Source organism: Rattus norvegicus, chromosome 12, assembly GCF_036323735.1.
Source record: "Rattus norvegicus strain BN/NHsdMcwi chromosome 12, GRCr8, whole genome shotgun sequence".
In the NCBI taxonomy this organism is placed as follows: domain Eukaryota; kingdom Metazoa; phylum Chordata; class Mammalia; order Rodentia; family Muridae; genus Rattus; species Rattus norvegicus.
This window is the reverse complement of record NC_086030.1, coordinates 22,940,867-23,012,955: the sequence shown is the minus strand read 5'-3', so window position 1 is coordinate 23,012,955 and position 72,089 is coordinate 22,940,867. Positions and strand designations below refer to the sequence as shown.

Genomic DNA, 72,089 nt, shown 5'->3' with positions numbered 1-72,089 from the left:
CTGTAAGAAAGGGCCTTAATCCACTTGTTCAAATGGTCGTGTGACTTCTCAGGTCCCTTTCCATTGCATAAGAGGGAAAATCCAGAGATAAGCCCACAGCAAAGACTTACAGAGCCAACATTCTCATCTCTACATATGTGCTTAAGCTCAGGTTGTATACACTTAGGCAGACTGTGTCTCTGATCTGCCAAAAGGGAACATTATGTTCCAACTAGAAAGTAGATATTGGCTTCTGCCCTGGTGACAAGTGTTTGGAATTTATATTCCCTAGACTGAAATGATGAGTAAGAAAAAGGACTAAAAGAAATTGGGGATCATGACATTCATGTCATGGCAACAATTGACAGGTAGTGATGGGAATATTATCAATTTTAACATTGATTCTCAAGCTGTGGGTCACCACCTCTTTGAAGGTAGGAGAATGTTTTCACAGGAGTCACATTTCACATATCCTGATTATCAGATGTTTATATTATGATCATAACTGCAGTAAAATTACCGTCATGAAATATAAATGAAATAATTCTATGATTGGAGTTGCCCCAACATGAGGAAATGTCAAAGCATTAGGAAGCTTGAGAACTACAGAATTAGAGGCTATTCTTGGTACTTCTTGAGTTTAGGCCACCCCGGGTTACATGGGATTCTGTCTTTAAAACAACAGCAAAGCTTAACAAACTGAAATCAGTAAAGTGTGTCATGAAAAAAGGCCCTCACTTAGCTCCCTTTTCCCTGGCGATGGAGAACTTGAATATGATACTTAGCTTCTCTCTAGATTTATATAAAATATAATTGGCCTAACAATACTTCAGTTTTTGTAAGTTTGTTTTTGTTTCCTTCTGTTTTGGAGGAGGGGGTTTCTCTATTATATACATCTGATTGTCCTGGATCTTGTTTTGTACACAAAGGCTGGCCTCAAAATCAGAAAATCTCCTGCTGCTGCATCCTATTAAATGTACCTACATGTTAGTGTATTAACATTTTCCGGTTTTTCTTCATTTATTTATTTTGGCTTTGGTTTATTTTAAGCTAAATATAATAACCCTGAGGATGGGGTTGTGAGTTTCACTGTTTCTGTGACAACAAACTTGATGACATCCCTATAAATGTCTCTGTCCTTGGCTATCAGCAGATGTTGGGGGATACTGAACTGTTTCTCCAGTCCCACTCACTGGACCTTTAGACCACAGTATAGAGTCTTTCCTCTGGACTCCCCTGGAGAGGTGTGTAGGCAGGAGCTTCTCTGAGGCTTGGCAGCAGGTGAGGCAGATGAAGATGATGATGTCATTTTAGGGAAGAAACATGAGGTCAGTTGGCAGCAGGCAACTGTGCTATTGTCAAACTGAAGCTTCAGCCTGAGCACCTTGTCTACACTACCAGCTGCCATCCTTCCCCCACCCTCTCTAACTTCTCCACTCTCTTCTGGCACCAGTCTGGGGAGTTACTTTGTGAACACACTCTGGATCTTTGTGTTGTCACTAGGGAAGGTGGAACAATGAGTGTGTGTGTAAGGAAGTGGTGACAAGAATGGAGAAGACAGGGACAGTTTTCATCTATGAGGGTATCTGCTGGGCCCACAGAGCCTGCAGTATGTGTTATTTGAAGGATGCTTCTGGAATTGGATTATTTACAGAGAAAAAGGAAGGATATAGCCTGTTTTCTCCCCCTGCTGTAATGGGATAAGTTAATTAGTTATAAAGTTAGAGAGTCTGAATGCTGTGAACAACGTCAGGAACTAGAGTCTCCAGAATCACAGAGCCTCGTCTTAAGGAGGCCTTGTTTAGTCAGGATGATGACCGGCAATATGTTGTAGCAGACTATATGTGAAAGGATTCTTGCATGATATATGTTTGAGATCTGGTGCATGTGTGTGCAAGTCAGTTTGGGCCCATGTATGGAAGTACAGAGGACAACCTCAGGTATGGTAATTAGCAAAACCATCGAAGTTCACCATCAACTTTGTGTTTCTGTTTTTGATTGGTTGGTGTTTTGTTTGATACATAGACTTTTGTAGGTTTGGCTGGGATTTATTGGTCACATTGTTGGATTTATTTTGGTTTGTTTATTCTTTAACACAAGTTTTAACTCTGTTGCCTTTCCTGTCTAAAATCTGGATACATAGACCATACAGCTTCAAACTCAATGAGATCCATGTGCTTCTGTCTTCCTCCTCCCAAATCTTGACTTGTATGCCCATGACCAATGTGGGTTATAATTTTTTAAATAATAGTTACTCATTCATTCTGGGGTGTGTGGGTAGGTGGGGACACATGTGCTACTCCCTCAGCATCACTCCAACCCTGCAGGCTGACACTCCTCATGGTCCTGTCATATGCAAAAGCCCTGTGTGCGCACAAACCACAGATTTCCTGTCCCAAGAAGAGATCAGGACTTGGGATTATAGAGCCAGCAGGTGGCAGCAGTGCAGCTGAGCACAGGGCTTAGTTAGCATCCTTAAACCCCACCAGAGGCTGCTGTATTAAAAACCTGGTGTCCAGCACCTGACTTATGGCAGTCTTGTCAGGTCCAGGCCCTCCTTGGGGGGGGGTTAGTAACCGGATGACCTTGTAACCAGAGACCTCAGACAGGCAGGGTAAGGTAGATGAAATCTGGAGGTGAGTTTTCATGTCCACGAGGACATTCTTACCTCACTGAGCCATAGATGTTCATCTAGTAGAGTGTGTTCTTGCCTTTCATGGACAGAAAATGATGTTCTTTGTTAACTGAGAGACAAAGGATCAGGATCATTCACACCTGTATTCACCACTGAGGGGAGGCACAGATAGGAGTGTCTGGAGGAGTTTCAAATCATCCTTGAATACATAACAAATTTAAGGACAAGCTTGGTCAAGCCACACCCTAAATACCTGTCAGATGAGCACCTGTCATTCCAACTCTTTTGGGAAGTTTATTATGAGAGGCATGCAAGGGAACAAAGAGATGTTTCAGGTAGGGAGGTGTTCATGGGTAGCAGGGCCTGAGTTTGATGTGGAGCAGCCACACTGTAAATCAGGGATATGGCAGGAATTTGTAATCCCAGCCCTGCATGAGCAAGAGACAGGGAGAGGCATGGGCTGACCGTGTAGTTATTCTAGCCTAATTGGTGAGGTCAAAACCCATGAGAGCCATGGTATAAAAAACTGTGTGGATTTCTCAAGATGATCCATCATGGTCATAACATTTTATAAGTGTATGGTAAATGAAGTATTTTAAAATGCTATATTAATGAACAACAAAACAGTGTATGGCAGTGAGATGTGGAGCTCAGTAGAAATGCTGCCTAGGACAATGACCTGGGTGTGATTCCTGGGGACTCAAATGGTACATGGAGAAAACTGACTGTGGACAATTGTCCTCTGCCTGTCAGGATCACCCACAGGCTCCTGGTGAGACATCATCTGTTAGTCCTCATTTAACATACCTCCTGGTGCCATGACCTCTCACCATGGAGGTGAGTTCCTTCAAAGTAATGATTGAGGGGTCTCACCCCGTATATCACCACCCTCCCTGCCTCCTGCCTGGGAATGAGAGCACATGGATGCAGGATTGTGTGTGATACATCCTAGGAATCCATGTCAGTTCTGATGTCCTCTCTTTTGAACCCATGTCATCCTGTTTGTCTCTGGTCAGGAGAGCCTGACTGGTGTTCTCTGTTGGTTTATGGATTTGTAATACTTTTTAATAAATGTGGGATAATAAATAAAACAATTCAAGGATCCAGTTCAGAGCAATACTAAGATCAAACAAGAAAATCTCATTCTGAGAGCAGCAGAAGTTAGGAGTGTTCACTCCTTCTCCAGTCTGTATATTCAGGTCCAAGAAATGTGTACCACCCCTACTCTGCCATTCTTGAGGAAGTAATAACAAGATGGCCGAATTACAGGTCTAATTTCCTGTTTCTCCATTGAGACATATCCATCATGTGTAATTTCTTTTCATGCAAATGAAGCTTTCTCAGACCCTCAGCACACGCCAATCATGTACATTCATCCTATAACCAATAATTGTTTAGGAAATTTCATAGAGCGTTTGTTACTCCTAATAAATCGCAGCTCTTTCACTGAAAACCCCTCAGAGAAAGCCGTTTCGCCACAAGACACAATTCAGAAGAGATCCCGTGAATGCACAATCCTGGAAAACCTTTATTCTTATTCTTCCAGCTCTGAGCTCAACTTTCCTGTTGACCTTAATGTCAGAAGAAGAACCAGTCCAGCAAATGAAAGTCTCACTCTAAGCAATCCTTCTCAGTATTTGTCTTGACCCTTTTTTCCCATATGTGACCTCTAAGTGAGTGGCAGGCTCTGTCTACTATACAAGTCAGTGGGACAAGGGGCAAGGACCATGGTCCATATTGAGAATAACAGCCTGAGAATCGGGGTTCCCCTCTCCCTTATTCCTTGCACACTGCCATCTCATCCAGAAACTTGACCCACCTTCCTCCATGCTTCACATTCAATGACACACAAAGGCATGTTTAAGCCCCATGTTGGGCTTCCTTTCCTCAAATGTCCAAGTACACACACTACTTTTCTCATTTCCTGCTTTGTTGATATTCTGGACTCTGGGTTCTGTCCTAAGACAGTTCCTTTTTGCCATGTTCAGTCTGTCTCAACATTTGATAGTCAGCAGACCAGCTCCTAACAGAACACAGAAACTTTCCATTCTGACACATGCTTGATAGAGTTCCTTCAAGCACAGTGTTTCATACCTGTAGTGTGGTACCAATGAACTGCAGTCCACCAATTACAAGCCTCCAATGAATATGATATACGGTCCTTTGCTGAGGCATTTGGAAAATTATCTCCAATCCCATGAGACTAAATGGAGATATCTGGGGTTATAATGAGATGCTTAAGGCTTCTTATGGCTAAAGTGAAGGGTCCTGGAATATTTTCGTTGTGTCTGCAGTGGTTGTCACCCAAGCCTCTTGAGGTTGAACTCAGCAGCACTCATGGGCATGGTGACCTTTGGAGCTGGGGTGGTGTTTTCTCTGAGCATCCCTGATGTGTTCATACAGAAGGATGCCATGATGGTGGTCTGTGTAGCCATCCATAGTGGTCCATTTGCATCTCAACAGCACAGGCAGCTGCACACAGAAAATCGACCTAAATGCAGTTGCTCAAATGGTCATGTGACTTCACAGGTCCATTTCCATTGTTCAACAGTGAAAACCCATAGATAGTCCCACAGCAATGATTCACACAGAGCCACCACTCTCAACATCACATAGGTGCTTATCCTTAACTGGGTACACGTAGGGAGACAGGATCTCTGATCTGCTACAAGGGAACTGTATGGTTCAAGGTGGGAGCAGATGTTGACTTCTCCCCTGGCCAAACTTGTTTACAATGTATGTTCTCTGGCCTGAGAGAAACAGTAAGAAAAAGTACTAGAGGAACTTGGGCATGAGAACAGGAAGTGGTGCAGTAGGCTGTAGCAGCTTTCTGTGACAAAGCTTCAGAGAGAATACTCTTCCATAAAGGGTGTTACAGCTCAGTAAACAAGCAGCCTCAGAGGGACTTTGGTGAAATAACTTCCGCTCTTTATTCCTTAAGGATACAGTGTTATAAATGGGTTGGGCTGGGATGGGGTCTAAAGGCAGATGATTTCTCTTGGCTTAGTTTGAGATGTTAGGGATGCCTCATTTGCATGGGGATGGGCTTTGTGTGTTGCTCCTTTGAGACAGATTGTCATAGTCCTCTCAATGGGGTTTCCTGGTCATGTGTTTCAGTACAGCAATTGTAGGATTAATGTGGGTTCATGTCTGCTCTGCAACAGGGATCTGGCTGCTCTGGGAAGGAGGTTGAGAGAAGTTGACCATGCTTACCACAGGCTACCACCTGGTTGTCTGTGGTAATCTGTGGTACCTTACTGTATGTATGGGGAAGCATGGTTTTAAGCAGGACACATCTGGAGCTGGCTCGGGAGTCCCCGGACCGCCAAGGAGGTCAGAGCCTTTGGATTCTCAGGCTCTTGTGCATTGAAGCACTGCTGTAATGCCACGGAAGAGCAGAGAACAGAATGGGGGTCCACAGGATGGATCTAGCCCAGGGCTGAGGGTGAAAGGGGAGAGCTGTGGCTGTCTGGTCCAGCAGGGAGAGTCCTTGGCTAGAGGTTGGTGGACTTGTTTTGTCTTCCTGGTAGAGATGCCTGTGAGTGCAAAGAGGCCTTCTATGGGAGATTAGATGATGGTTCTTTAGGCAAAGGGGTTTCTCTACAGTTCCCCATGGTGATGAAAAGAGACAGTTCATTTTAAGTTTTAAGACATTTATTGTCATGGCAGAAAGTGGATGAGTAAACTGTACCCCACTTCTCAAGGTGGTCCTGTGATTAAATATCTTTTGCAGGGTGAAGTTTCTGGTAAGGAAAAGTTCATTTGTTAAGGTGCTAGGCCTTTAGGTTCCTCTTTATAATGGAGATCTGTCTTGAGTCTATGTGACCTGTTGTCATGCCTTATACCTGTGGAAGGGCTTGGGGAATTGCTCTTATGTGACTGATAACCACAAATATATGGAAGACTATGGATAGTGACTGCCTTGGTGTCCTGGGAGTCAGGCGAAGCTCCTACCATTCCTTTCCGGGTCACTGGGACCTCAATCCTCCTCAAACAGGAACCAGGGTCCCTTTCATCATCCCTCAAACCATCTGATGGGGAATAGATTTAAATAGCATTTTCAATTATGATAATTGCCTAGGTTGCTTAATCATTTCAACTTTACCACATTTTCTGTGTGGTGGCACAATCCACTGCCCCACAATCACCTGCCACCCTCCTTCCACCATCCTTTCTAGCATCTCTTTCTCTCTCCACAGGTCCCAGTTTGGGTGAGGTATTTTGGGGTTCCCTCTGGGCTCTGGGTTTTGTCACTATGGAAGGGAAAGCAGGAAGTATGTGGGTAGGTGGTGTGACATGAACAGAAAAGAGAGGAATATTTTTCATCCAGGACATTAACTGATATGTGAGGGCTGACAGAACCTGCATTATGTGTTATCTAAAGGATATTTCTTTAATGGGAGGCATCAAAGAGAAATAGGAAAGCTTGAGCCTTTTCTTTCTGACCACTGTCTATTATGGAATAACCAACTTGCCCATAAAAACAGAGAGTCTGAATGCTGGGGTCTTGTCAAGATATGGAGTCTGAAGAGTCACTGAGCCTGGTCTGAGGGAGGCCATGTTTGCTCAGAATGAAGACTGAAGATGGTCCTAGAAACTGATTAGCTGTTAATTGTGCATTGTTCTCTCTCTGTGTCTCTGTGCCTGTGTCTCTCTGTCTTTCTCTGTGTGTCTTGGTCTGTCTACCTCTCTCTCTGACTACCTGTTCATGTCTCTCTGTCTCTGTCTGTCTCTTTCTCTCTCTCTCTCTCTGTTTCTCTCTCTCTTTCTCATGTGTGTCTGTGTGTGTGTCTGTGTGTGTGTCTGTGTGTCTGTGTGTGTCTGTGTATTATGAAGGTGGAGGTGAGGTAGAAAGACTCCTTTAGAAAGTGGAGTAGCTTTACAGTCCCTGTCCATGAAACTCAGGGAGTTGGAAATTGTGCCAGAGGGAGCAAGCAAAGGCAGGAAGAGTTCACAGGCCTTGTTCTTCTCCCTGTCTTTCCCAGGGCACTCAGCAGGATACAGAAGAAAAAATGACTATGGAATTAATCAACCAGCTCTCTTCTCTTGAGTCCAGGGTGGCTCCACTGAGATCCCTTCTTCCTTCTACTTCCCCTGGAATTTGGCCAATGATCCACAGATGAGCATAGCCTGGAGATGGAAAGACTACCACGGGAAATTCATCTACAACTCCACTGTACCTTTCATTCATGAGCACTTCAAGGACAGGCTCATCCTGAACTGGACACAGGGTCAGATATCTGGACTCCTCAGAATCCTTAACTTGAAGGAGAATGACCAGGCCACATACTTCTGTAACATCTGCCTGAGCACCACAGAAGATAGGAAGAGATGGCAGTCGATCCCTGGGACCCAACTCTCCATCGTCCATGGTGAGCCATCATGGCTCAGGCTTTGACATGTGCAGCTTGCTTGTCCCCTAGATGTCACCTCAGGCTCCACAGCTTTGAGCTTTCTTTCACATACCTTTCCCTTGGCCCTGCTAACACCTCTTCCAGCAGCATCTTTTCTGCATAATCATGTCAAGTCTTTGCTGACTCCTTTGCTCTTGTCTCTTATTCACTGCTCAGACAGACCCATACCCACTCCCTAGGCTTCAGCATGTGCCCTACCCCCTATCTCACACCTTTCACCTGCTGTCCTGCCCAGGTATACCCTTCCCCATGACCTCAAGGTGCATGAAAGTGTCCAGAATATGGCTAACACTCTTGGTCCTGTGGCAGGGCTCCAATTGGTCCCTGTATGCAGCATTTCCACACAGCTCTGACCTAAACCCAGAACATACAGTGGGGACCACTGGATCATGTTGGTGTTCTTGTCTAAGTGTAACTGCCACCTGTCTCCACAGTCCCTCATTTTCCCTCCCTGTTCCCCAGGACACATCTGTCATTTCTCCCTATCTACTGTCCTGTCTTCTTTCGGTTTTCCAACTTCCTGTTCCCCTCCCTTACCCTCCCCTCTCTCATACAAGACAGTAGGCTCTTAAAAAATAATGTCCCCATTGACATGATTTGGATGTTTTGTCTTCTGATCCCTGTGATCTTTGTAAGCAGATGTAATTGTACCCTCCCCATGGAACACTGAGGGCAAGCCCAGTCACTGTGTGGTCCTACACATGGCCCTATAGCAGCTGGGGATGCTACGAGTTGCAGTGTTTATCAGGACCTTCCTTAGTTGCTCTTGTTATTATTGTTGGGTTTTTGTGTGTGTGTGTGTGTGTGTGTTTAAGTTTTTGTAAGACAGGGTCGTAGCATTTATCCTGATTGTGCTTATACTCAGTATGTAGACCTGGCTCGCCTGGAACTCACAGAAATCTGTTTCGAATCTGCCTTATAAGTGCTGACATTAGAGCCATGTGCCTCCAGAGGTAGCTTATGATCACATCAAGGTCCACCTACAGGAGGGATACCTGTAGTTTGGTTATTTTTGCAGGCTACAGCTGACATTGACCTAATGCAAACTCAAACCACAGTTTTTAGGGTTTACGGGACAGAGAAAACATAGCTGTTTCCGGAGTCAGCCTTCCTAGTGCTGCGATACTTTAACACAGTTCCTCATGTTGTGACACCCAATAAAAACACTATCATGTGCTACTTTATAATTCTTAGTTTACTACTGTTATGAGTTATAGTGTAAATATCTGATATGCCAGATACCTGTTATGGGACCCCGGTGAGATACTTACCTACTGGTTGAGAACTGGTGGTCTATGATGTTTGTAGAGTAAAGGAATGACCTATGCCTTGGACTGAGATCTTTTGTACAGCTTAAATGATATAGTTTCTATTATACACATTTTGTACATAGTTTGTGTGAACATCTGGGTCTATTAGGCCGTGTGTGTGTGTGTGTGTGTGTGTGTGTGTGTGTGTGTGTGTGTGGGCACGTTTGTTCATCTACATGTGGAGGCTATAGGAGATTGTAGGTCTAATCCACCTTATTTTGGACCTGGTTCTCTCACTGGCTTGAAATTTCTCAAGAAGACTAGGTTGGCTGGCCAGTGAGCCACAGAGACAATCCTGATTCCACTGTCAAAGTAATAGGGTTACAGCTTACTCTGCTCTGTTTGGTGTGGAAGTAGACAGGCTGGCTGTCATCTCACAGAGTTCTGCCTACTGCTGCCTCTTGGGCTTGGATTAAAGGTTTAGGTGGTTCTTCATGTGGATATTCAAGGTCGAACTCAGGTTCTAAGATTCAAGTAGAATATGGATGATTCATATCAGTTACTTACTTAAGTTTACATAAAAATTCACTGTATTTCTCTGGCTTAGTTATTTATGACCCAATAAAAATCTGTGGACACACAGCCAGGACAGTTGGGAACTGTGAATTTGAGCTTGCTCTCCTAGAGTCTCAGTCTTAAGGATGTGTTTCTTGTTATGTGTCAACATCTGACAGCTGTTTCCCATTTCACATCCCACAGAGGACACAAGATCTGAAAGTCACCCATCCTCCCTCATTCAGGGAAGTTCTGCTCACTTCTCATCTCTCCACAGCACTCAGCACCACCATGAGGATCCCCTCCATCATCTCTTCTTCAGACTTCACAACTGGTCTGGAGGACACAGGAGATCAGATGAATCATTCACTGCTGAATCTGGTAGCCATAGAAGGGATGATCATGGCCAAAGTTGTGGTCACCTTCCCCATCTGTGGATGGATCATCTTTCTGTTGAGGAAGCAAAGGTAAGTGGTCCATGACAGGCCTCATCTGAACTTCCCCCTGGGAGTGTTCTCAGCAGTGGGAGATGGAGAGCAGCAGGCTTGGGCAGGGACCAGTAAAGAGAACAAAAGGAGGAAAATGTGCCTGAACTCTACAAGGACTGCATCCATGAAGCCTGCTGTCCTTCCTGACCACTTGGAAATTAGAGTAGCAAATGCAGATGAACACAGAGCCTGCTCTTAAGGAATTCAAGGAGGCATGCAGGAGCCTCAGGGGTTGACTGCTCATCTGGAAAGAGCTGTGGCTGCTAAAGAAGATCTGAGGGTAGACCAGCATTTGCAGACAACATGTTACAGGCAGTGATAGCTATAAAAAGGAACACCTCTTTTTGTTGGGCATGTGTGACTAAAATGGAAAGTAATAGACCCATAAACAGAAAGAAATCTATACAGAGAACCTATCACTACAACGAGCTAAAGAGTTGGACACTAGAAATCTAACCATCCTAAGCAAAAATATGAAACACCTATTGAAGGGTCTCAGTTGAAGTGATTGCCTCACAAACAGGGACATGAGTATCCCATAAACCACATAAAGAGTTTTCAGATACTTGGAAAGGCAGAGAAACTACGATTCCTGGGGCTCACTGTGTTGTAAGCCTTACCTAGTGGGTGAGAACTATGACTGACCTGTCTCAAAATCCAGAGATAACATCTCCCAAAAGACAAAGTCAAAGTTTTCCTCTACTATCCACATGTGTCTGCACATATGCACATATACACATGTTTCTGGAGAAATACTTTAAATGTAGTGATTTTTGGAGAATGGTAAATTTTATACATTAAGTCCTGATAACACACATGCACACAAACATACATGCATACAGCTAAAAATACAATGAAGTTCCTGTTTGAAATCCAATTGCATTTCTGTAAAAATAAATGATTTGTCTTCAAATTTTCATGGTTACTCTAAGAAATAAAAATGGGCACAAAGAGGGGGACACAATAATCCAGGCCCTTGCAAAATGCAACGTGTTTCAAGGTTATCTACAATGGCATGGCACCATATGTCACTAGGATCCAAAGACCTTTTACACACAACACAAGACTCAAGTGTGGACTGAGGTCATAGCGGATTTAAAACCATGGGACCTAGCAGACTAAAAGATAAGGACTGATATGCATAGATGGTGGAGGGTTTACAAATACCATTTAGCAATGTTAAATGTTAAGTAGAAAAACTTAAGAGGAGGGAGACCAGCAGCATAAGAGACAGCAGAAGTCTGACTCGGATTCATAACTTGAGGCTGAATCTGCAGGGTGGCAGCAGACATGGCGAGACATGGTGACTGCAGAGCAGAGAAGGCATGAAAGGGTCAAGAGATCAGAGCAGGGGGAAGGTGGGAAAGGGAGATGGGACATGGACATGGGTTAGTGGACCAGTAGATTTTTCCATTGATTTGCTGTGTTGTACCTAAGGTCAGCCAAACACTACCTTCAGGTCCTACTGATTCTCAGACCTGTCCCCAATGGCTGGAGCAGAGCTGTTTCTGGTCTTGAGCCCCTCATGTTGTCTGAACACAGAGAACAGCTGAAAAGCAGGACTGAGAACGAGTCTGGCTGACACACTGACACAGTTTCTTCTCCTACAGGCCAGCAGAGGAAAGACTAAACCCCAGACAGGTGAGCACCCACCATCCCAAGGGGCAGCTGAGGATCTGTTGGGAAGTTTATTCCTAAAGGCATGCAAGTGAGACAGAGATGATTCAGCCAGAAATGCATGGGACATGGGTAGAAGGACCTGACTTTGATCCTCAGCTTACACATTATAACCCCGGGGATGTGCCAGAAATTTGTAATCGCAGCTCTGGACAAGCAAGAGACAGGCAGAGTCATGGATTTGCAGTCCACTATTCTAGCCTAATTGATTAGTTCCAGGGCTAATGAAAGATCCCTTTTAAGAAAGGGGAAATTTCTCAAGGTGATAAATTACAGTCATTCACTAAATTTATTTGAAGTAAAGTATTTTGAATTACATATTAATGGAAAAGCAATAGTATATGTCAGTTGGAAATGTAGTCAGCTGCCTAGCACAGTGTCCTAGATGTGATTCCAGGGAACCCAAATTGTACACAGAGAAAACTGACTTTGGACAATTTTCCTCTGCCTCTCAGGGTTGCTCACATGCTCCTGGTGAGACATTGTCTATTTGTCCCCAGCTAACAGACCTCCAGGTGCCAGTTTCTCTCACCAGGGAGGAGAGTTTTCATCAAACTAGTAATTGGTGAACCCACATCAGCATCTTATACCTTCAAATTTTTGATCTTGGGAATTAGAACATGCAGGGCTCTAGACTGTTCTTCCAAACATTCTTGGGCAGGGATCGCAAGATAACCCCACTTCTGCCATATGGGTTCTGATGTCCTGTCCTCAGAACTCAGATCATCCAGTCTGTCTTTGGTCCTGAGAGTTCAACTGTGCTGTTCTTTCTTTGCTCGTGGAGTTAATGATACTTTTTAGTAGATGAGGGATCAGAAAGTCAAGCAAACCAAGGAGCTAGTTCAGAGTAAGGCTGAGGTGTAGATGTGTCCAAACCCTAAAAATCTTATCCTGACACCAGCTGAGTTAGGACAGGTCTGCACATTCAGGAGCAAGAAGCCTATATCACCACCACCTCCTACACTCTTTTAGTAGGCACAGAGAAAGATGGCTGAATTATAGTTCTAACTTTCTCTTGGGCTATAAGGACAGGTCCAGCAAGCACATGGAATTTCTCTTCATGCAAATGAAGGTGTCCCAGAACCTATCACACAGAAAGTTTCATATAACCCTTGTTACCCCATTTTTGTGTTTGCTGCTTGGGCCTTGGAACCATATTTGATCTCTAGTGTCCATATAAAGAGGCCAGCAAAACCTTTAATCTTAGCAAAAGAGATAGAGGCAGGGAGAGCTCTGTGAGTGGACAGTTAGCCTGGTCTATGTGTCTAGTTCCACACCAAACAGAGCTGTGTGAGCTCTAATCCTAGGACTGAGGAAGTGCAGACAGGCTTGTCTGTACAGCTCACTGGCCAGTCAATCTAGTCTCCATGGGAAAATTGAAGTCAGTGAGAGAACCTGATCCAAAAAATGAGGAGGATGAGACCTTAGGCTTTCCTCTAGCCTCAACATGCATAAACCAATGCATGTACACAAAGACAGATATAGAGAGACAGAGGAACATAGACACACAAACAGGGATACACACACAGACACACACACACACACACACACACAGGTACATACACCCACAGAGACATACAGACACAGATTCTTACACAGACAGACACACACTCACCTGCACACACATAAACACACAGACACACATCTGATGTAACAGATCCACACGTTCACACACACTGGATATACCAGAATGTGTAAAAGAAGAACTATGAAATAGTCATATGGGTAAAGCTCAGTCAAGAGCAGAGTACAATCCTTTGCATTATGCACATCACACCACTTCTGCTCACATATCTGGCTGAAGAGGAACCCTCCTGTAGGCCTCAGAATACAGGAACTGAGGAGCAATCTGGCACAGAATCCTTCCAGTTTCTGCCTTCACCATGAGCTGACCCTGTACCACCGCTCTCTGTACCCGAATACCCCTGGGAGAGAGCTGGTTTCCCAGTCGTGCTCACACTCAGACTTACAGGAGAGTCAAGCTACTGTCAGAGAGAGAAAGACCAGCTCAAACCAGAGATAAGCAGATGGTGAGAGAGAAGGGTAAGAACCTTAGCAGCATAAACCAAGGTCATTCGACATCATCAGCACCCAGTTCCCCACCACAGCAAGCCCTGGATAACCCAACACTGGAAAAGGATTATTTTGACTTAAAATCACAAGTCATGATGACATTAAAGGCCTTTAAGAAGGACATAAATAAGTAACTCCCTTAAGGAAATACAGGACAATACAGGCAAACAGGTAGAAGCCCTTAAAGAGGAAGCACAAAAATGAACCAAGCAGGTGAAGGAATTGATCAAATCCATCCAGGATCTAAAAATGAAAATAGAAACAATCAGGAAATTACCAAGGGAAAGAGCCCTGAAAAAGAAAATCTAGGACTGAGATCAGGAGTCATAGACACAAGCATTACCAACAGAATACAGGACATGGAGGAGAGAATCTCAGGGGGAGAAGATACCAGAGAAAACATTGACATAACCGTTAAGGAAAATGCAAAACCAAGTAACTCCTAACCCAAAACATCCACTCCAAATAGACTGGACCAGAAAAGAAATTCCTCCCATCACATAATAGTCAAAACACCAAATGCAAAAAACAAAGTGAGAATATTAAAAGTAGTAAGGGAAACAGGTCAAGTAACATATAGCCAGACCTATCAGAATTACACTGGACTTCTTACCAGAGACTATGAAAGCCAGAAGATCCTGGGCAATATCTGCTCCTAACAGTTCCCCTTTGGTGGATTTAATGAAGAAATTGATCATCTCTACCTCCAGGTGAGGTAATACTTTGTGGCTAGGTAGCCAATGGGCAGGAACTGCCTATTTTATTTACAGACTAATACTGGCCAAAAAGGTCGACATTTTGCAAAATAGTTGACTGAAAATGTTTGCAAAGCCAGAATTATCAGCCCTTCAAGATTTCTGCATTTCAGGGATTGGGGATTTAGCTCAGTGGTAGAGTGCCTGCCTAGCAAGTGCAGGGCCCGGGGTTTGGTCCCCAGCTCCGGAAAAAAAAAGAATAAAAAAAAATTTCTGCATTTCAAGAGTCTGTGAGTTAATTTTTGGGCAGAAGGCTGAAGACTTGAGCTCACATGTTGCTAACAGAGTACTGGGCTAGTGGAGATTAGTCTCAACAGCCTGTCTCAGTTCTGGAAGCCATGTTAGGTTTCCTATATGTGTAGATATTTGGTTATTCTCAGATTTCTGATGGGGTTGAAGACTGATTATAGTCTCAAAGCCTACCAATGCTGTTTAACTTTGACAATACATATTTAATTAGATAGTTATCAGAGAGTATACAAGCTTGCCAGGATATAACATAGATTTTAAGCCTTCTTAAGCTGGAATGGATAACTCAATGTTCTGTTTAACTGATAACATGTTGGACTGGGTGTTAGGTTTCTTTATATGTTTAATGTACAAAATGATAATAGTTGTGCTCAGCTTATATTTAAGAGAAAAGTTTTTTTTAATTAGACAAAAAGGGTGAAATATATGTTGATGTCTTTATGCAGGAAGGCAGGTACAAGATAGAATGAGGCCTGTCATTGGATGAGAAGGAAGGATGGGCAGGAGAAAATTTTCAGAGGAGAAGACTGGAGCGGGAGGGAGGGCGGGCAGCCGAGAGAACATGGAGGCAGAGGTAGAGAATTTTCTCTGCACATTTACAAGTTGTTATGACTACTCTTTTCTTTTTCTATTCTTTTTTTCGGAGCTGGGGACCGAACCCAGGGCCTTGCCCTTGCTAGGCAGGCGCTCTACCAATGAGCTAAATCCCCAACCTCTGTTATGACTATTCTTAAGAGATGTATGTGTACAGGATTTTATGTGTCTAGATGAGCAAATTATATCTTATTTAGGTGGACATTTATATCTTATCAATTGGATCAGAGGTTATTGTGTTGTGTGTTCTTTCTTGTGGTGATTTAATTGAGTTCAAGAGATTGTATTGTGACTGTACACACTGGTCTACCATGGAATTGGGATGTGTATGTCTGGCACTGTGTCAATCTGTCTTGGGAACTAGATGGCTGGAGAGATTGTTGCTAGGCGCAGAGAGTAGCCATTGGCAGTGTGATATGGGATGGAACATAGTGTGTGAGAAGCTTTGTTGATTGAAATGAAAATATACAACAGATGCCTTGTGGCCCTATGGTGCTGGCACTAATGTGGTCTAAAAGAAACCATTTTTAAATTTTTTTACTGGAACAGTTATGGCACAATACAAAAGAGATTGAGGAGGGGAAGGAAGGAATAGAGAAAATATAGAGGAAAGGGGCAAAGAGATTACAAGCCACTTAGGAAATGGAATAGAGTAAATAAGGTAGACAGTCAATGTGGAAGAAAGGAGAACCTGCTATGACAAGGGTTAGTATATATTTCTCAGCCCAACGTGGGGGCTGGGCCCAAGAGCCCTGTCATGTTCTCATTAACCACAAGAGCGGATCTTCTGCAATGTGGGAAAAGAAGAAGTCAGATCAATAAAGGAAGTCGCTGGCCACAAGGAGGAGGAGATGGTCCTGTCAAACTCAGTTCTCCACTTGAGAATTTCCGAGCATGTGTTTTTATTTACCCTGATTCTCTCTGGACTGCTGAGTGCCCCAGTGTCCCTAGACAAGTCATCCTCAACTTCCTGATGGCCCTGCTGGTCTCACTTCCTGAACAGAATCTGGCTATGGCTCGGATTCTCCTTCTTTTGCTGTCGGCAGCATGTCTGCACACTGGTGAGTGCTGGGGCCCTCATTAGCAGGGACTGAACCAGAGGAGGGGACAGAGTGGCTGGGAAAAGTGAGTGTCTTGTGTACAGTGTCTGGTAGAGGAGCCAGCCAGGCCCTCTCTGTCCTAAGAGTTCACCCTTCATAGTGGGCACAACCCAACCCTTCCCTCTTTTTGCTGCTCCGCAGCCATATGGACAGTCCTGCCCTGTGACCCACCCCTCCCTTCAGATGAAGGCTCAGGATGCTCAGGGTTGTCCTTTAAATCCCTGCAGTGGCTTCAGACTCTCCCTGTCCTTTTCAGGGAATTCATTAGGATATCCAAAAGAGTATGACTATGGTGTCAAATAACCAGAACACCTCACTGGAATCCAAGGTGGCTCCATCAAGATCCCCTTCTCCTTCTACTTCCCTTGGGAGTTGGCCAAGGATCCAAATATGAGCATAGCCTGGAGATGGAAGGATTTCTGTGGGGAAGTCATCTACAACTCTACACTGCTTTTCTTTCATGAGCATTTTAAGGGCCGGCTCATCTTGAATTGGACACAGGGTCAGACATCTGGAGTCCTCAGAATCCTGAACTTGAAAAAGAATGACCAGTCCACATACTTCGGCCGAGTTATTCTGCAAACAACAGAAGGCATGAAGTTTTGGCAGTCAATGCTTGGAACCAAACTCATCATTCATGGTGAGTCACCATGACTCAGGCTTTGACACCTGCGGCTTCCTTGTTCCCTAGTTATCACATCAGGTCCACAAGTCTGAGCTTCCTTTCATATTCCTTTCCCTCGGCTCTGCCCAAACATCTGCCACCAGCATCTTTCCTTGCAGTTGGGAGAAATCTTTGTTGCCTCCTATGTCTGTCATCCTCTGCTCAGACAGAATCAGATTAGACTCTAGGCTTCAGCACCACATAGTTTACACCCTTATTTTGACAAAACTAACTACAGTCCTGTCCTCTTTCACCTGTGACCTCAAGGTGAATATAATTCTCCAGGATGGAGCTGACTCTCTTGTTTTTGTGGCAGGTCTCTAGTTGGTACCTCTGTGCAGCTTCTTCACATAGCTCCAATGTCAGCACAGAACATATAGTAGGGGCCACTGGAAGTTCTGGTGTTCTCAGGTCTAACTGTAACTGACACATGTCACCATAGTCCCTCATTTCACCTCACAGTTCCCCAGGACACACCTATCTTCTCTCCCCAGTCTCTTCAGTCATTAGAACATGATTAAGAAAGTGTTTCCATTTCCATGATTTGGCTGCTCTGTCTTCTGATTCCTCAAGCCCCTGTGATGCTGAAGGAACTGGAGTCCCCTGGAGTGGGATCCCTGAGCCCATTGTAGTGACTTGTGTTCCTACATAGGGACCAACAGAATCTGGGTCCTGTGTGTTGCTGCATTGTTTCCTTCAACCTTTCTCTGTTGCTCCCCATAACCCCACTTTTTTAAATGTGAGTACTTCTTTATTTCCTGTTTTCTTTCTATCTTGTTTATTTATTTTATATCAGTTTCTCAGGTTGTAGCCCTAGCTTTTCCAATACTCAGTATAGAGACCCTTTTGATTTCGAACTCACACCAATCTGCCTTGCCTCTGCCTCCTGATTGTGGGCAGTACAGCATGTGCCACAACATCCAGAGGTGCCTCCTGACTGTTCTAAACCAAACTATGAGAGGATGTGCACAGCACAGTTATCTGTGCAGATTATAGCTAGCATGTTGACCTGTAGTAGCATTTGATAGCTGCTTCCTGGAGTTAGAGAGAAAGTATCCATTTTATATATGTGTCTAGTTCAGTCATTCTTTAATTTCCTAAAGCTACAAATCTTTTATACAGTTCTTCATGTTGTGGGGACCCACATCCCTAAAAGTATACCATTGCTACTTTATAAATTTAATTATCCTATTTTTATGAATCATAATGAAATACCTGAAGTGTGTGATTCCTGATATGTAATCCATGATGGATAATGATGCACAGGTCTAGAACCCCTGGTTTAGAATTCGCAAATAGGTAAATATTGGGAAAAATTTTCTCAGTTATTTGTGTAAAGCAAAGGAATGTATTCTGTCCTGGACAGGGCTGCACACCTAAAGTTAAAATTGTGTTTTTTTCTTTTACACATTTTGGCATATTCGGTGTATATGAACATGTGGGTCTGTAAAGGCAGATATATGTTTTTGTTTGTTTGTGTGTGTGTGTGTGTGTGTGTGTGTGTGTGTGTGTGTACATATGTTTATATATGTAGTGGCTAGAGGAGATCCTAAGGTCTCATCACCTTGCTTTGGGGAACAAGCTCTCTCACTGGCTTTAAGTTTTTCATCAAGGCTAGGTTGGCAGGCCAGTGAGCCACAGGGACAAGTCTGTCTCCACCTCCTAGCTCTCTTGGCTCTGTTTGACAGGGAACTAGACACATAGACCAGGTTACCTGTCCACTCACAGGGCTCTGCCTGCCTCTGTCTCTTGGGCTAGGAGCAAGGTCATGCACACTTCACCAGGTTCTTGATATTGATACTGGGGACCAAATTCAGGTTCTTGAGTCCAAGGACCAAACTCACTGTGAATTAACCACATCTGTATGTTACATACATTTAAGGAAAAAAAAATCACTGTATTTTCCTGACTTAGTTATCTGTGAGCCAATGAAAATTTGTGAACACACAGCCAGGACAGTTGGGGACTGTGCATTTGAGCTTACTCTTCTGGAGCCTCAGCCTTAAGCATGTGTGCCCTTCCTTGTGTGAACTTCTAACAGCTGTTCTGCGTCCTGCTTCCAACCAAGGAGACAAGGTGTGACACTCACCCATTCCTCACTCCATCCAGGGAGGATTTTCTCACTTCTCATCTCTCCACAGCTCTCAATACTACAATAGAGAGCCCCTCCATCATCCCCTTTGCAGTCCCCTCAGCTGGCCTGGAGGACACAAGGGACCAGAGGAATCCTTCACTGCTGAACTTGGGAGTCATGGTTGGGATGGTCATGGCCAAAGTTGTGGTCATCATGCCCCTCTGTGGATGGATGATCTTCCTGTGGTGGAAACAAAGGTAAGTTGTCCAGGACAGGCCTCACCTGAGCTTCTCCACTGGGAGTGTTCTTAGCTGTGGGAGATGGAGAAGGGCAGGGAACAGTGAAGAGATCAGAAGGAGGGAAAAGTGCCTGAACTCCTCAAGAACTGCATGAAGCCTGCTGTCCTTCCTGACCACCTGGAAATCAGAGGAGCAAATGCAGATCAACATAGTGCCTGCTCCTGGGAATTCAAGTAGGCGCGCAGGAACCTCAGGGGATGACTGTTCATCTTGAAAAACTGTGTCTGCTGTAGAAGAAATGAGGGGAGACCAGCTTTTGCAGTCAACATGTTACCGGAAGTGATATGTATAAGTAGAGACCCCTCTTTGAGTTGGGCATGTGTAACTAAAATGGAAATGAATGGACACAGAAAGAGAAAGAAATGTGTATGGAGAACTTAACACTACAACAAAAAAAGAGTTGGACACCAGAAGTCTAACCCTCCTCAGCGAAATCATGAAACACCCCTTGGAGTGTCTCAGTTGAAGTGATTTTTCCACAGTCACATGAGCATCACCCCAGGAGCCATAGAAAGAGTTGTCAGATGCTAGGACAGGCTGATGCGCTAGGATCACTGTGGCTCCCTGTGCTGCCCACCTTAGCTACTGGGTCTAATGAGTGAACTTCCTCACAATCCAGAGAGGACAGCTCCTAAAGGAAAATGCCCAAGGTTGTCCTCTAGCAGCACATGCGTGTTCACATTTTCAAATATTCACATGTGGTTATGCTCTATTCAAAGTAAATTTTACAAAAAGATTAGGGAAGTACTCTAAATCCAAGCATATTGGCAGAATGGAAAAGTTTATACATTATGTCCCTGCAAAACACACACATACATACACAACACACAAACAGACACACACACACTTGAAAATACAATGTTCTTTTGCAAAACCCCATTACATTTTTGTATAAAAAATTATTTGTCTTCAAATATTTATGGGTACTCTACGAAATAAAAATGGGGACAAAGATGGGTACAAAATAATTCCAGCCCTTGGGAAATCCAGAGAAGGGAATCAGGAATTCAAGTTTATCTACAGTTACATAGCAAGCTGAGGGCACTGGGCTCCAAATGTCTTGTACACCCAACACAAGACCTACATGTGAACTGAAGTCAGAGTTGATTTAAAGCCACTGGGACTACAGGATAAGGATAGAGATGCATAGATGTTGCAGTGTAATGGGAGTTTACAAATGAACATTTAAATGGGCATCCCACTGTTTCAGACAGGCTCTGCCCTCTGTTATTGTAAGGAGAAGAACTGAGAGGTGGAAGAGCAGCAGCCTTAATGACCGCAGAAGTCTGAATGGGAATAAAACCCTGAGTCTCAAACTGCAGGATGCAGCAGCCCACACTGAGAGGGACAGCTAGAAAGCAAGGTCTCAGGGAGGCAAGAGGGAGACACAGTGAGTGCAGAGCAGAGAAGGCAGAGATATGTCAAGAAAGTAGAGTAGGGAAAAGGACTGAAAGGGAGACAGGATATGGGTGAGTTCACTAGTAGTCATCTGACATGCTGTGTTGTACAGAAATTAGGCTGACTCCTGGTGTCAGGTCCTGCGGATTCTCAGACCTGTGCCTACCTGGATGCAGTAGACATGTGTGATGCCCTCGTCCCCTCCTATTGTCTGCACACATAGAACAGCTGAGTGGCAGGAATGAGAATCAATGTGGCTGACCCACTGACACAATTTCTTCTCCTACAGGCCAGCAGAGTAAAGCCTAAAGCCTAGTAAGGTGAGTGCCTGTCATCTCAAGGGACAGATGAAGAACTGCTTGGAAGTTCATTATGAGAGGCATGGAAGGGAGCCAGAGCAATGATTCAGTCAGAAACGCATGGCACAGCGGTAGGAGGACCTGAGTTTGATGGATCAGGAGCTTGCACCCAGAGATGTGGCAGGATTTTGCAATTCCAACCCTGGTCAAGCAAGAGACAGGCAGAGACAGATTGGCTGAACACCTAGTCTAGAACAACTGGTGAGGTTCAGGCCTGTGAAAGATTGTGTCTTTAAAAAGTAGGGGGATTTCTCAAGGTGAGGAATCATGGACATAATATTTTCCAAATTGATGTTACCTGAAATATTTTAAATTACACATTAAGGAAGAAACATAGTATATGCCAGTGAGATAGCTCAGTCGGAAATGGAGTCTGCTGCCTAGCCCAGTGACCTGGGAATGATTTCTGGGGACCCAAATTGTATACAGAGAACACTGTCATCTGTGTCTCTTGGTCGGCCAGCAGATCGTGGTGACAAATAATCTTTTTTTTTCCTTATATAACAGGCTCCCCTGCTAGGATCTCTCACCAGGGAGGCAAGTTTACATCAAAGTAGTTATTGGTGATTACACACCCTGCATCCCACAGCCATCCATGTATTCTCTCTGGGAGTCAGAGCTAATGGCTGCAGGATTCTCCTGTGAAAGTCATTCTTGGATAACCCCCACTTCTGCCATGGGGACTCCGACATGCTCTCCTTGGAACCAAGGTCCTCCTGTGTGTCTCTGGGCCTGAGAGCCTGACTGTGCTTGCTTTTCTCTCTCTGTTCATGGCGTTATTGACACTTTTAATAAATATCTTACTCCCAGGAATCCAGATCAGTGTCTCTCCTGAGCCTCTGTCTTTTCGCCTTCCTGACACTTCTTAGAGAGTGTAGACTGTGTCTAGGGTCTAGGTCAATGGAATAGATGTAAAGGCCATGATTTACATTGAAAGCCACAGCCTGAGAATCAGATTTCTCCTCTTCCTACTCTCTGGATGCTGACATCTCATCCAGAGCCACCCCTCCCCACATGCTTCACATCAAGTGTCAGAGCATGGCTTTCTTGGGTCCCATGTTGAGCTTTCTTTACTCACAAGCCCAAATGTATAAAGTTCTCATTTCCTGCCATGTTGATATTCTGCAGTCTCAATTCTCTCCTAAAATGGAAAATTTGTCCCAAGTCCAGTGTGTCCTAATATTTGATAGTCAGCAGGTCACCTCATAATATAAATTTGTGGGTGCACAAGAAACCATTCACAGTGACCCAGAAGGAATGAAACCATGCTTCTCATGATAGAACAATTTCATGGCCATGCTCGATGGAGATCTACCAACCATAGTGAACCATAAATGAAGAGGTATGGATATAGCTCCAGGTCTCCAATCACAAGCCTCAAATGAATATCATTCATGGGCCTTTCTTTGGTCATTGGGAAACTATTTGGTCTGGAGGAGGTTACCAAAACTCATGTGGCTAAAGTGAAGTGTCTTGGATCCGCTGTGAGATGTCTACTGTGGTTGTGACTGCATCCTAGCCCCTGAGACTGAACTCTGCAGCTCTAAGGGGCATGGTGATATTGGGCATTCCTGATGTGTTTACAAAGAAGGCTGCCAAGATGCTGGTCTGTCTAGTCCTCTCAAGGAGTCTCATGCACCGGAGCCTTAATCCATTGTTTGAATGGTCATGTGACTTCTCAGGTCCTTTTCCATTGCATAAGAGGGAAAATCCAGAGATAAGCCTACAGCAAAGACTTACAGAGCCAACATTCTCATCTCTACATACGTGCTTAAGCTCAGCTTGTATACACTTAGGCAGACTGTGTCTCTGATCTGCCAAAAGGGAACATTATGTTCCAACTAGAAAGTAGATATTGTCTTCTGCCCTGGTGACGCGTATTTGGAATTTATGTTCCTTAGACCGAACTGATCAGTAAGAAAAAGGACTAAAAGAAATTGGGGATCATAGCATTCCTGTCATCCCAACAGTTGACAGGTAGTGATGGGAATATTATCAATTGTAACACTGATTACCAACCTGTGTGTCACCACCTCTTTGAAGCTAGGAAAACATTTTCACAGGAGTCACATTTCAGATATCCTGAATATCAGACATTTATATTATGATCATAACTGTAGCAAAATTGCAGTCCTGAAATACCAATGAAATAATTCTATGATTGGAGTCACCACAACATGAAGAAATGTCAGAGCATTAGGAAGCTTGAGAACCACAGAATTAGAGGCTATTCTTGGTACTTCTTGAGTTTAGGCCACCCTGGGTTACATGAGACTCTGTCTATAAATCAACAGCAAAGCTTAACAAAACTGAAATTAGTAAAGTGTGTCATGAGAAAAGGCCCTCACTTAGCTCCCTTTTCATTGGAGATGGATACTTCATTATGATACTTAGCTTCTCTCCAGATTTATATAAAATATATCGTGACTAGCAATACTTCAGTTTATGTATGTTTGGTTTTGTTTTCTTCTGTTTTGGAGGAGGGGGTTTCTCTATTATATACATCTGATTGTCCTGGATCTTGCTTTGTACACAAAGTCTGGACTCACAGTCAGAGTCTCCTGCTGCTGCATCCTACTAAATGTACCGTGTAGGGTATTAACACTTTCTGGTTTTTTGTTCATTTATTTGTTTTGGTTTTGGTTTGTTTTAAGCTAAATATTATAACCCTGAGGAGGGGGCTGTGAGTTTTACAAGTTATCAGAAACTTGATGACATACCTATAAATGTCTCTGTCCTTGGCTATCAGCAGTTGTCGGGGGAGACTGAACTCTTTCCCCAGTCCCACTCACTGGACCTTTAGAACACAGTATAGAGTCTCTTCCTGGGGACTCCCCTGGGCAGGTGTGCAGGCAGGAGCTCATCTGAGGCTGAGGACCAGGTATACACCACCAGCTGCCATCCTTCCCCCACCCTCTCTAGCTTCTCCACTCTGTCTGGGCACCAGCCTGGGGGATTACTTTGTGATCACACTCTGGATCTTTGTGTTGTCACTAGGGAAGAGAGATCAATGAGTGCGTGTGTAAGGAAGTGGTGACAAGAACGGAGAAGACAGGGACAGTTTTCATCTATGAGGGTATCTGCTGGGCTCACAGAGCCTGCAGTATGTGTTATCTGAGGGAAGCCTCTGGAATTCGATCATCTACAGAGAAACAGGAAGGGTTGAGCCTGTTTTCTCCCCCTGCTGTCATGGGATAAGTTAATTAGTTATAAAGTCAAAGAGTCTGAATGCTGTGAACAAAGTCAGGAAGTAGAGTCTCAAGGATCACAGAGCCTCATCTTATGGAGGCCTTGTTTAGTCAGGATGATGATGGGCAATATGTTGTAACAGACCATATTTTAAAGGATCCTTGCATGATATTTGTTTGAGATCTGGTGCATGTGTGTGCAAGTAAGTTTGGGCCCAGGTATTGAAGTGCAGAGGACAACCTCAGGTATGGTAATTAGCAACACCATCCTAGTTTACCATCAACTTTGTGTTTCTGTTTTTGATTGGTTGGTGTTTTGTTTGATATATAGACTTTTGTAGGTTTGGCTGGGATTTATTGGTCATGTTGTTGGATTTTTTTGTTTGTTTATTCTTTGACACAATTATTCACTCTGCTCCATTTGCTGTCTAAAATCTGGGTACAAAGACCATACAGCTTCAAACTCTATGAGATCCATGTGCTTCTTTCTTCCTCCTCCCAAATCTCAACTTGTAGGCCCATGACCAATGTGGGATATAATATTTTAGATAATATTTACTCATTCATTCTGGGGTATGTAGGGTATGTAGGGACACATGTGCTCCTCCCTCAGCATCACTCATATTCCTATCCTGCAGGCTGACACTCCCCATGGTCCTGTGATATTCAAAAACCCTGTGTGCACACCAAAACCACAGACTTCCTGTCCCAAGTATAGTTCATGATTTGAGATTAAGGAGCCAGCAGGTGGCAGCAGTGCAGCTGAGCACATGGCGTAGTTGGCATCCTTAGAACCCAGCCGAGGCTGCTGTATTAAAAACGTGGTGTCCAGCAGCTGACTTATGGCAGTCTTGTCAGGTCCAGGCCCTCGTTGGGTGGGTTAGTAACCAGATGACCTTCTACCCAGAGACCTCAGATAGGCAGGGTAAGGTAGATTAAATCTGGAGGTGAGTGCTCATGGCCACGAGGACATTCTTACCTCACTGAGCCAAAGATGGTAGAGTGTGTTTTTGCCTGTCATGGACAGAAAATGATGTTCTTTGTCCACTGAGAGACAAAGGATAAGGATTATGCACACCTGTATTCACCACTGAGGGGAGGCACAGATAGGAGGGTCTGTAGGAGTTTCAGATCATCCTTGAATACATAACAAATTTAAGGACAAGCTTGGTCAAACCACAGCCTAAATACCTGTCATTTGATCACCTGTCATCCCAAAAGGTTGGGGCCTCTTTAGGGGAAGTTTATTATGAGAGGCATGCAAGGAAGCAAGAGAGATGATTCAGCTAGAGAGGTGTACATGGGTAGCAGGGCCTGAGGTTGATCTGGAGCAGCCACACTGTAAATCAGGGATATGACAGGAATTTGTCATCCCAGCCCTACATGAGCAAGAGACACGGAGAGGCATGGGGCTGACCGTGTAGCTAGTCTAGCCTAATTGGTGAGGTGCATACTCATGAGAGCCATGATATAAAAAACTGTGGATTTCTGAAGATGATCCATCATGGTCATAACATTTTATAAGTTTATGGTAAATGAAGTATTTTAAAATGCTACATTAATGAACAAAAAAAACAGTGTAAGGCAGTGAGATATGGAGCTCAGTAGAAATGCTGCCTAGCACAGTGACCTGGGTGTGATTCCTGGGGACTCAAATGGTACATGGAGAAAACTGACTGTGGACAATTGTCCTCTGCCTGTCAGGATTACCCTCAGGCTCCTGGTGAGACATCATCTGTTAGTCCTCATGTAACGGACCTCCTGGTGCCATGACCTCTCACTATGGAGTTGAGTTACTTCAAAGTAGTGATTGAGGGGACTCACACTGCATATCACCACCCTCCCTGCTACTTGCATGGGAATGAGAGCACATGGATGCAGGATCGTGTGTGATACATCCTAGGAATCCATGTCAGCTCTTATGTGCTCTCCTTTGACCCCATGTCATCCTGTCTTTCTCTGGTCATGAGAGCCTGACTGGTGTTCTCTATTTGTTTATGAATTTGTAATACTTTTTAATGAATGTGGGATAATACATAAAACCATTCAAGGAGCCAGTTCAGAGCAATACTAAGATCAAGCCAGAAAATCACATTCTGAGAGGAATAGAACTTAGGAGTGTTCCCTTCTTCTCCAGTCTGCATATTCAGGTCCAAGAAGCCTGTACCACCCCCAACTCTGCCATTATTGAAGAAGTAATAGCAAGATGGCCGAATTACAGGTCTAATTTCCTTTTTTGCCATAGAGACATATCCATAACCTGTAATATCTTTTCATGCAAATGAAGCTCTCTCAGACCCTCAGCACAAGCCAATCATGTACATTCATCCTATAACCAATAATCATTTTGAAATTTCATATTACCTCTGTTACTTCCAATAAATCACAGCTCTATCACTGAAAACCTCTCAGAGAAACCTGTTTCTCCACAGGACCCTATTCAGAAGACATCCTGTGAGTGAACACCCCTGGAAAAACTTTGTTTCTATCCTTCCTGCAGAGAGCTCATCTTTCCTGTAGATCTTAAGGTCAGAAGAAGAACCAGTCCAGCAAATGAAAGTCTCACTCCAAGCATCCTTCTCAGTATTTGTCTTGACCCTTTTCTCCCATATGTGACCTCTAAGAGAGTGGCAGACTCTGTCTAGGATACAAGCCAGTGGGACAGGGGCAAGGACCAGGGTCCATATTGAGAATAACAGCCTGAGAATCAGGGTTCCCCTCTCCCTTATTCCCTGCACGCTGCCATCTCATCGAGAAACTTGACCCCCACTCCCTCCATGCTTCACATTCAGTGACAGACAACATGTCATATTTAAGGCCCATGTTGGGCTTTTCCTGAAAGGTCCAAGTATACACACTAATTTTCTCATTTCCTGCCATGTTGATATTCTGGACTCTGGGTTCTCTCCTAGGACAGTTCCTTTTTGCCATGTTCAGTCTGTCTTAACTTTTGATAGTCAGCAGACCTGCTCCTAACAGAACACAGAAACTTTCCATTCTGACCCATGCTTGATAGAGTTCCTTCAAGCACAGTGTGTCATAGCTGCAGTGTGGTACCAATGAACTCCAGTCCACCAATTACAAGCCTCAAATGAGTATCATTCATGGGACTTTGCTGAGGCATTTGGAAAATTATCTCCAATCCCATGAGAGTAAATGAAGATAACTGGGGTTATAGAGTGGTCACCAAGCCTTTTTATGGCTAAAGTGAAGGGTCCTGGAATTTTTTCATTGTGTCTGCAGTGGTTGTCACCCAAGCCTCTTGAGGTTGTTGAGGTTGAACTCAGCAGCACTGATGGGCATGGTGACCTTTGGAGCTGGGGTGATGTTTTCTCTGAGCATCCCTGATGTGTTCATACAGAAGGATGCCATGATGGTCTGTGTAGTCATCCATAGTTGTCCATTTGCATCTCAACACCACAGGCAGCTGCACACAGAAAAGTGACCTAAATGCAGTTGCTCAAATGGTCATGTGACTTCACAGGTCCATTTCCATTATTCAATAGTGAAAAACCATAGATAGTCCCACAGCAATGAATCAGACCGGGCCACCATCCTTAAATGAATACACGTAGGGAGACGGGGTCTCTGATCTGCTACAAGGGAACTTTATGTGTAGGGCACAGTCCCAGCGAACTAAGATGGAGCCGACATCCGGTGCCCTCCTGTGGTAAACAACAGTACTGCGCATGCGTGTGTTTGCCCCTGGCACCAATCCGGCCAGGGTGGTACCATGCTAATGGGGTGATTCATGCTCCGCCAATCCCTGGAGTACAAGTAGCACAGCCATAGCCTGTTGTGTATATAAGGCAAGTGCCTTTGCTGCTCGACGTCCCCGGTATCAGCAATGAGGTGGTCCTGCAATAAAGGCTGTTGAGAAGAATCCGACCGTCTTGTGTCTTCTTTGCTGGCTGAGGTGGGCGCGACAACTGGTGGTCCATATTGGATCCTGAGGACATCCTCGTGGTTTCAGAACTCTTCAGTTCCAGGAAGGCGCCGTCGGTAAGTTCCCGGGTAAGGGACGATAAAGTTCTCTGAAGATAAGCAGAGACTATGGAAGCCTTGGATTAGAGGCTATAAAGTCTGTGAACTACAGCAATGTTGTTTTCTCCAATTGATCCCTTGTGGGTAGGACTTATAATTTTGTTTCTTTTCTTCTTTGTGTGGTGGATTTGTTTTCTTTTGAATTGCCACTGTCCCGAACATGAGTGAATTTGCTGGGAATAGTTAACAAGTGCCAGGCTACGAAGTCGTGTGTAAATAAACAGGCCAGCCTACCCTGCTCATAAAACCGCTCGTAAATAAGTGCATTGAGTATGGGAAACTCACATTCCAGCCCACTCCTGACATCTCTCCAGGAACTCCTCAGTCCGCGTACGCTCAAAATCGAAAGGAAAATCCTGTTGAGCTTTCTTGATGACTGTGACCATTGTGCTCCGTGGTTTATAGTATCGGGATCTCTTACCTTGTGAGCACAGGACAAATTGGGAAAAGATCTGGATAAAGAAGCCACAGAGGGCAAGCTTAAGCCCGGATCAAAACCTCTTTGGCGAATGGTCCGTGCCTGCTTAGAGGATAGATGATGTGAGGAAGCTGTTAGGACATGTCAAAAAATCCTTGCAGAGCAACAAGAAAGTATGTTGGAGGGAGAAAAGGTCCCGAAGGAAGAAAAGAAAAGAAAAGGAGACAAAAGGAACAGAGAGAATGCAGAGATAAAAAAGGGGATAATCAGAACCAGGAAACAAATAAGATATATCCGTCTTTAAAAGCATTGACCTTAGGAATGTCAGATGATTCAGAGCTTAGTGAGGATGATGAGGCTGATCTCGAGGAAGAGGCTGCTCAGTATGAAAGAGAGAGATATGATCCAGACTGGCCACATGCTAACGCCACATGGCAACGAGGCAGACAATTAGGCAAGAAAGTGGTTATACCAACAGCACCTCTGTATAACTCTCAACATAAAAGCATGGTGAAGCCTGCAAAAGGTACTTCCTTTTGCCCAGAGGTGTGGAAAGAGATGGGATTAAGTTTTACAGTATTTCAGGATGCTAATGGGCATCGATATCATGAACCAGTTGATTTTAACACTATAAAGCAATTGGCAGAATCTGTCAGAACCTATGGGATCAGTACAGCTTTTGTTGTGCCTCAAGTTGAGGCTATTGCTAGATATTGCCTCACTCCTGGGGATTGGGGGAGATGGCTAAAGCCTGCCTCTCCTCAGGTCAATACTTGCATTGGAAATCTTACCTTTATGAATATGCTAATACTCAGGCCGCCATTAATCTGGCCTCAGGAGTAGACCCTCAGAGACATTGGGACGCTGACAGGCTATTGGGTCTAGGGAGATTCGCTCTGGTTATCCAGAACAAGTCTATAGCCAAATTAATGAAATAGCCATCAAGGCATGGAAAGCACTGCCTAATAGGGGCACAGTCTCCGGGAACCTTACCAAGGTTCTGCAAGGGCCCACAGAGCCTTTTTCAGACTTTGTAGCCCGCATGGTAGGGGCCGCTACTAAGATGTTCGGAGACCCTGATATAGCCATGCCTCTCATTAAACAGCTAGTGTATGAGCAATGTACAAAAGAATGTAGGACTGCTATAACACCATACAAACATAAAGGTTTAGAAATTTGGATGAAAGTCTGCAGGGAAATGAGAGGGCCATTGACTAATGCTGGCCTAGCAGCAGCTGTGGTGCAGTTAGGGAAAACCACCACCACGGATACCTGTTTCAAATGTGGCCATAAAGGGCATTATAGAAGACAGTGTCCTGAAAGGAGTAGGAGGAAAATTAGCGATAGACCCAAGCAGCATGGACTATGTCCACGGTGTAAGAAGGGAAACCACTGGGCAAATGAGTGTCGATCTGTGAAGGACTTGGATGGCCGACCCCTATCGACAGGATATGGTGGTGCATGGCCAAAAAATGGACAACAGGGCCCACGTCCCCAGGGCCCTCAAATATGTGGGGCTCTGCAGGGCAACAGATAGGGACAGGACAAACAGAGGCCTTGGCCTTTCCTTTGCCACCCGAAGGACCGAGGAGAGCCACTAAAGGCTCTGCTGGACTGGACCTTCACTCTACCATCAGACTCGTACTGACCCCCCAAATGGGAGTGCAGCCTGTAGACACAGATTTTAGAGGAATCCTCCCTAGAGATACAGTTGGGCTATTGTTGGAACGCTCCTCCTCTGCCATGAAAGGTTTAGAGATTGTGCCCGGAGTAATTGACCCTGATTATTTAGGCACAGTAAACGTCCTCGTAGCCTCCCCCCAGGGAATCACTGCCATTTCCCCTGGAGACAGAATTGCTCAAATGCTGCTTCTGCCTAGCTTGCATAAGCGCTTTCCTGCTGATAATAGAATCAGAGGGGACAGGGGCTTAGGATCTACAGGCTCCCGATTTGCCTTTATCTCATTGGAACTGGGTGATCATACAATGTTAACATTGACTGTGGAGGGACGATCATTCCTTGGCCTGTTGGACACTGGAGCAGATCGTAGTATTATCTCTGCTCATGACTGGCCACCTAGGTGGCCTACACAAACATCATCTCAGGCCCTACGTGGTCTAGGGTACGAAATGGCTCCTTTAATAAGCTCCAAAGAATTGACATGGAAGGATACAGAAGGGAGATCAGGAAAGATTACTCCCTATGTTATAGACATTCCTGTGACACTGTGGGGCAGAGATGTTTTGATAAATCTAGACATGAGACTGACTAATGATTACTCCCCGCAAGTCAAGGATATGATGGCAGAAATGGGCTACGCTCCTAGAAATGGTCTAGGAAAAAACTTACAAGCACAAGTTGACCCAGTACTGTCGAAGCAAAAACAAGACAGGACGGGTCTGGGTTTTTCCTAGGGTCCATTGAGGGGGCAATACCCATTTCGTGAAAAACAGAGGAGCCTGTATGGGTTCCTCAATGCCCTGTATCCTCTGAAAAATTAATTGCTGCTGCCGAACTAGTATTCGAACAATTACAATCAGGACATATTAAACCATCCAGATCACCTTGGAATACACCCATATTTGTTATTAAGTAAAAAATCAGGAAAATGGCGATTATTACATGATTTAAGAGCTATCAATTTTCAGATGCAAATAATGGGTCCCATACAGAGAGGTTTACCATTACTCTCCAGCATCCCTGATGATTGGCCTATTATTATTATTATTGATATTAAAGATTGTTTTTTTCCATCCCTCTTGCTCCACAAGATAGCGTGCGATTTGCATTTACTTTGCCCTGTATGAATAATTAAGAGCCTGATAAGAGCTATCAGTGGGTGTTCTTGCCTCGAGGTATGGTTAATAGCCCTACTATGTGTCAGCTTTATGTAGGACAGGCCCTACAGCCTGTACGTGACCAATTCCCAAAATTAAGAATAATACATTATATGGATGATATTTTGCTTTCAGCTAAAGATTGTGGCACCCTAGAAGTGGCCTATGCAAAAGTGGTTAAGGTGCCTGAAAACAATCAATTGTTCATAGCACCTGGAGAGGTTCAAATGGGCCAAATAGGGGACTATCTAGGAACTAAAATCACTCCTCATAGTGTTTCCCCTCAGAAAATAGAATTACAAAAAGATCATTTAAAAACATTAAATGACTTTCAGAAATACTAGGAAACATAAATTTGATTCGACCCTATATTAAAATGCTCAATGTAGATTTGCAACCACTCTATGAGATCCTGAAAAGGGATCCTCAGCTTACTTCACCCCGTGCTTTAACCAAGGAAGCACGATTATCCTTGAGGAAAGTAGAAGAAAGACTGGAAAAGGCAATGCCAAGAAGGTACAAGGAAAAGGAAGATCTCCTTTTGTGTATATTGAGAACCTTTTGTCAGCCTACAGGAGTGCTGCGGCAACAAGGACCGCTTCTTTGGATTTATCCCCATATTTCTCCTAATAAGGCCCTTGAATATTACCCTTCTGCCATTGCACAGCTTGCTGTGTGAGGCGTTAAATCTTGCATTCAGCATTTTGGTATTTTACCCAAGAAAATTATTATACCATATACTACAGCTCAGATGGAAACACTGTGTGCCTTGATAGATGATTGGGCCATGTTACGCTGTAGTTTTGTTGGAGAGTTTGACAATCATTATCCTAAAGATCCTTTGCTACAATTTTTTATTGAACATCCTGTGATTTTTCCTAAGGTCACTGCCTCAGAGCCTTTGTCTGGAGCGTTGGATATTTATACAGATGGCTGCAAAACAGGTATAGGTGCCTATATGGTTGATTCTTAAGAACAAGTCTTAATTCAATACAGTCCAGGCACCCCCCCCCCCAAATTACAGAATGTAAAATAGTATTGGAAGTTTTTAAAAGATTTCATGATTCTTTTAATTTAATTTCTGACTCTGCTTATGTAGTTAATGCTGTGTGCTCACTTGAAATTGCAGGGCCAATTCGGTCGAGTAGTACCATATGTCAAATTCTTTTAGAATTACAAAAATTGATTTGGGCCAGAAAACATAAAATTTTCATATAACATATTCAAGCCCATACTAATTTGCCTGGTCCCATGACCAGTAATAACGCCCTGGTGGATGCTAGTACTCGTAGAGAGTTTATTTTTCATGCCAGTCCAGTTGATCTCCCTAGAGAATTTCATCACAAGTTTCATGTTCCTGCCTTTACTCTTCAACAAAAATTTAACATCTCTAGGGCTACAGTCCGTGATGTGGTGGTACGTTGACAGTATTGTGTTCAATTTCACCACCCTCCTCATGTGGGGAATAACCCTCGTGGTCTGATCCCGCTAAAACTTTGGCAGATGGATGTCACACACATATCTCAATTTGGAATTTTTAAATATGCTCATGTTTCTGTTGATACCTGTTCCGGTATTATACACGCCACTCTGATGACTGGTGAAAAGGCTCATAATGCCATTAGTCAGTGCTGACAAGCATGGGCAGCCTGGGGAAAGCCTGATAGTCTCAAGACGGACAACAGTCCTGCCTACACAGCAAAGTCCTTTCAGACTTTTTTTCCAGGCAATGCAGGTTGGCCATGCCACAGGATTGCCATACAACCCCCAGGGCCAGGGCATCGTGGAAAGAGCTCAGTGTACTTTAAAAGAGCTGATACAAAAACAAAAAGAGGGAATTCCTAGCAGCTGGACACCAAAAGAACAACTTTTTTAGCTGTTTTTACTTTAAATTTTTAAATTTTAGATGTGCATGGCCACTCTGCCGCTGACGCCATACTGCCATTACCCCTATGACTAATGCAGAAGTAAAGTGGAAGGATGTCTTAACTGGTGAATGGTGTGGCCCAGATCCCGTGATTTCGAGATCTAGGGGAGCTGTTTGTGTTTTTCCAGAGAATCAAGAAAATCCAATTTGGGTACCTGAGTGTTTGACTGGAAAATTGCCTTCTGCTCTTCCTGAAGATGAGACTACAAACCCTACTATTACTGGGAATGGTAATCCAGGTTGATTCACTCAGCCTGTGGGCTATTGCCAGATCCTGGCCAGTACCCATGCCAGTTCATAGCAATTCTACTGTTTTGCCAACCTTTTCCTCCACCTCCTGTTTGGGTGATGTTCCCTGTATAGTGCCAAATGGAGAAATGCCCCAACGGTATGCCGCCACTAACTTTTCTCTGTCGCATACCTTATGTTTTACTGTTAAGAACTCTTCCTTGCCCTGTGTTTGGTTGTGTAGCGCCACATTAGCTTATTGGTTGGATCTTATGAGTGGCAGTGCAATGGGCACCGGGATCATCCTGGCTGCTTTGAGTTAAATTACCAAGGGGGTCTCTTCAGCCAGTGGAAAAACTTCAGTCAATAGTTCTGCTGATTTGAACATTACAACACTGATTATGATGCATAATTGTAGCATTCCATCACACCCGGGGCAAGGTAACTATACACAGGATAACTCTACCCGTCGTAGAGTCTTACCAGCTTGCCCACCATATCAAGAGTTCCCACCTGATTTTACCCCATGTCAGAGTCCATTTCATAGAGCAAAAGAATTCTTGCCAGGATTTGAGTTTTCCCCACCTCTTGGCAAAACAAAATTTAATTGGAAACAGAAAAAGTCTGGCATGGAAAATCTCTGGCCTTGGTTTCAATGGGTGCTGTCCAATGAGCAAGGGGCATATACATCCTGACCCCCTTTGCTAGGTTGATGGGTGAGAACTTCACACTGGATAATGTTTCAGCTACCAGAAAAAATGATACCAGGCTGATCAATATTCAATATAATAACCTCTTGGCAAATGATACTGCCACTAGTACTTCAGTATGTGTTAGATCACCTTTTTTCTTTCTGATAAGCGCTAATGTAAGCAATGATGTTTTAAATTGTAATAGCTCTGATGTAGTCTGCTATTTAGCTGAATGCTGGGATGGCACCAACAACACACAGTGATGGTTAAAATTCCCTCCTTTGTGCCAATCCCAGTGGAGGCAAACTCAGAGAGCTTTCCTATTCTTAATTTGCTAAGAGCCAGAAGGGATTTTGGAATTACGGCAGCTATAATTTCAGCTATTGTGCTATCTGCTGCCACAGCTACTACAACTGCAATAACCATGACTAATCAAGTACAGACGGCTGAGACTGTCAATCAGATTGTAGAAAGAACTGCAGTGGCACTAGAGATACCAGAAGAATTTAATACTCATTTGGCATTTGACCTTCTATTAGCTAATCAAAGGATAGATTTAATTCAAGAAAAAATTGATGCACTGTATCATATGACACAGCTGTCCTGTGTTTCCTCCCTTAGAGGAAACTACTCCTTTGCAAGCTAAGTTTTTTCAGCATTTTCAACAGAGCAAATAAATCTCTAATTATCTGAAAGGAAATTGGTCCATGAAAGCAGAGCGACTATCAAGACAATTGCTGATGCAAATTGCTGTTCTTAACAGCACTAGGTTGGACCCCATCACCGTTGAAGATTTTACCTCATGGATCACCAATGCTTTCTCCTTTTTTAAGGAGTGGACTGGCATGTTTACCTGGGGAGCTATTGTCCTCCTTTGATGCAGAGTATGTCTCTGGCTTATTGGACGTTTAAAAAGAGAACATGCCAGACACAAAGCGGTTGTTTACCAGGCTATGATCGCCATTGAAAATGGTGCTTCTCCCAACATATGGCTGGCCTCTTTGAAAGATTAAGAGTTTGCCCTAGATCATTTTAGTCACTGTCATGTTTAGTCATTGTGTCCAAAGATGGCTACTTTCCTCGAGCCCGGACCAACCTAAGACTTGGGGCCCGATGGCAATAGGGTTACCCTATGACGGGTAAGTCAGAGTCTTAGTCAGGAATGACCTAAGACAGTAGAAATGACATACTGGCATGGCACCATGATCTAGACCAGTCATTTTTTTATAAAACAAAAAAGGGGGAGATTTAGGGCGCAGTCCCAGCAAACTAAGATGGCGCCGACATCCGGTGCCCTCCTGTGGTGAACAACAGTACTGCGCATGCACGGGTTTGCCCCTGGCACCAATCCGGCCAGGGTAGTACCATGCTAATGGGGTGATTCATGCTCTTCCAATCCCTGGAGGACAAGTAGCACAGCCATAGCCTGTTGTGTATATAAGGCAAGTGCCTTTCCTGCTCGAGGTCCCCGGTATCAGCAACGAGGTGGTCCTGCAATAAAGGTTGTTGAGCAGAATCCGACCATGCTGTGTCTTCCTTGCTGGCCGAGGTGGGCGCGACATTTATGGTCCAAGTTGCAAGCAGATGTTGACTTCTGTCCCGGCTAAAGTTGTTTACAATGTATGTTCTCTGACCTGAGAGAAACAGTAGGAAAAAGTACTAGAGGAACTTGGGCATGAGAACAGCAAGTGACTGCAGTAGGCTGGAGCAGCTTCCTGTGACAAAAGCTTCAGAGAGAATACTCTTCCCTTAGGGTGTTACAGCTCAATAAAACAAGCAGCCTCCGAGGGACTTTGGTGAAATAAATTATCCTCTTTATTCCTTATGGATACAATCTTATAAATATATTGGGGTGGAGTTGGATCTAAAGACAGATGATTCCTATTGGTCTGTTTTAAGATGTTAGGGATGCCTCATATGCATGGGGATGGGCTTTGTGTGTTACTCCTTTGAGACAGATTGTCATAGTCCTCTCAACGGGGTTTCATGGTTGTGTGTTTCAGTACAGCAATTATAGGATTAATTTGGTTTCATGTCTGCTCCTCAACAGGGATTGGGCTGTTCTGGGAAGCAGGATGGGGGAATTTGACCATGCTTACCACAGGCTACTACCTGGTTGCCTGTGGTAAACATTGGTACAGCTATGTAGGTGTGGGGCAGCAGGGTCTGAAGCAGGACACATCTGGGGCTGGCTCGGGAGTCCCCGGGCCTCCAAGGAGGTCAGAGTTTTTGGGTTCTCAGGCTCTTGTGCATCCAAGCACTGCTGTAATGCCACGGAAGAGTAGAGAACACAATGGGGGTCCACAGAATGGATCTAGCCCAGGGCTGAGGGTGAAAAGGGAGAGCTGTGGCTAGCTGGTGCAGTATGGAGAGTCCTTGGCTAGAGGTTGGTGGCCTTGTTTTGTCTTCCTGGTAGAGATGCCTGTGAGTGCAGAGAGGCCTTCTATGGGAGATTAGATGATGGTTCTGTAGGCAAAGGTGTTTCTCTACAGCTTCCCATGGTGTATCCTAATGAAAAGAGACATTCCATGGTTTTAAGACATTTATTGTCATGGCGGAAAGTGGATTAGTAAAACTCTTCTCTACTTCTCAAGGTGGGCTTGTGATTAAATACCTTTTTCAGGGAGAAGTGTCTGGTAAGGAAAGGTTCATTTGCTAAGCTGCTAGGCCTTTAGGTTCCTCCTTATAAGAAGATCTGTGTTGATCCTATGTGAACTGTTGTCATGCCCTATACCTGTGGAAGGGTTTGGGGAATTGCTCTTATGTGATTGATAACTACAAATATATGGAGGACTGTGGATAGTGACTGTCCTGGTGTCCTTGTAGTCAGGAGAAGCTCCTACTATTTATTTCAGTGTCCCTGGGGCCTCAAGCCTCCTGAACAGGAACCAGGATTCCTTTCATCATCCCTCAAGCAATCTGGTTGGGAGTAGATTTAAACACCGTTTTCAATTATGATAATTGCCTGGGTTGCTTAATCCTTTCAACCTTACCACATTTTCGGTGTGGTGGCACAATCCACTGCCCCACAATCACCTGCCTCCGTCCTTCCACCCTCTCTAGCATCTCTTTCAGCCTCCATAGATCCCAGTCTGGGTGAAGTATTTTGGGGTTCCATCTGGGCTCTGGGTGTTGTCACTATGGAAGAGAAAGCAGGAAGTATGTGGGTAGGTGGTATTACATGAACAAGGAGGAGAGGGATACTTTTCATCCAGGACATTAACTACTACGTGAGGGTTGACAAGGCCTGCAGTATGTGTTATCTAAGATATGTTTCTGCAATGGGAGGCATCAGAAAGAAATAGGAAGGCTTGAGCCTTTCCTCTCTGACCACTGTCTATTATGGAATAACCAACTTGCCCATAATATCAGAGATTCTGAACGATGGGGTCTTGTCAAGAACTGGAGTCTGAAGAGTCACTGAGCCTGGTCTGAGGGAGGCCATGTTTGCTCAGGATGAAGACTGGGGATGGTCATGGAATCTGATCAGCTGTGAACAGTGCCTTGTTTTCTCTCTGTGTCTCAGTTCCTGGCTCTCTCTGTCTCTCTCTGTGTGTCTCTGTCTGTCTACCTGTCTCTCTGACTATCTGCCATGTCTTTCTGTCTCTGTCCATCTCTGTCACTGTTTCTGTCTCTCTCTGTCTCTCTCTGTCTGTCTGTCTCTCTCTCTCTCATCTGTGTGTGTGTGTGTGTGTGTGTGTGTGTGTGTGTGTGTCTATTATGAAGGTGGAGGGGAGTTAGAAAGACTCCGTTAGAAAGTGGAGCAGCTTTAGAGTCCCTGTCCAAGAAGCCCAGGGAGTTGGAAACTGTGCCAGAGGGAGAAGGCAAAGGCAGGAAGAGTTCACAGGCCTTGTCCTTCTCCCTGTCTTTCCCAGGGAACTCAGCAGGATATAGAAGAAGAAATGCCTATGGAATTAAGCAACCAGTTTTCTTCTCTGGAGTCCAGGGTGGCGCCATTGAGATCCCTTTTTCCTTCTGCTTCTCCTGGGAGTTGGTCAAGCATCCACAGATGAGCATAACCTGGAGATGGAAAGACTACCATGGGAAATTCATCTACAACGCCACTCTACCTTTCATTCATGATCAGTTCAAGGACGGGCTCATCCTGAACTGGGCACAGGGTCAGATATCTGGACTCCTCAGAATCCTTAACTTGAGGGAGAATGACCAGGCCACACACTTCTGTAACATCTGCCTGAGCACCACAGAAGATAGGAAGAGATGGCAGTGGATTCGTGGGACCCAACTCTCCATCATCCATGGTGAGCCACCAGGGCTCAGGCTTTGACAGCTGCAGCTTGCTTGTCCCCTAGATGTCACCTCAGTCTCCTCAACTTTGAGCTTTCTTTCACATCCCTTTCCCTTGGTCCTGCTAACACCTTTTCCAGCAGCATCTTTTCTGTATAATTGTGACAAGTCTTTCCTGACTCCTCTGCTCTTGTCTGTTATTCTCTGCTCAGGCAGAATCACACCTACTCCCTGAGCTTCAGCATGTGCCCTCCCCCTTATCTCAAACCTTTCCTCCCAGTGCAACTGCTGTCCTCCCCAAGTACACCCTTCCTTATGACCTCAAGTTGCATGAAAGTGTCCAGAATATGGCTAACACTCTTGGTTCTGTGGCAGGGCTCCAATTGGTCATGAGAGCCTGAATGGTGTTGTCTGTTGGTTTATGAATTTGTAATACTTTAGTAAATGTGGGATAATAAATTAATAATCAAGGAGCCATTCAGAGCAATACTAAGATCAAACCAGAAAAGCTCATTCTGAGAGCAGCAGAAGCTAGGAGTGTTCCCTCCTTCTCCAGTCTGCACATTCAGGTCCAAGAAGCCTGTACCACCCCCACCTCTGCCATTATTGAAGAAGTAATAACAAGATGGCTGAATTACAGGTCTAATTTCCTTTTTCACCATAGAGACATATCCGTAACCTGTAATATCTTTTCATGCAAATGAAGCTTTCTCAGACCCTCAGCACAAGCCAATCATGTACATTCATCCTATAACCAATAATCATTTTGGACATTTCATATAGCCTCTGTTACTCCCAATAAATCACAGCTCTATCACTGAAAACCTCTCAGAGAAGCCTGTTTCTCCACAGGACACAATTCAGAAGACATCCTGTGAGTGAACAACCCTGGACAAACTTTGTTCCTATCCTTCCAGGACTGAGCTCAACTTTCCTGTCTCCATTAATGTCAGAAGAAGAACCAGTCCAGCAAATGACAGTCTCACTCCAAGCATCCTTCTCAGTATTTGTCTTGACCCTTTTCTCCCATATGTGATCTCTAAGAGCATGGCAGACTTTGTCCAGGATACAAGCCAGTGGGACAGGGGCAAGGACCAGGGTCCATATTGAGAATAACAGCCTGAGAATCAGGGTCCCCCTCTCCCTTATTCCATACACGCTGCCATCTCATCCAGAAACTTGACCCCCCTCCTTCCATGCTTCACATTCAGTGACAGACAAAGGCATGTTTAAGCCCCATGCTGGGCTTTTCCTCAAAGGCCCAACTATACACACTAATTTTCTCATTTCCTGCCATGTTGATATTCTGGACTCCTATGTCAGTTCTTTTTTGCCATGTTCAGTCTGTCTTAACATTTTACAGTCAGCAGATCAGGTCCTAACAGAACACAGAAACTTTCCATTCTGACACATGCTTTATAGAATTCCTTCAAGCACAGTGTGTCATAGCTGCAGTGTGGCACCAATGAACTCCAGTCCACCAATCACAAGCCTCAAATGAGTATCATTTATGGGCCTTTGCTGAGGCATTTGGAAAATTATCCCCAATCCCATGAGACTAAATGGAGATAACTGGGGTCATAGAGTGGTCATCAAGGCCTGTTATGCCTAAAGTGAAGGGTCCTGGAATATTTTCCTTGTGTCTGCAGTGGTTGTCACCCAAGCCTCTTGAGGTTGAACTCAGCAGCACTGATGGGCATGGTGACCTTTGGAGCTGGGGTGGTGTTTTCTCTGAGCATCCCTGATGTGTTCATACAGAAAGATGCCATGATGGTCTGTGTAGTCATCCATAGTTGTCCATTTGCATCTCAACACCACAGGCAGCTGCACACAGAAAAGTGACCTAAATGCAGTTGCTCAAATGGTCATGTGACTTCACATGTCCACTTCCATTGTTCAATAGTGAAAAACCATAGATAGTCCCACAGCAATGATTCACACAGAGCCACCATTCTCAACACATAGGTGCTATCCTTAATTGGATACATGTAGGGATACAGGATCTCTGATCTGCTACAGGGAACTTTATGGTTCACGCTGGGAGCAGAAGTTGACTTCTGCCCCGGCTAAATTTGTTTACAAGGTATGTCCTCTGGTCTGAGAGAAACAGTAGGAAAAAGTACTAGAGGAACTTGGTCATGAGAACAGGAAGTGGTGCGGTAGGCTGTAGCAGCTTCCTGTGACAAAAGCTTCAGGAGAGAATACTCTTCCCTTAGGGTGTTACAGCTCAGTAAAACAAGCAGCTGTCAGCGCCTGCACCGCCAGTGTGTGAATACCGGGCATAGGTCTGCGGGATTGAAAGAAAACACTTACACGGGTCACCTGTTTTCAGCAAGTGCCACCAAGGATTTACTGAGATCTCCTTATATACCAGAAGCAAAAGCCATGGAAAACAAGGCAGGTGAAAATCCCTAACCAGGAAAACAGGAAAAGTCTGTGTGGTGGAAAGTCCTGAGCCCAATCAGGGGCATAAACAACTTCTTAACAACAACAAGCAGGAAGGCTCGGTGGGAAGGAAGGGTGCCATGGAAAATCTGATCCCCAAATCAGGGGCTAAGAGCAGCTGCCAAGGGTGTAACCAATTTCTTGCTATAGCAGGCTAAAAGGCTCAGCGAGTGGAAAGGGAAACACCAAGGTAGGGCCCATAAAGCAGCCTCAGAGGGACTTTGGTGAAATAACTTATGTTCATTATTCCTTATGGATACAATCTTATAAATACATTGCGGTGGGATGGGGTCTAAAGGTAGATGATTTCTATTGGCTTGGTTTGAGATGTTAGGGATGCCCCATTTGCATGGGGATGGGCTTTGTCTATTGCTCCTTTGAGACAGATTGTCATAGTCCTCTCAATGTGGTTTCATGCTCATGTGTTTCAGTACAGCAATTGTAGGATTAATGTGGTTTCATGTCTGCTCTGCGACACAGATCGGGCTGCTCTGGGAAGCAGGATGGGGGAAGTTGACCATGCTTACCACAGGCTACCACCTGGTTGTCTGTGGTAAATCGCGGTACAGCACTGTAGGTGTGGGGAAGCATGGTCTGAAGCAGGACATATCTGGAGCTGGCTCGGGAGTCCCCGGGCCTCCAAGGAGGTCAGAGCCTTTGGGTTCTCAGGCTCTTGTGCTGTAATGCCACGGAAGAGTAGAGAACACAATGGGGGTCCATAGGATGGATCTAGCCCAGGGCTGAGGGTGAAAAGGGAGAGCTGTGGCTAGCTGGTGCAGTATGGAGAGTCCTTGGCTAGAGGTTGGTGGCCTTGTTTTGTCTTCCTGGTAGAGATGCCTGTGAGTGCAGAGAGGCCTTCTATGGGAGATTCAATGATGATTCTGTAGGCAAAGGGTTTCTCTACAGCTCTCCATGGTGTATCCCAATGAAAAGAGATGGTCCATGGTTTTAAGACATTTATTGTCATGGCAGAAAGTGGATGAGTAAAACTCTACCCCACTTCTCAAGGTGGGCCTGTGATTAAGTACCTTTTTCAGGGAGAAGTGTCTGGTAAGGAAAGGTTCATTTGCTAAGCTGCTAGGCCTTTAGGTTCTTCCTTATAATGGAGATCTGTCTTGAGCCTATGTGACCTGTTTCATGCCCTTTACCTGTGGAAGGCTTGGGGCATTGCTCTTATGGGGTTGATAACCACAAATATATGGAGGACTATAGCTAGTGACTGTCCAAGTGTCCTGGGAGTCAGGCAAAGCTCCTACCATTTCTTTCAGTGTCCCTGAGGCCTCAAGCCTCCTGAACAGGAACCAGGGTTCCTTTCATCATCCCTCAAGCAATCTGGTTGGGAGTAGATTCAAACACCATTTTCAATTATGATAATTGCCTGGGTTGCTTAATCCTTTCAACCTTACCACATTTTCTTTGTGGTGGCACAATCCACTCCCCCACAATCACCTGCCACTGTCCTTCCACCACCCTCTCTAGCATCTCTTTCACTTTCCATAGGTCCCAGTCTGGGTGAGGTATTTTAGGGTTCCATCTGGGCTCTGGGTGTTGTCACTATGGAAGAGAAAGCAGGAAGTATGTGGGTAGGTGGTGTTACATGAACAAGGAAGAGAGGGATAGTTTTCATCCAGGACATTAAGTACTACATGAGGGGAGCCTGCAGTATGTGTTATCTAAGAGATGTTTCTGCAAAGGGAGGCATCAGAAATAAATAGGAAGGCTTGAACCTTTTCCTTCTCACCACTGTCTATTATGGAATAACCAACTTGCCCATAAAATCAGAGAGTCTGAACCCTGGTGTCTTGTCAAGAACTGGAGTCTGAAGCGTCACTGAGCCTGGTCTGAGGGAGGCAATGTTTGCTCAGGATGAAGACTGGGGATGGTCGTGGAATCTGGTCAGCTGTGAACAGTGCCTTGTTTTCTCTCTGTGTCTCAGTTCCTGGTTCTCTCTGTGTCTCTCTCTCTGTCTACCTGTGTCTTTGACTATCTGTCCATGTCTCTCTGTCTCTGTCTCTGTCTGTCTCTGTCTCTCTGTCTCTCGTGTGTGTGTGTGCGTGTGTGTGTGTATGTGTGTGTGTGTGTGTGTGTGTGTGTGTGTGTGTCTATTATGAAGGTGGAGGGGAGGTAGAAAGACTCCTTTAGAAAGTGGAGTAGCTTTAGAGTCCCTGTCCAAGAAGCCCAGGGAGTTGGAAACTGTGCCAGAGGGAGCAGGCAAAGACAGCAAGAGTTCACTGGACTTGTCCTTCACCCTGTCTTTTCCAGGGAACTCAGCAGGATACAGAAGAAAAAATGCCAATGGAATTAACCAACCAGCTCTCTTCTCTGGAGTCCAGGGTGGCTCCATTGAGATCCCTTTTTCCTTCTGCTTCTGCTGGGAGTTGGCCAAGTATCCACAGATGAGCATAGCCTGGAGATGGAAAGACTACCATGGAAAATTCATCTACAACTCCACTCTACCTTTCATTCATGAGCACTTCGAGGACAGGCTCATTCTGAACTAGACAAAGAGTTAGATATCTGGACTCCTCAGAATCCTTAACTTGAGGGAGAATGACCAGGCCACACACTTCTGTAACATCTGCCTGAGCACCACAGAAGATAGGAAGAGATGGCAGTCGATTCCTGGGGCCCAACTCTCCATCGTCCATGGTAAGCCACCATGGCTCAGGCTTTGACACCTGCAGCTTGCTTTCCTCTAGATGTCACCTCAGCTTCCACAGCTTTGAGCTTTCTTTCACATCCCTTTCCCTTGGCCCTGCTAACACCTCTTCAAGCAGCATCTTTTCTGTATAATCGTGACAAGTCTTTCCTGACTCCTCTGCTCTTGTCTGTTATTCTCTATTCAGACAGATCCACACCTACTCCCTGAGCTTCAGCATGTGCCCTCCCCCTTATCTCAAACCTTTCCTCCCAGTGCAACTGCTGTCCTCCCCAGGTACACCTTTCCATATGACCTCAAGTTGCATGAAAGTGTCCAGAATATGGCTAACACTCTTGGTCCTGTGGCAGAGCTCCAATTGTTCCCTGTGTGCAGCATCTCCACACAGTTCGACCTAAACCCTGAACATATAGTGGGTACCACTGGATCATTTTGGTATATTCTGGTCTACGTGTACCTGCATCTGTCTCCGCAGTCCCTCATTATCCCTCCCTGTTCCCCAGGACACATTTGTCATTTCTCCCTATCTACTGTCCTGTCTCCTCTCAGTTTTCCAACTTTCCATTTCCCTCCCTTCCCCTCCCCTCTCTCATACAAGACAGCAGACTCTTCAAGTATAATGTCCCCATTTACATGATTTGGATGTTTTGTCTTTTGATCCCTGTGGTCTTTGTAAGCAGATGTAACCGCATTCTCCCCATGGAACCCTGAGGCCAAGCCTAGTCACTGTGTGGTCCTACACATGGCCCTACAGCAGCTGGGGATGCTCTCAGCTGTCAGTGTTTATCAGGACCTTACTCAGTGGCTCTTGTTATCATTGTTGTTTGTTTGTGTGCTTATGTTTTTGTAAGGCAGGGTCTTAGCATTTATTTCGACTGTCCTTATACTCAGTATGTAGACAGGCTGGCCTGGAACTCAGATAAATCTGTTTTGAATCTGCCTCATAAGTGCTAACATTAGCTTATGATCACATCAATGTCCACATACAAGAGGGATACCTGTAGTTTCATCATTTGTGCAGGCTACAGCTGACATTGACCTAATGCAAACTCAAACCACAGTTTTTAGGGTTTACGGGACAGAGAGAACATAGCTGTTTCCGGAGTCAGCTTTCCTAATGCTGCCATACTTTAACACAGTTCTTCATGTTGTGACACCAAAAAAAAAAAAAAAAACAAAAACAAAAACAAAAGCAAAAACAAAAACAAAACACTATCATGTGCTATTTTATAATTCTTACTTTACTACTGTTATGAGTTATAGTGTAAATATCTGATATGCCAGATACCTGTTTTGTACCCCAGTGAGATACTTACATACTGTTTGAGAACTGCTGGTCTATGATGTTTGTAGAGTAAAGGAATGACCTCTGCCCTGCACTGAGCTGTTTTGTACAGCTTAAATGATATAGTTTCTATTATACGCACTTTGTATATAGTATGTGTGAACATCTGGGTCTATTAAGCTGTGTGTGTGTGTGTGTGTGTGTGTGTGTGTGTGTGTGTGTGTGTGTGTGCCCATATGTGTGCACATTTGTTCATCTACACGTGGAGGCTAGAGGAGATTCTAAGGTCTCATCTGTTTAATTTTGGTCCAGGTTCTCTCACTGCCTTGAAATTCCCCAAGGACACTAGGTTGCCTGGCCGGTGAGTCACAGGGACAATCCTAATTCCACCGTCAAAGTACTAGGATTACAGCTTACTCTGCTCTGTTTGGTGTGGAACTAGACAGGCTGGCTGTCAGCTCACAGAGTTCTGGTTGCTTCTGCCTCTGGGCTGGGATTAAAGGTTTAGGTGGTTCTTCATATGGATATTCAAGATCAAACTCAGGTTCTAAGATTCAAGTAGAATGTGGACGGTTCATTCAGTTACTTACTTAAGTTTACATCAAAATTCACTGTATTTCTCTGGCTTAGTTATTTGTGACCCAATAAAAATCTGTGGACACACAGCCAGGACAGTTGGGAACTGAGAATTTGAGCTTGCTCTCCTTGAGTCTCAGTCTCAAGGATGTGTTTCCTGTTCTGTGTCAACATCTGACAGCTGTTTCCCATTTCACATCGTACAGAGCAGACAAGATGTGAAAGTCACCCATCCTCCCTCATTCAGGGAAGGTCTGCTCACTTCTCATCCATAGCACTCAGCACCACCATGAGGATCCCCTACATCATCTCTTCTGCAGTCTTCACAACTGGTCTGGAGGACACAGGAGGTCAGATGAATCATTCACTGCCGAATCTGGTAGCCATAGATGGGATGATCATGGCAAAATGTTGTGGCCACCTTCCCCATCTACGGGTGGATGATCTTTCTGTTGTGGAAGCAAAGGTAAGTGGTCCATGACAGGCCTCATCTGAACTTCCCACTGGGAGTGTTCTCAGCAGTGGGAGATGGAGAATGGCAGACTTGTGCAGGGAACAGTAACGAGAACAAAATAAGTGAAATGTGCCTGAACTTGACAAGGACTGCATCTATGAAGCCTGTTGTCCTTCCTGACCACCTGGAAATTAGAGGAACAAATGCAGATGAACACAGAGCCTGCTCCTAAGGAATTCAAGGAGGCATGCAGAAGTCTCAGGGGCTGACTGCACATCTGGAATGAGCTGTGGCTCCTAAGGAATATCTGAGAGTAGACCAGCATTTGCAGACAACATGGTAAGGGCATTGATACATATAAAAAGTAACACCTCTTTTCGTTGGGCATGTGTCACTAGAATGGAAAGTAATAGACCCATAAACAGAAAGAAATCTATATGCAGAACCTATCACTACAACAAGAGAAAGAGTTGGACACTAGAAATCTAATCCTCTTGAGCAAAAATATGAAACACCTATTGCAGGGTCTCAGTTGAAGTGATTGCCCCACGAAGAGGGACATGAGTATCCCATAAACCACATAAAGAGTTGTCAGATACTTGGACAGGCAGAGACACTATGATTCCTGGGGATCACTGTGCTGTAAGCCTTACCTTGTGGGTGAGAACTATGACTGTCCTGTCTCAAAATCATGAGAGAACGTCTCCCAAAGGACAATGTCAAGGTTTTCCTCTACCATCCACATGTGTCTGCACATATGCAAATATACACAAGTGTCTCTTAAAGTAAATTTTAAGAAACACTGGAGAAATATTTTAAATGTAGTGATATTTGCAGAATGGCAAATTTTATACATGAAGTTCTGACAACACACATGCACACACACACACACATAGCTAAAAATACAATGAATTTCCTGTTTGAAATACAAATGCATTTCTGTAAAAATAAATTATTTGTCTTCAAACATTCATGGTTACTCTAAGAAATAAAAATGGGGACACAGAGGGGGACACAATAATCTCAGCCGGAGGATAATGCAGAGTGGTTCAAGGTTATCTACAGTTGCATAGCACCATGGGTCACTAGGCTCCAAAGACCTTGTACACACATTACAAGACTCAAGTGTGGACTGAGGTCATAGTGGATTTAAAGCCGTGGGACCTAGAAGACTAAACAATAAGGACCTATATGCATGAATGGTAGAGGGTTTGCAAATACCATTTAACAATGTTAAATATTAAGTAGAAAAACTTAGAGGAGGGAGACCAGCAGTCTAAGAGACAGTAGAAGCCTGACTCGGATCCATAACCTGAGGCTGAATCTGCAGGGTGGCAGCAGACATGGTGACACTTGGTGAGTGCAGAGCAGAGAAGGCATGAAAGGGTCAAGAGGTCAGACGAGGGGGAGGGTGGGAAAGGGAGATGGGAGATGGACATGGGTCAGTGGACCAGTAGAGTTTTCCTTTGATTTGCTGTGTTGTACAGAAGGTCAGCTGAACGCTACCTTCGGGACCTACTGATTCTCAGACCTGTCCCTGATGGCTGCAGCAGAGCTCTTTCTGGTCTTGGGCCCCTCATGTTGTCTGACCACAGAGAACAGCTGAAAGGCAGGACTGAGAACGAGTCTGGCTGACACACTCACACAGTTTCTTCTCCTACAGGGCAGCAGAGGAAAGACTAAACCCCAGACAGGTGAGTCATCCCAAGGGGCAGCTGAGGATCCGTTGGGAAGTTTATCCTGAAAGGCATGCAAGCGAGAAGGAAAGATGATTCAGCCAGAAATGCAAGGGACATGGGTAGAAAGACCTGAGTTTGATACTGAGCTTATACATTATAACCCAGGGAAGTGCCTTAAATTTGTAATTGCAGCTCTGGACAAGCAAGAGACAGGCAGAGTCATGGTTTTGCTATCCATGTATTCTAGCCTAATTGATTAGTTCCAGGGCTAATGAAAGATCCCTTTTAAGAAAGGGGAAATTTCTCAAGGTGATAAAGTAGTCATACTCTATATTAATTTGAAGTGAAGTATTTTGAATTATGTATTAATTGAAAAACAATAGTGTGTGTCATTGGGAAATGTAATCAGCTGCCTAGCACAGTGACCTGGGTGTGATTCCAGGGAACCCAAATTGTACACAGAGAACACTGACTTTGGACAATTGTCCTCTGCTTCTCAGGCTTGCTCACATGCTCCTGGTGAGATATTGTCTATATGTCCCCAGCTAACAGACCTCCAGGTGCCAGTTTCTCTCACCAGGGAAGAGAGTGCATCAAAGTAGTAATTGGTGAACCCATATCAGCATCCTACACCTTCAAATTCATGTTCTTGTGAATCAGAACATGCATGGCTGCAGGACTGTTCTGAAAAACATTCTTGAGCAGGGATAGCAAGATAACCCCACTTCTGCCATATGGGTTCGATGACCTGTCCTCAGAACCCAAGTCATCCTGTCTGTCTTTGGTCCTGAGAGCCCAACTGTGCTGTTCTCTCTTTGCTCATGGAGCTAATGATACTTTTTAGTAAAAGAGGGATCAGAAATTCAGGCAACTCAGGGAGCTATTTCAGAGCAAGGCTGAGGTGTAGATGTGTCCAAACCCTGAAAATCTTATCCTGACACCAGCTGAGTTAGGACAGGTCTGCAAATTCAGGAGCAAGAAGCAAGGCTTGGGCCTTGGAACCAGATACCACTTGGAACCAGATACTACACCCCACAAGGTGTAGACCCTTGTGGTAGTCATGGAAAAAGATGGCTGAATTACAGGTCTATCTTTCTCTTGGGCTAAAAGGACAGGTCGAGCAAGCACACTGAATTTCTCTTCATGCAAATGAAGCTTTCAAGAACCTATCACACAGAAAGTTTCATATAACCCTTGTTACCCCCATTTCTGAGTTTGCTGCTCGGGCCTTGGAACCAGATTTGATCTCTAGTGTCCATGTAAAGAGACCAGCAAAACCTTTAATTTTAACAAAAGTGACAGAGGCAGGCAGAGCTCTGTGAGTGGACAGTTAGCCTGGTCTATGTGTCTAGTTCCACACCAAACAGAGCTGAGTGAGCTCTAATCCTAGGACTGAGGAAGTACAGACAGGCTTGTCTGTCCAGCTCACTGGCCAGTCAATCTAGTGTCCATGGGAAACTTGAAGTCAGTGAGAGAGAGCCTGATCCAAGAAATGAGGAGGATGAGACCTTAGGCTCTCCTCTAGCCTCAACATGCCTAAACCAATGCATGCACACAAAGACAGATACACAGAGACACACGGACATAGACACACATACAGGGATGCACACAGAGAGACATAAACTCAGATACACAGACACACCTATAGAAAGACTTATACATAGACACACACAAGATACACACAAACACACACACATACACACACACACACACACACATACACACACACTGGTACATACACCCAAAGAGACATACAGACACAGATTCTTACACAGACACACACACACTCACATGCACACACATGCACACACAGATACACATCTGATATAACAGATCCACATGTTCACACACACAGGATACACCAGAATGTGTAAAAGAACTATGAAACAGCCATATGTGTAAAGCTCAGTTAAGAGCAGAATACAATCCTTTGCTTCATGCACATCACACCCCTTCTGCTCACATTTCTGGTCAAAGAGGAACCTGCCTGGAGCCCTCAGAATACAGGAAGTGATGAGCAATCTGGAATAGACTACTTCCAGTTTCTGCCTGCACCCTGCGCTGACCCTTAACCACTGCTATCTGTACCCGAATACCCCTGGGAGAGAGCTGGTTTCTCAGTAGGGCTGACATTCAGAATTACAGGAGAGTTAGGCCACTGTCAGAGAGAGAAAGACCAGCTCAAACCAGAGAGGAGAACCAGCTATGACAAGGGCTAGGATATGTCTCTTAACCAGGAGTGGGGGCTGGGCAAAGACCCCTGTCATGTTGTCAGTAACCACAAGGGTGGATATTTTGCAACATCAGAAGAGCAGAAGGCAGATCAGTAAAGGAAGTTGCTGGCCACAAGGAGGTGGAGATGGTCCTGCTCAACTCAGTCTTCCACTTGAGAATGTCTGAGTGTGTGTTTTTATTTACCCTGATTCTCTCTGGACTGCTGAGTGCCCCAGTGTCCCTAGACAGGGCAACCTCGACTTCCTGACGGCCCTGCTGGTCTCACTTCCTGGAAGAAATCTGGCTATGGCTCGGCTTCTCCTTCTTTTGTTGTCGGCATCATATCTGCACACTGGTGAGTGGTGGGGCCCTCATTAGCAGGGACTGAACCAGAGGAGGGGACAGAATGGTGGGGAAAAGTGGGTGTCTTGTGAACAGTGTCTGGTAGAGGAGCCAGCCAGGACTCTCTGCCCCAAGAGATCAACACTCAGAGTGATCACAACCCAACCCTTCCCTCTTTTTTCTGTCTCCCTAGCCATAGGGACAGTCCTGCCCTGTGTCCCACCCCTCCCTTCAGATGAAGTCTCAGGATGCTCAGGGTTGTCCTTTAAATCCCTGCAGTGGCTTCAGACTCTCCCTGTCCTTCCCAGGGAACTCAGCAGGATATCAAAAAAAGAAAGACTTTGGTGTCGACCAACCAGATGTCCTCTCTGGAGTCCAAGGTGGCTCCATCGAGATCCCCTTTTCCTTCTACTTCCCCTGGAAGTTGGCCAAGGATCCTCAGATGAGCATAGCCTGGAGATGGAAGCACTTCCATGGGGAATTCATCTATAACTCCACCCGGCCTTTCCTTCATGAGCATTTTAAGGGCCGGCTCATCATGATTTGGACACAGGGTCAGACATCTGGTGTCCTCAGAATCCTGAACTTGAAGGACAATGATCAGACCACATACTTCTGTCGAGTTATTCTGCAAACAACAGAAGGCATGAATTCGTTGCAGTCAATCTCTGGCACCAATCTCATCATTCATGGTGAGTCACCATGACTCAGGCTTTGACACCTGTGGCTTCCTTGTTCCCTAGATATCACATCAGGGTCCACATGTCTGAGCTTCCTTTCATATTCCTTTCCCTCGGCTCTGCCCAAACATCTGCCACCAGCATCTTTCCTTGCAGTTGGGAGAAGTCTTTGCTGCCCCTATATCTGTCATCCTCTGCTCAGACAGAATCAGACAGGACTCGAGGCTTCAGTACCCCATAGTTCACACCCTTATTGTCCCAAAACTAACTACAGTCCTGCCCTCTTTCACCTGTGACCTCAAGGTGAATATAAATCTCCAGGATGGAGCCGACTCTCTTGTTTTTATGGCAGGGCTCTAGTTGGTACCTATGTGCAGCATCCTCACATAGCTCCAATGTCAGCACAGAACATATAGTAGGAGCCATTGGATGTTCTGGTGTTCTCAGGCCTAACTGGAACTGCCACATGTCACCATAGTCCCTCATTTCACCTCACAGATCCCCAGGACACACCTACCTTCTCTCCCCAGTCTCTTCAGTCATTAGAACATGATTAAGAAATTGTTTCCATTTCCATAATGTGGCTGCTCTGTCTTCTGATTCCTCCAGCCCCTCTGATGCTGAAGGAACTGGAGTACCCTGGATTGGGAGCCCTGAGCCCATTGTAGTGACTTGTGTTCCTGCATAGGGACCAAGAGAATCTGGGTCCTGTGTGTTGCTGCATTGTTTCCTTCAACCTTTCTCTGTTGCTCCCCACACCCCCACTTTCTTAAATATGAGTACTTCTTTATTTCCTGTTTCCTTCCTATCTTGTTTATTTATTTTATATCAGTTTCTCAACTTGTAGCCCTGGCATTTCCAATACTCAGTATATAGACCCATCTGGTCTCAAACTCACACAGATCTGCCTTGCCTCTGCCTCCTGATTGTGGACAGTAGAGCATGTGCCACCACATGCAGAGGTGCCTCCTGACTGTCCTAAGCCAAACTATGAGAGGACGTGTACAGCACAGTTACCTGTGCAGGCTCCAGCTACCATGTTGACCTGTACTAGAGTTTGATAGCTGCTGCCTGAAGGTAGACAGATAGGAACCATTTTATGTATGTGTCTAGTTTAGTCATTCTCTAATTTCCTAAAGCTGCAAATCTTTTATACCGTTCTTCATGTTCTGGAGACCCACATGCCTAAAAGTATATCATTGGTACTTCATAACTTTAATTATCCTATTTTTATGAATCACAATGAAATACCTGAAATGAGTGATACCTGATATGTAATCCATGATGGATAATGATGCACAGGTCAAAAACCCCTGAGATAGAATTGGCAAATAGGTAAATATCTCAGTTATGTGTTTCAAGCAAAGGAATGTATTGTGTCCTGGAGAGAGCTGCACACAAAAAGCTAAAATTGCGTTTTTTCTTTTACACATTTTGGCATATTCAGTGTGTATGAACATGTGCATCTGTAAAGGCAGATGTGTGTGTGTGTGTGTGTGTGTGTGTGTACATATGTTTATGTATGTAGTTGCTAGAAGATATCCAAAGGTCACATCCACCTTACTTTGGGGGAAAAGCTTTCTCACTGGCTTTAATTAAATTTTTCATGGAGGCTAGGTTGGCAGGCCAGTGAGCCACAGGGACACGTCTGTCTCCACCTCTTCAGCATTAGAATTACAGCTCCCTTGGCTCCGTTTGACATGGAACTAGACACACAGACCAGGTCACCTGCCCATTCCCAGGGCTCTGCCTGCCTCTGTCTCTTGGGCTAGGATCAAGGGTCATGCACACTTCATCAGGTTCTTGGTACTGATATTGGGGACCAAACTCAGGTTCTTGGGTCCAAGCAGCAAACTCACTACGAACTAACCATATGTGTATGTTACATACATTTAAGCAAAAAAAAAATTGCTGTATTTTTTCTAACTTAGTTATCTGTGAGCCAATGAAAATTTGTGAACACACAGCAAGGACAGTTGGGGACTGTGGATCTGAACTTACTCTTCTGGAGCCTCAGCCTTAAGCATGTGTTCCCTTCCTTGTGTGAACTTCTAACAGCTGTTCTGCATCCCACATCCAACCGAGGAGACAAGGTGTGACACTCACCCATTCCTCACCTCATTCAGGGAGGATTTTCTCACTTATCATCTCTCCACAGCTCTCAATACTACCATGGGGAGCCCCTCTATCATCCCCTCTGCAGTCCCCACAGCTGGCCTGGAGGACAAAAGGGACCAGAGGAATCCTTCACTGCTGAGCCTGGGAGCCATGGTTGGGATGGTCTTGGCCAAAGTTGTGGTCATCATCCCCCTGTATGGATGGATGATCTTCCTGTGGTGGAAGCAAAGGTAAGTGGTCCAGGAGAGGCCTCACCCGAGCTTCCCCATGGGGAGTGTTCTTAGCTGTGGGAGGTGGAGAAGGGTAGGGAACAGTAAAGAGAACAGAAGGAGGGAAATTTGCCTGAACTCCTCAAGAACTGCATGGAGCCTGCTTTCCTTCCTGACCACCTGGAAATCAGATGAGGAAATGCAGATGAACACAGTGCCTGCTCCTAGGGAATTCAAGTAGGCACACAGGAACCTCAGGGGTGACTGTTTGTCTGCTGTAGAAGAAATGAGGGTAGACCAGCTTTTGCAGACAACCTGTTACAGGAAGTGATATGTATAAGTAGAGACACCTCTTTGACTTGGGCATGTGTAACTAAAATGGAAATTAATGGACACAGAAAGAGAAAGAAATGTGTATGGAGAACTTAACACTACAACAAGCAAAACAGTTGGACACTAGAAATCTCACCCTCCTCAGCGAAATCATGAAACACCCCTTGGAGTGTCTCAGTTGAAGTGATTTTTCCACAGTCACATGAGCATCATCCCAGGAGCCATATAAAAAATTGTCAGCCTGGTCTCTAACCTCATAGGTAGCAATGAATAGCCTAGTAAGAGCACCAGTGGAAGGGGAAGCCCTTGGTCCTGCCAAGACTGAACACCCAGTGAACGTGATTTTTGGGGGGAGAGTGGTAATGGGGAGGGGAAGCCCATAACGAAGGGGAGGGGGAAGGGTTAGGGGGATGTTGGTTAGGAAACCGGGAAGGGGAATAATAATTGAAATGTAAATAAGAAATACTCAAGTTATTTAAAAAAAAAAGAGTTGTCAGATGCTAGGACAGCCTGATACACTAGGATCCTTGTGGCTCCCTATTCTGCCCACCTTACCTACTGGGCGCGACCAATGACTGACCTGTCTCACAATCCAGAGAGGAGAGACAGCTCCTAAAGGAAAATGCCCATGGTTGTCCTCCAGCAGCATGTGAGTGTTCACATTTGCAAATATTCACATGTGGTTATGCTCTGTTCAAAGTACATTTTACAAAAAGACTAGAGAAGTACTCTAAATTCAAGCATATTGGCAGAACGGAAAATTTTATACGTTATGTCCCTACAAAACACACACATACACCACACACAAACAGACACACACACACTTGAAAATACAATGTTCTTTTTCAAAATCCCATTACATTTTTGTATAAATATATTATTTGTCTTCAAATATTCATGGGTACTCTAAGAAATAAAAATGGGGACACAGAGGAGGACAAAAAATTCCAGCCATTGGGAAATCCAGAGAGGGGAATCAGGGGTTCAAGTCTATGTACAGTTACATAGCAAGCTGCAGGCCACTGGGCTCCAAATGTCTTGTACACCCAACACAAGACCTACATGTGAACTGAGGTCAGAGTTGACTTAAAACTGTTGGGACTACAGGATATGGATAGAGATGCATAGATGGTGGAGTGTAATGGAAGTTTACAAATGAACATTTAAATGTGCATCCCACTGTTTCAGACAGGCTCTGCCCTGTGTTCCTGTAAGTAGAACTGAGAGGTGGAAGAGCAGCAGCCTGAACGACCGCAGAAGTCTGACTGGGATTAAATCCCTGAGTCTGAAACTGCAGGATGCAGCAGCCCACACTGAGAGGGACAGCTAGAAAGCAAGGTTTCAGGGAGGCAAGAGGGAGACACAGTGAGTGCAGAGCAGAGAAGGCAGAGATGTGTCAAGAAATTAGAGTAGGGACAAGGACTGAAAGGGAGACAGGATATGGGTGAGTTCACTAGTAGTCATCTGACATGCTGTGTTGTAGAGAAATTAGGCTGATTCCTGGTGTCAGGTCCTGCAGATTCTCAGACTGGTGCCTGCCTGGATGTAGCAGACATGTGTGATGCCCTCAACCCCTCCTGTTGTCTGCATACAGAGAACAGCTGAGAGGCAGGATTGAGAACCAATGTGGCTGACCCACTGACACAATTTCTTCTCCTACAGGCCAGCAGCATAAAGACTAAACTCTAGTAAGGTGAGTGCCTGTCATCTCAAGGGACAGACGAGGAGCTGCTGGGAAGTTCATTATGAGAAGCATGGAAGGGAGCCCGAGCGATAATTCTGTCAGAAACACATGGCACAGGGGTAGGAGGACCTGAGTTTGATGGATCAGGAGCTTGCACCCAGGGATGTGGCATGAATTTGCAATCCCAGCCCTGGTCGAGCAAGAGACAGGCAGAGACAGATTGGCTGAACACCAAGTATAGGACACTTGGTGAGTTCCAGGCCTGTGAAAGATTGTGTCTTTAAAAATTAGGGGGATTGCTCAAGGTGATAAATCATGCACATAACATTTTCTAAATTGATTTTTCCTGAAATATTTTAAATTACACATGAAGGAAGAAAAATAGTACATGCCAGTGAGCTAGCTCAGTGGGAAACGGAGTCTGCTGCCTAGCCCAGTGACCTGGGAATGATTTCTGCGGACCCAAATGGTACACAGAGAACACTGACTCTGGACATCTGTCATCTGTCTCTCCTGTTGCCCACCAGATGCTGGTAACAAATAATTTTGTATTCCTCAACTAACAGGCTCCTCAGTGCTAGGATCTCTCATCAGGGAGGTGAATTTACATCAAAGTAGTTGTTGGTGATTACACACCCTGCATCCCACAGCCTTCCATGTCTTCTCGCTGGGAGTCAGTCATCATGGCTGCAGGATTCTCCTGTGAAAATCATTCTTGGATAACTCCCACTTCTGCCATGGGGACTCAGACATGCTCTCCTTGGAACCATGGACCTCCTGTGTGTCTCTGGGCCTGAGACCCTGACTGTGCTGTTCTCTCTCTGTTCATGGAGTTATTGACACTGTTAATAAATATCTTACTCCCACAATCCATCTCAGTTTCTCTCCTGAGCCCCCATCCTTTTCCCTTCCTGACACTTCTTAGAGAGTGTAGACTGTGTCTAGGGTGCAGGTCACTGGGATAGGTGTAAGGGCCATGGTCTTCATTGAAACCCACAGCCTGACAATCAGATTTCTCCTCTTCCTACTCTCTGGATGCTGACATCTCATCCAGAGGCACCCCTCCCCACATGCTTCACATCAAGTGTCAGAGCATGGCTTGCTTGAGTCCCATGTTGAGCTTTCTTTACTCACAAGCCCAATTGTATGCCCTCACTTTCTCATTTCCTTCCATGTTGACGTTCTGCACTCTCGGTTCTCTCCTAAAATGGGAAATTTGTCCCAAGTCCAGTCTGTCCTAATATGTGATAGTCAGCAGGTCACCTTATAATAAAAATTTGTGGGTACAGAGGAAACCATCCACAGTGATCCAGAAGGAATGAAACCATGCTTCTCATGACAGAAGAATTTTATGTCCATGCTCCATAGAGATCTACCAACCATAGTGAGCCATAAACGAAGAGGTATGGATACAGCTCCAGTTCTCCAATCACAAGCCTTCAATGAATATCTTCCATGGGCCCATTCTTGGTCATTGGGAAGTCGTTTGGTCATGAGGAGGTCACCAAAACTGATGTGGCTAAAGTGAAGTGTCCTGGAACAGCTGTGAGATGTCTACTGTGGTTGTGACTGCATCCTAGCCCCTGAGACTGAACTCTGCAGCTCTAAGGGGCATGGTGATATTGGGAATTCCTGGTGTGTTTACACAGATGGCTGCCAAGATGCTGGTCTGTCCAGTCCTCTCAAGGAGGTTCATGCACCGGAAAGAAGGGGCCTTAATCCACTCTTTCAAATGGTCATGTGACTTCTCAGGTCTTTTTCCATTGAATAAGAGGGAAAACCGAGAGATAAGCCCAGAGCAAAGACTTATAGAGCCAACATTCTCATCTCTATATATGTGCTTAAGCTCAGGTTGTATACACTTAGGCAGCCTGTGTCTTTGATCTGCGAAAAGGGAACATTATGTTCCAACTAGAGAGTAGATATTGGCTTCTGCCCTGGTGACAAATGTTTGGAATTTATGTTCCCTAGACTGTACTGATCAGTAAGAAAAAGGAATAAAAGAAAATGAGGATTATAACATTCCTGTTATCCCAACAATTGACAGGTTGTGGTGGGAATATTATCAATTTTAACATTGATTGTCAACCTGTGGGCCACCACCTCTATAAAACTAGGAGAATGTTTTCACACCAGTCACATTTCTGATATCCTGAATATCAGATGTTTATATTATGATCATAACTGTAGCATAATCATGAAATACCAATGAAATAATTGTATGATTGGAGTCACCCCAACATGAGGAAATATCAGAGCATTAGGAAGCTTGAGAACTACAGAATTAGAGGCTATTCTTGGTACCTCTTGAGTTTAGGCCAGCCTGGGTTACATGGGACTCTGTCTTTAAGTCAACAGCAAAGCTTAACAAAACTGAAATCAGTAAAGTGTGTCATGAGAAAAGGCCCTCACTCAGCTCCCTTTTCGTTGGAGATGGAGAACTTGAATATGATACTTAGCTTCTCTCCAGATTTATATAAAATATATCGTGACTAGCAATACTTCAGTTTATGTTTGTTTGTTTTTGTTTTCTTCTGTTTTGGAGGAGGGGGTTTCTCTATTATATACATCTGATTGTCCTGGAACTTGCTTTGTACACAAAGGCTGGCCTCAAAGTCAGAAAATCTCCTTCTGCTGCATCCTACTAAATGTACCGACATGGTAGGGTATTAACTTTACTGTTTTTTGTTCATTTATTTGTTTTGGTTTTGGTTTGTTTTAAGCTAAATATAATAACCCTGAGGAGGGGGGGTATGAGTTTCACTGTTTCTGTGATAACAAACTTGATGACATACCTATAAATGTCTCTGTCCTTGGCTATCAGCAGATGTCGGGGGAGACTGAACTGTTTCCCCAGTCCCACCCACTGGACCTTTAGAACACAGTATAGAGTCTCTTCCTGGGGACTCCCCTGGACAGGTGTGCAGGCAGGAGCTCATCTGAGGCTGAGGAGCAGTGAGGCAGATGAAGATGATGTCATCCTAGGGAAGAAACATGAGGTCAGTTGACAGCAGGCAACTGTGCTATTGTAAAAGTGAAGCTTCGGCCTCATCATCCTGTCTACACCACCAGCTGCCATCCTTACCCCACCCTCTCTAGCTTCTCCACTCTCTCTAGGCACCACTCTTGGGGGTTACTTTATGATCACACTCTGGATCTTTGGGTTGTCACTAGGGAAGAGAGATCAATGAGTGTGTGTGTATAAGGAAGTGGTGACAAGAATGGAGAAGACAGGGACAGTTTTCATCTATGAGGTTATCTGCTGGGCCCACAGAGCCTGCAGTGTGTGTTATCTGAGAGATGTCTCTGGATTGGATCATCCACAGAGAATCAGGAAGGGTTGTGCCGGTTTTCTCCCTCTGCTGTCATGGAATAAGTTAATTAGTTATAAAGTCAGAGAGTCTGAATGCTGTGAACAATGTCAGGAACTAGAGTCTCCAGAATCACAGAGCCTCGTCTTATGGAGGCCTTGTTTAGTCAGGATGACGATGGGCAATATGTTGTAGCAGATCATATGCGAAAGGATCCTTGCATGATATGTGTCTGAGATCCGGTGTATGTGTGTGCAAGTCAGTTTGGGCTCATGTGTGGAAGTGCAGAGGATAACCTCAGGGATGGTAATTAGCAACACCATCCAAGTTCACCATCAACTTTGTGTTTCTGTTTTTGATTGGTTGGTGTTTTGTTTGATACATAGACTTTTGTAGGTTTGGCTGGGATTTCTTTGTTCATGCTATTGGGGTTTTTTTGGTTTGTTTATTGTTTGACACAAGTTTTCACTCTATTCCCTTTGCTGTCTAAAATCTGGATAGATAGACCATATAGCTTCAAACTCAATGAGATCCATGTGCTTCTGTCTTCCTCCTCCCAAATCTAGACTTGTATGCCTGTGACCAATGTGGGTTACAATTTTTTAAATAACACTCACTCATTCATTCTGGTATGTGTAGGGTAGGTAGAGACACATTGGCTACTCCCTCAGCATCACTCATATTCTAACCCTGCAGGCTGACACTCCCCATGGTCCTGTGATAAGCAAAAGCCCTGTGTGCACACCAAAACCACAGACTTCCTGTCCCAAGAACAGATCATGATTTGGGATTAAGGAGCCAGCAGGTGGCAGCAGTGCAGCTGACCACAGGGCATAGTTGGCATCCTTAGAACCCACCAGAGGCTGCTGTATTAAAAACGTGGTGTCCAGCAGCTGACTTATGGCAGTCTTTTCAGGTCCAGGCCCTTCTTCAGTGGGTTCATAACCAGATGACCTTCTACCCAGAGAACTCAGACAGGCAGGATAAGGTAGATGAAATCTGGAGGTGAGTGCTCATGGCCATGAGGACATTTTTACCTCACTGAGCCAAAGATTTTCATATAGTAGAATGCGTTCTTGCCTGTCATGGACAGAAAATGATGTTCTTTGTCCACTGAGAGACAAAGGATCAGGATCATGTACACCTGTATTCACCACTGAGGAGAGGCACAGATAGGAGGGTGTGTAGGAGTTTCAAATCATCCTTGAATACATAACAAATTTAAGGACCACTGAAGAGAGGCACAGATAGGAGGGTGTGTAGGAGTTTCAAATCATCCTTGAATACATAACAAATTTAAGGACAAGCTTGGCCAAACCACAGCCTAAATATCTGGCAGATGAGCACCTGTTATCCCAAAAGGTTGGGGACCCTTCAGGGAAGTTTATTATGAGAGGCATTCAAGGGAGCAAGAGAAATGATTCAGCTAGAGAGGTGTACATGGGTAGCAGGGCCTGAGGTTGATCTGGAGCAGTCACACTATAAATCAGGGATATGGCAGGAATTTGTAATCCCAGCCCTGCATGAGCAGGACACAGGGAGAAGCATGGGGCTGACCGTGTAGCTAGTCTAGCCTAATTGGTGAGATCTATACCCATGAGAGTCATGGTATAAAAAACTGTGTGGATTTCTCAAGATGATCTATCATGGTCATAACATTTTATAAGCGTATGGTAAATGAAGTATTTTAAAGTGCTATATTAATGAACAACAAAACAGTGTATGGCAGTGAGATATGGAGCTCAGTAGAAATGCTGCCTAGCACAGTGACCTGGGTGTGATTCAGGGGACTCAAATGTTACATGGAGAAAACTGACTGTGGACAATTGTCCTCTGCCTGTCAGGATCACCCACAGGCTCCTGGTGAGTCATCATCTGTTAGTCCTCAGGTAACAGACTTCCTGGTATCAAGACCTCTCACCATGGAGGTGAGTTACTTCAAATAGTGATTGAGGGGACTCACCATGCATATCACCACCTTCCCTGCCTCCTGCATGGAAATGAGAGCACATGGATGCATGGTTGTGTGTGATACATCCTAGGAATCTATGTCAGCTCTGATGTCCTCTCCTTTGAACCCATGTCTTTCTCCGGTCACGAGAGCCTGAATGGTGTTCTCTGTTGGTTTATGAATTTGTAATACTTTTTTTTTAATTTTTAAAGACTTTATTACAGATGGTTGTCAGCCACCATGTAGTTTCTGGGAATTGAACTCAGGACCTCTGGAAGAGCAGTCAGTGCTCTTAACCACTGAGCCATCTCTCCAGCCCTTAGTAATACTTTTCATTAAACGTGGGATAATAAATTAAATAATTCAAGGAGCCAGTTCAGAGCAATACTAAGATCAAACCAGAAAATCTCATCCTGAGAGCAGCAGAAGTTAGGAGTGTTCCCTCCTTCTCCAGTCTGGACATTCAGGTCCGAAAGGCTGTACCACCCCCACCTCTGCCATTATTGAAGAAGTAATAACAAGATGGCTGAATTACAGGTCTAATTTCCTTTTTCACCATAGAGACATATCTGTAACCTGTAATATCTTTTCATGCAAATGAAGCTCTCTCAGATCCTCAGCACAAGCCAATCATGTACAGTCATCTTATAACCAATAATCATTTAGGAAATTTCATATAGCCTCTGTTACTCCCAATAAATCACAGCTCTATCACTGAAAACCTCTCAGACAAGCCTGTTTCTCCACAGGACCCAATTCAGAAGACATCCTGTGAGTGAACAACCCTGGAAAACCTTTGTTCCTATCCTTCCAGCACTGAGCTCATCTTTCCTGTAGACCTTAAGGTCAGAAGAAGCATCAGTCCAGAAAATGAAAGTCTCACTCCAAGTATGCTTCTCAGTATTTGTCTTGACCCTTTTCTCCCATATGCGACCTCTAAGAGAGTGGCAGACTCTGTCTAGGGTAAAAGTCAGTGGGACAGGGGCAAGGACCAGGGTCCATATTGAGAATAACAGCCTGAGAATCAGGATTCCCCTTTCCCTTATTCCCTGCACGCTGCCATCTCATCCAGAAACTTGACCCCCCTCCCTCCATGCTTCACATTCAGTCACAGACAACATGTCATGTTTAAGCCCCATGTTGGGCTTTTTCTCAAAGGTCCAAGTATACACACTAATTTTCTCATTTCCTGCCATGTTGATATTCTGGACTCTGGGTTCTGTCCTAGGACAGTTCCTTTTTGCCATGTTCAGTCTGTCTTAACTTTTGATAGTCAGCAGACCTGCTCCTAACAGAACACAGAAACTTTCCATTCTGACCCATGCTTGATAGAGTTCCTTCAAGCACAGTGTGTCATAGCTGCAGTGTGGTACCAATGAACTCCAGTCCACCAATTACAAGCCTCAAATGAGTATCATTCATGGGACTTTGCTGAGGCATTTGGAAAATTATCTCCAATCCCATGAGAGTAAATGAAGAAAACTGGGGTCATAGAGTGGTCATCAAGCCTTCTTATGGCTAAAGTGAGGGTCCTGGAATTTTTTCGTTGTGTCTGCAGTGGTTGTCACCCAAGCCTCTTGAGTTTGAACTCAGCAGCACTGATGGGCATGGTGACCTTTGGATCTGGGGTGATGTTTTCTCTGAGCATCCCTGATGTGTTCATACAGAAGGATGCCATGATGGTCTGTGTAGTCATCCATAGTTGTCCATTTGCATCTCAACCCCACAGGCAGCTGCACACAGAAAAGGCCTTAGGAGTAGACCCTCAGAGACACTGGGATGCTGACACGCTATTGGGTCTAGGGAGATTCGCTCTGGACCAGACTGGTTATCCAGAACAAGTCTATAGCCAAATTAATGAAATAGCCATCAAGGCATGGAAAGCACTGCCTAATAGGGGCACAGTCTCCGGGAACCTTACCAAGGTTCTGCAAGGTCCCACAGAGCCCTTTTCAGACTTTGTAGCCCTCATGGTAGAGGCCGCTACTAAGATCTTCGGAGACCCTGATATAGCCATGCCTCTCATTAAACAGCTAGTGTATGAGCAATGTACAAAAGAATGTAGGACTGCTATAACATCATACAAACATAAAGGTTTAGAAATTTGGATGAAAGTCTGCAGGGAAATGAGAGGGCCATTGACTAATGCTGGCCTAGCGGCAGCTGTGGTACACTTAGGGAAAACCACCACCACGGATACTTGTTTCAAATGTGGCCGTAAACGGCATTATCAAAGCGAGTGTCCTGAAAGGAGTAGGGGGAAAAATAGCGATAGACCCAAGCAGCCTGGACTATGTCCACGGTGTAAGAAGGGAAACCACTGGGCAAATGACTGTTGACCTGTGAAGGACTTGGATGGCCGACCCCTGTCAACAGGATATGGTCGGGCACGGCCAAAAAACGGACAACAGGGCCCACGTCCCCAGGGCCCTCAAATATATGGGGCTCTGCAGGGCGATAGTCAGACACAGGACAAACAGAGGCCTTGGCCTTTCCTTTGCCACCCACAGAACCGAGGAGAGCCACTAAAGGCTCTGCAGGACTGGACCTTCACTCCACCACCAGACTCGTAATGACCCCCCAAATGGGAGTGCAGCCTGTAGACACAGATTTTAGAGGACCCCTCCCTAAAGATACAGTTGGGCTATTGTTGGGATGCTCCTCCTCTGCCCTGAAAGGTTTACAGATTGTGTCCGGAGTGATTGACCCTGATTATTTAGGCACAGTAAAAGTCCTGGTAGCCTCCCCTGAGGGAATCACTGCCATTTCCCCTGGAGATAGAATTGCTCAAATGCTGCTTCTGCCTAGCTTGCATAAGCGCTTTCCTGCTGAAAATAGAATCAGAGGGGACAGGGGCTTAGGATCTACAGGCTCCTGATTTGCCTTTATCTCATTGGAACGGGGTGATCATGCAATGTTAACATTGACTGTGGAGGGACGATCATTCCTTGGCCTGTTGGACACTGGAGCAGATCGTAGTATTATCTCTGCTCATGACTGGCCACCTAGGTGGCCTACACAAACATCATCTCAGGCCCTACGTGGTCTAGGGTACGAAATGGCTCCTTTAATAAGCTCCAAAGAATTGACATGGAAGGATACAGAAGGGAGATCAGGAAAGATTACTCCCTATGGTATAGACATTCCAGTGACACTGTGGGGCAGAGATGTTTTGATAAATCTAGACATGAGACTGACTAATGATTACTCCCCGCAAGTCAAGGATATGATGACAGAAATGGGCTACGTGCCTAGAAAGGGTCTGGGAAAAAACTTACAAGGACGAGTTGACCCAGTACTGTCGAAAGAAAAACAAGACAGGATGGGTCTGGCTTTTTCCTAGGGGCCATTGAGGGGGGAATGCCCATTTCGTGGAAAACAGAGGAGCCCGTATGGGTTCCTTAATGCCCTCTATCCTCTGAAAAATTACTTGCTGCTGCCGAATTAGTATTTGAACAATTACAATTAGGACATATTCAACCATCCAGATCACCTTGGAATACACCCATAATTGTTATTAAGTAAAAAATCAGGAAAATGGCGATTATTACATGATTGAAGAGCTATCAATTCTCAGATGCAAATAATGGGTCCCATACAGAGAGGTTTACCATTACTCTCCAGCATCCCTGCTGATTGGCCTATTATTATTATTGATATTAAAGTTTGTTTTTTTCCATCCCTCTTGCTCCACAAGATAGCATGCGATTTGCATTTACTTTGCCCTGTATGAATAATTAAGAGCCTGATAAGCGCTATCAGTGGGTGGTCTTGCCTCAAGGTATGGCTAATAGCCCTACTATGTGTCAGGTTTATGTAGGACAAGCCCTGAAACCTGTACATGATCAATTCCCAAAATTAAGAATAATACCTTATATGGATGATATTTTGCTTTCAGCTAAAGATTGTGGCACTCTAGAAGTGGCCTATGCAAAAGTGGTTAAGGTGCCTGAAAACAGTCAATTGTTCATAGCACCTGGAAAGGTTCAAATGGGCCAAATAGGGGACTATCTAGGAACTAAAATCACTCCTCATAGTATTTCCCCTCAGAAAATAGAATTACGAAAAGATCATTTAAAAACATTAAATGACTTTCAGAAATTACTAGGAAACATAAATTGGATTCGACCCTATATTAAAATGCCCAATGTAGATTTGCAACTACTTTTTGAGATCCTGAAATGGGATCCTCAGCTTACTTCACCCTGTGCTTTAACCAAGGAAGCATGATTATCCTTGAGGAAAGTAGAAGAAAGACTGGAAAAGGCAATGCTAAGAAGGTACAAGGAAAAGGAGGATCTCCTTTTGTGTATACTGAGAACCTTTCGTCAGCCTACAGGAGTGCTGTGGCAACAAGGACCACTTCTTTGGATTTATCCCCATATTTCTCCTAATAAGACCCTTGAATATTACCCTTCTGCCATTGCACAGCTTGCTGTGTTAGGCGTTAAATCTTGCATTCAGCATTTTGGTATTTTACCCAAGAAAATTATTATACCATATACTACAGCTCAGATGGAAACAATGTGTGCCTTGATAGATGATTGGTCCATGTTACGCTGTAGTTTTGTTGGAGAGTTTGACAATCATTATCCTAAAGATCCTTTGCTACAATTTTTTATTGAATATCCTGTGATTTCTCCTAAGGTCACTGCCTCAGAGCCTTTGTCTGGAGCGTTGGATATTTATACAGATGGCTCCAAAACAGGTGTAGGTGCCTATATGGTTGATTCTCAAGAACCAGTATTAATTCAATACAGTCCAGGCACCCCCCCCCAAATTACAGAATGTAAAATAGTATTGGAAGTTTTTAAAAGATTTCATGATTCTTTTAATTTAATTTCTGACTCTGCTTATGTAGTTAATGCTGTGTGCTCACTTGAAATTGCAGGGCCAATTCGGTCGAGTAGTACCATATGTCAAATTCTTTTAGAATTACAAAAATTGATTTGGGCCAGAAAACATAAAATTTTCATACAACATATTCGAGCCCATACTAATTTGCCTGGTCCCATGATCAGTAATAATGCCCTGGTGGATGCTAGTACTCGTAGAGAGTTTATTTTTCCTGCCAGTCCAGTTGATCTCCCTAGAGAATTTCATCACAAGATTCATGTTCCTGCCTTTACTCTTCAACAAAAATTTAACATCTCTAGGGCTACAGCCCGTGATGTGGTGTTACGTGGCCAGGATTGTGTTCAATTTCACCACCCTCCTCATGTGGGGAATAACCCTCGTGGTCTGATCCCGCTAAAACTTTGGCAGATGGATGTCACACACATATCTCAATTTGGAATTTTTAAATATGCTCATGTTTCTGTTGATACCTGTTCCGGTATTATACACGCCACTCTGATGACTGGGGAAAAGGCTCATAATGCCATTAGTCAGTGCTGACAAGCATGGTCAGCCTGGGGAAAGCCTGATAGTCTCAAGATGGACAACGGTCCTGCCTACACAGCAAAGTCCTTTCAGACTTTTTTTCCAGGCAATGCACTTGGCCATGCCACAGGATTGCCATACAACCCCCAGGGCCAGGGCATCGTGGAAAGAGCACAGTGTACTTTAAAAGAGCTGATACAAAAAAAAGAGGGAATTGCCAGCAGCTGGACACCAAAAGAACAACTTTCTTTAGCTGTTTTTACTTTAAATTTTTTAATTTTAGATATGCATGACCGCTCTGCCGTGGACTGCCATACTGCCATTACCCCTATGACTAATGCAGAAGTAAAGTGGAAGGATGTCTTAACTGGTGAATGGTGTGGCCCAGATCCCATTATTCAGAGATCTAGGGGAGCTGTTTGTGTTTTTCCAGAGAATCAAGAAAATCCAATTTGGGTACCTGAGCGCTTGACTCGAAAATTGCCTTCTGCTCTTCCTGAAGATGAGACTACGAACCCTACTATTACTGGGAATGGTAATCCAGGTTGATTCACTCAGCCTGTGGGCTATTGCCAGATCCTGGCCAGTACCCATGCCAGTTCATAGCAATTCTCCTGTTTTGCCAACCGTTTTTTCCACCTCTTATTTGAGTGATGTTCCCTGTACAGCACCAAATGGAGAAATGCCCCAACGGTATGCCGCCACTAACTTTTCTCTGTCGTATACCTTATGTTTTACTGTTAAGAACTCTTCCCTGCCCTGTGTTTGGTTGCATAGGGCCACATTAGCTAATTGGTTGGATCCTATGAGTGGCAGTGCAATGGGCACCGGGATCATCCTGGCTGCTTTGAGTTAAATTACCAAGGGGGTCTCTTCAGCCAGCAGAAAAACTTCAGTCAATAGTTCTGCTGATTTGAACATTACAACACTGATTATAATGCATAATTGTAGCATTCCATCACACCCGGGGCAAGGTAACTATACACAGGATAACTCTACCAATCGTACAGTCTTACCCGCTTGCCCCCACCCCCGTATCAAGATTTCCCACCTGATTTTACCCTATGTCAGAGTCCATTTCATAGAGCAAAACAATTCTTCCCAGGATTTGAGTTTTCCCCACCTCTTGGCAAAACAAAATTTAATTGGAAACAGAATAAGTCTGGCATGGAAAATCTCTGGCCTTGGTTTCAATGGGTGCTGTCCAATGGGCAAGGGGCATATACATCCCTGACCCCCTTTGCTAGGTTGATGGGTGAGAACTTCACACTGTATAATGTTTCAGCTACCAGAAGAAATGATACCAGGTTGATCAATATTCAATATAATAACCTCTTGGCAAATGATACTGCCACTAGTACTTCAGTATGTGTTAGATCACCTTTTTTCTTTCTGATAAGCACTAATGTAAGCAATGATGTTTTAAATTGTAATAGCTCTGATGTAGTCTGCTATTTAGCTGAATGCTGGGATGGCACCAATGACACCACAGTGATGGTTAAGATTCCCTCCTTTGTGCCAATCCCAGTGGAGGCAAACCCAGATAGCTTTCCTATTCTTAATTTGCTAAGAGCCAGAAGGGATTTTGGAATTACGGCAGCTATAATTTCAGCTATTGTGCTGTCTGCCTCCGCAGTTACTACAGCCCCAATAACCATGACTAATCAAGTACAGATGGCTGAGACTGTCAACCAGATTGTAGAAAGAACTGCAGTGGCACTAGAGATACCAGAAGAATTTAATACTCTTTTGGCATCTGGCCTTCTATTAGCTAATCAAAGGATAGATTTAATTCAATAACAAATTGAAGCGCTGTATCATATGACACAGCTGTCCTATGTTTCCTCCCTTAGAGGAAATCACTCCTTTGAAAGCTAACTTTTCTCAGTGTTCTCAACAGAGCAAATAAATCTCAAATTATCTGAAAGGAAACTGGTCCATGAAAGCAGAGCGACTATCAAGACAATTGCTGATGCAAATTGCTGTCCTTAACAGCACTAGGTTGGATCCCATCACAGTTGAAGATTTTACCTCATGGATCACCAATGCTTTCCCCTTTTTTAAGGAGTGGGCTGGCATGTTTGCCTGGGGAGCTATTGTCCTCCTGGGATGCGGAGTATGTCTCTGGCTTATTGGCCGTTTAAAAAGAGAACATGCCAGACACAAAGCAGTTGTTTACCAGGCTATGATCGCCATTGAAAATGGTGCTTCTCCCAACATATGGCTGGCCTCTTTGAAAGATTAAGAGTTCGCCCTAGATCGTTTTAGTCACTGTCATGTTTAGTCATTGTGTCCAGAGACAGGCAACTTTCCTCGAGCCTGGAGCAACCTAAGACATGGGGCCTGATGGCAATAGGGTTACCCTATGAAGGATAAGGCTGAGTCTTCGTCAGGAATGACCTAAGACAGGAGCAATGACATACTGGTGGCACCATGATCTAGACCAGTCATTTTTTTTATAAAACAAAAAAGGGGGAGATGTAGGGCGCAGTCCCAGCAAACTAAGATGGCGCCGACATCCGGTGCCCTCCTGTGGTAAACAACAGTACTGCACATGCACGGGTTTGCCCCTGGCGCCAATCCAGCCAGGATGGTACCATGCTAATGGGGTGATTCATGCTCTTCCAATCCCTGGAGGACAAGTAGCACAGCCATAGCCTGTTGTGTATATAAGGCAAGTGCCTTTGCTGCTCGAGGTCCCCGGTATCAGCAATGAGGTGGTCCTGCAATAAAGGCTGTTGAGAAGAATCCGACCGTGTTGTGTCTTCCTTGCTGGCCGAGGTGGACGCGACATTTATGGTCCAAGTTGGGAGCAGATGTTGACTTCTGTCCCGGCTAAAGTTGTTTACAATGTATGTTCTCTGGCCTGAGAGAAACAGTAGGAAAAAGTACTAGAGGAACTTGGGCATGAGAAAAGGAAGTGACTGCAGTAGGCTGGAGCAGCTTCCTGTGACAAAAGCTTCAGGAGAGAATACTCTTCCCTTAGGGTGTTACAGCTCAATAAAACAAGCAGCCTCAGAGGGACTTTGGTCAAACAAATTATCCTCTTTATTCCTTACGGATACAATCTTATAAATATATTGGGGTAGAGTGGGCTCTAAAAACAGATGATTCCTATTTGTGTGTTTTAAGATGTTAGGGATGCCTCATTTGCATGGGGATGGGTTTTGTGTGTTGCTCCTTTGAGACAGATTGTCATAGTCCTCTCAATGGGGTTTCATGGTTGTGTGTTTCAGTACAGCAATTATAGGATTAATATGGTTTCATGTCTGCTCCTCGACAGGGATTGGGCTGTTCTGGGAAGCAGGATGGGGGAATTTGACCATGCTTACCACAGGCTACCACCTGGTTGCCTGTGGTAAACATTGGTACAGCTATGTAGGTGTGGGGCAGCATGGTCTGAAGCAGGACACATCTGGGGTTGGCTCGGGAGTCCCCGGGCCTCCAAGGAGGTCAGAGTCTTTGGGTTCTCAAACTCTTGTGCATCTAAGCACTGCTGTAATGCCACAGAAGAGTAAACAACACAATGGAATCCATGTCATCCTGTCTGTCTCTGGTCATGAGAGACTGATTGGTATTCTCTGTTGGTTTATGAATTTGTAATACTTTGTAATAAATGTGGGATAATAAATAAAACAATTCAAAGAGCCAGTTCAGAGCAATACTAAGATCAAACCAGAAAATCTCATTCTGAGAACAGCAGAAGTTAGGAGTGTTCCCTCCTTCTCCAGTCTGCGTGTTCAGGTCCAAGAAGCCTGTACCACCCCCACCTCTGCTACACTTGAGGAAGTAATAACAAGATGGCCGAATTTCAGGTCTAATTTCCTGTTACTCAATAGAGACCTATCCAGCCCCTGTAATTTCTCTTCATGCAAATGAAGCTTTCTCAGACCCTCAGCACAAGCCAATCATGTACAGTCATCCTATAACCAATAACCATTTAGGAAATTTAATATAGCCCTTTAAACCCCCAATAAATCACAGCTCTTTCACTGAAAACCTCTCAGAGAAGCCTGTTTCTCCACAGGACACAATTTAGAAGAGATCCTTTGAGTGTATAACCCTGGGAAACCTTTGTTCCTATCTTTCCAGCACTGAGCTCAACTTTCCTGTAGACCTTAATGTCAGAAGAAAAACCAGTCCAGCAAATAAAAGTCTCACTCCAAGCAATCCTTCTCAGTATTTGTCTTGACCCTTTTCTTCTATATGTGCCCTCTGAGAGTGTGACAGACTCTGTCCAGGATACAAGTCAGTGGGACAGGGGCAAGGACCATGGTCCATATTGAGAATAACAGCCTGAGAATCGGGGTTCCCTTCTCCCTTATACCCTGCACACTGCCATCTTATCCAGAAACTTGACTCCCTCCCTCCATGCTTCACATCCAGTGGCAGACAAAGGCATGTTTAAGCCCCACGTTGGGCTTCCTTTCCTCAAAGGTCCAACTATAGTTTTCTCACTTCCTGCCATGTTGATATTCTGGACTCTGGGTTCTCTCCTAGGACAGTTCTTTTTCCCCGTGTCCAGTCTGTCTTAACATTTGATAGTCAGCAGATCAGCTCCTAACAGAACAGAGAAACTTTCTATTCTGACTCATGCTTGATAGAGTTCCTTCAACTACAGTGTGTCATAGCTCTAGTGTGGCACAGATGTAACTCTGGTCCACCAATCACAAGCCTGAAATGAGTATCATTCTTGCGCCTTTGCTGAGGCATTTGGAAAATCATTCCCAATCCTATGAGACTAAATGGAGATAACTGGTGTCATAGAGAGGTCATCAAGGCTTCTTATGGCTAAAGTGAAGGGTCCTGGAATATTTTCATTATGTCTGCAGTGGTTGTCACCCAAGCCTCTTGAGGTTGTTGAGGTTGAACTCAGCAGCACTGATGGGCATGGTGACCTTTAGAGCTGGGGTGGTGTTTTCTCTGAGCATCCCTGATGTGTTCATACAGAAGGATGACATGATGGTGGTCTGTGTAGTCATTTATAGTGGTCCATTTGCATCTCAACACCACAGGAAGCTGCACACAGAAAAGTGACCTAAACGTTGTTGCTCAAATGGTCATGTGACTTCACAGGTCCATTTCCATTGTTCAATAGTGAAAAACCATAGATAGTCCCACAGCAATGATTCAGACAGAGCCACCATTCTCAACATTGGTGCTTATCCTTAATTGAATACACATAGGGCAATGTGCCTGAACTCGACAAGGACTGCATCCATGAAGCCTGCTGTCCTTCCTGACCACCTAGAAATTAGAGGAACAATTGCAGATGAACACAGAGCCTGCTCTTAAGGAATTCAAGTAGGCACTCAGGAGTCTCAGGGGCTGACTGCTCATCTGGAAAGAGCTATGGCTGCTAAAGAAGATCTGAGGGTAGACCAGCATTTGTAGACAACATGTTTCAAGCAGTGATATCTATAAAAAGAAACAACTCTTTGTTGGGCATGTGACTAAAATGGAAAGTGATAGACCCCTAAACAGAAAGAAGTCTATACAGAGAACCTATCACTACAACAAGCAAAACAGTTGGACACTACAAATCTAACCCTCCTAAGCAAAAATATGAAACACCTTTTGAAGGGTCTCAGTTGAAGTGATTGCCCCACAAACAGGGACAT

At 44.6% G+C, this 72,089-nt stretch overlaps 1 protein-coding gene and 2 pseudogenes across 7 annotated transcripts; all 3 read left to right on the top strand.

The window, feature by feature from the left end:
- LOC134481164 (paired immunoglobulin-like type 2 receptor beta) overlaps positions 1 to 22,380 on the top strand; it is a 29,079-nt pseudogene extending 6,699 nt beyond the window's left edge.
- On the top strand, positions 16,427 to 22,380 carry Pilrb-ps1 (paired immunoglobin-like type 2 receptor beta, pseudogene 1; annotated as a pseudogene).
- Pilrb2l2 (paired immunoglobin like type 2 receptor beta 2 like 2) lies at positions 41,345 to 56,693 on the top strand. 7 transcript variants are annotated; one of them, XM_039090026.2, is made up of 9 exons: positions 43,241 to 43,486; positions 43,925 to 44,240; positions 46,387 to 46,577; positions 46,713 to 46,904; positions 48,229 to 48,259; positions 50,552 to 50,813; positions 51,109 to 51,492; positions 53,639 to 53,828; positions 55,803 to 56,693. In XM_039090026.2, the coding sequence occupies exons 6-9, from the start codon at positions 50,765 to 50,767 to the stop codon at positions 55,813 to 55,815; spliced, it is 636 nt and encodes a 211-aa protein (XP_038945954.1). In that variant the 5' UTR covers positions 43,241 to 43,486; positions 43,925 to 44,240; positions 46,387 to 46,577; positions 46,713 to 46,904; positions 48,229 to 48,259; positions 50,552 to 50,764; the 3' UTR covers positions 55,816 to 56,693. The 7 variants fall into 7 exon arrangements, with proteins under 7 accessions (XP_063127816.1, XP_063127819.1, XP_038945956.1 ...); XM_063271746.1 differs by lacking the exons at positions 43,241 to 43,486; positions 46,713 to 46,904 and adding an exon at positions 41,345 to 41,543 and having other exon boundaries at positions 48,229 to 50,813; positions 55,803 to 55,833; positions 56,391 to 56,693; XM_063271749.1 differs by having other exon boundaries at positions 43,231 to 43,486; positions 46,387 to 46,904; positions 50,695 to 50,813; positions 51,118 to 51,492.

Bases quoted from the DNA above. Each gene is read 5' to 3' on its own strand.
- Pilrb2l2 (XM_063271746.1), top strand. From the start codon at position 50,765: ATGGCTCGGCTTCTCCTTCTTTTGTTGTCGGCATCATATCTGCACACT. The intron at 50,814-51,108 runs GTGAGTGGTGGG...TGTCCTTCCCAG, and splicing joins GGCATCATATCTGCACACTG to GGAACTCAGCAGGATATCAA. The intron at 51,493-53,638 runs GTGAGTCACCAT...ATCTCTCCACAG, and splicing joins CACCAATCTCATCATTCATG to CTCTCAATACTACCATGGGG.